Source organism: Apodemus sylvaticus, chromosome 14 (genome assembly GCF_947179515.1).
Source record: "Apodemus sylvaticus chromosome 14, mApoSyl1.1, whole genome shotgun sequence".
NCBI classification, from domain to species: Eukaryota; Metazoa; Chordata; class Mammalia; order Rodentia; family Muridae; genus Apodemus; species Apodemus sylvaticus.
Window position 1 is genome coordinate 44,045,968 of NC_067485.1, and position 72,089 is coordinate 44,118,056.

Here is a 72,089-nt window from a genome sequence, read left to right on the forward strand (position 1 = left end):
GATTCACAGGGATGGGCTTTTGGTTAAATTTTGGCATGCTTAGTGGGAGAAATCAAGAAAATGTCTCCAATTTATCCAAAAGTCTCAAAGAAATCTCAGTTCTGTAATACTGTGGTAAGATAAGCCACTGACAGCAGTTTAAGCATGAGTTTATCCTCAGACACTCTTCGTATTGTTTCACAGCCTTGAGCTAAGAGGGAAAGAATGACCTTATCAAATTATCATGATACAGACAGAGATCTCATTCTCCATTTGCCACTCTTTTGAATAGAAATTTTATATCTTTCTATATTTGTATTAATTTATTGTGTGTGAATAGCTGTGTAGCACATGCATGCTCTGTGCCTGTTGAGGCTTGAAGAGATCATCAGACATTCAATGACTGAATGAAGTTACAGGGATTGTTATGAACCAATGTCTGGTTGCTGGAAATGAACCTGACTTCTCTGGAAGACCAGACAATGATCCAGCACTGAGAAAAATGAGTCTACCAGGGATTTGTAAAACTGGTTTTACTACGACTAAGATTTTGTAAATTTTATCAAAATTCATAGTGCTCTGATCATGTTAGTCCAAGAAATTCCACAGCTTGTAGTAGACAATGTGCTTTCTAAATATTAATGCCTCAAGGGTATTTTGGACTTCAAAGTGTTAAGTATACATTCATAGAAAATATTTTATAAAATAAAGTGAAAGAATGGCATGTACTATGAAGCTAATCAATAGAAGCCAAAAGTACCAGTCACAGAACTTAAATGCCCTGGGTCATTTTATTGCTGTTATATTTGTGAAGGTTCTTGGCAGGTAAACACTAGATATATGAAATAAATTAGATAACAAATACACAGTACAGTTTTATACTTAACTGTGGTTACTGTGTTGATTTGAAAATGTGCATGTGTCTTTTTCAAAATGAATTAATAAGTATGACTGAAGCCAAGCAAGCCTGCTGTGCAGAGGCCCTGTGTTACTGCCCGGGTACTCTCCACAGCTCCATACAGCTCTGTATCACTAAGGAGCTCTGGAAGAATCTGACTCTACATATATTTAAATGAAAAATTCCTGCTCATATACTTAAATTGGATCCATACAGTAATATAGGGACACATTTCTAAGAATTTAATGGATGCATTCTAAAAGATACTTATTGATATAGTTATTGAGCATGAAGTTATTGAATCATTAGAAGTAAGTTTTTATCTAATTTTAAAAAAAATTTTCTGTGATATCTAACTGGAAACACTGGGGGCTGCATGGTTCTACTTTACAATGATGAATACTATTTATATTTTGCTTGGTAGTACTGTATAAACAAAACACTTTAAGTAACTGGTGTGTACTGTATTGTGCTACAGATGATTAAATAGCTTGTTTTTCTAATTATATTCACGTGTATGTGTCTATGTGAGTATATGCCACATTTGTACAGATGTTCCTATAGGCCTGAAGAGAGCATTGCATCACTAGGGACTAGAACTACAAGCTGTCATGCTTCCTATGATGTGGGTGTAGTGTAAGGCACCAGAGTCTTCTGTAAGACAAGCAGGTCTCTTCACTACCCCTCCACTTCCTTGCCGGATGTAAATGTGACTTGTCTGGAGGTAACGTCCACTGTTTCTTAGTCTCACAGCTTTTTTGTTAGAGCTTTTTTTATAATGTCTGTCACAAAGGACTAGACACAGACAAATCAAGCACCTTCTAAGTCAGTCTATGTAATTTGACTCAAAAGGAAATGATGTAAAATCATGGAGAAGGAGTGAAGAAAGATGTGTTTAATATGAGTGATGGAGAGTTTGTTCAACATTAAGAATAGAGAGGGGGCTGGAGAGATGACTCAGTGGGTAAAAGCACCCGCTGACACCCAGACAACTTGATCTGCCTCTGAAGAAGAAAAGTGACCCGCAGATGTTATCTTCTGACCTCCTCAGGCATGCTGAGATGCATACAGGGACACATGCAGGGACATACAAAATAGACTTTAAATTTAATTTTAAAAATTAAAAAACTGGTAGGCAGGAGATATATAATTGTTGATAAAACATAACCAAGGATGACCTAGACTCTGAGTGTCACATAGGTTGATAGTTTTAATTTCTCTGTAAAGGTTAGAATAGATTGGAAAACAATAAAATAAAATCTTGATGAGAAAATAAATTTAAAAATTTAATACATGATAAAAATAGTTACAAATCTTAATATGTAGCAGAGAGCAAAGGCATTCTGGAAATGGAATTAAACTATGTCCTTCTGATACCTTACCAGGGATTTGGCAATTGGATTAGTACAAACATCACCTCAAATTTTATAGCTTCTATATGCTGGACACATTGCCTGTCACTAGCATGGACCTGTGAGACATTATGGTAAATATAATTGTTTGGTTGCAGATCCTGGAACCAGGAACTGAGGTGCATATTTTACCTACCAAAGCAGACCTGGACTCCAGGTTCTCCCAACATATCTCAGTCCCTACCTGATATGCCCTATCCCCAGTCCTGAACTTTTGAGCCCAGGAGCTAGGATGTCCTCAGAGTCTCTTCCCTGTATAATCCAGACAGCTTGGTTTATCTTCTCTCTCTGCATGCTCACCCCTTTTTCTTTCTCTCACACTTCCCTATGCCCCTTTCCCTATAGTGATTTCCCTGTCCTCAATCTTTGGGGCCAGTGAAATCCAAGAGTTTCCCAAATAAACCTGCCTTTAATATAATCTAATCTGGTTTGAATTGGTCCATTCCACCAGTGGTGGAAAAATGACCTATCTGTATTAAGTCAGCTGCATGTAGACAAATACCACATGATTTTACTAATTAGTGGAATCTAAATAAAGAAGAGAATAGAGCCTTCAATGTGTGGTTTGCAGCCTACAGCCCTAAGAAACCGCTTCTACTTGAGAGCTCTGCCTGTAGCTGGTTCTTAATATAACCATTGATGTGTTTTTATAAAGCCAGGGTTATATTTGGTAGAATGAGGTATGATATGGTGAGAGGGGTACCTTAGCAGGCCCATACCGAGGCACTCCCTCCCAGGGACCAGACATATTTCAGGTCTAAAATAGAAGAGAGCTTATTTGGGTGCATGGGAAGGAGAGTTGGGAAGCAGAGTTGAGAAGTGAGTAGAGGCAGGGAAAGAGAAGGGACAGCAGAGGACAAAAAGAGAAAGAGAAAGAGAAAGAGAAAGAGAAAGAGAAGGAGAAAAAGATAAAGAAAAGGGAATGAAAAAGAGAAGATGGTCAGAAGCTCATGGAAAGAGAGAGGAGAAGCCAAAGGAGAGGCAAGGAGAAAGAGGTCAGAGAAAGAAGAGAGACAGAAACGCAGAGAAGGCACAGAGAACAAACAGTCCCTTTTATTGCAAGCCAGACCTGCTTAGTTGTTGCTAAGTAACAGTTGGACAGAGCCTAGAAGGAATGCTACATGCTAAAAATCACATCATACTTAAAGAAAATAGAACCATCACAAAAGTCCAATATTCCACTGGTTCATACATTCACTCCTTGCAAAATGCTCTCTTACTGTCTTTAGATGCTGAATTTCAAGCCCAAGTGGGCCCCTTAGCTGGCTCATAGCTTTGTAATATAGGCAGAGGAGGATGGCTCTGGGGAAATTAGAAACCACTTCAACAAACTAGTTGGGCTTTTATGGTGTTTGTATTTGTTTTTTCATTGTATTGTTTGTTTGGAAAAGTTAAATCATAACGACTGATAGGCTAACTTCTGTCCCAAGCAAAGTTAATAATTATGGAAGAAGGAAGCTGTATTTCAAGGGCCAAGACACTGCATGCTTTTCTGACAGAGTGACAGTGACAAGTGAAGTCTGCCATGTTTCCTTGAAGCTGAGAACCACAGGATTCCTACAGTACAACTACAAACTGGGAAGCTTTACTCTGGCAGGCCTGACCTAGCACTCACCTTCAGCAGGCCTCACAGTGAGGAGAATTGGCAGCCCTTTAGTTCATTCTTTGCTACTACATGAATCTGTTGTAGTAATTTCTTCCCTCTATAAGCCTGTATAAAAGCACACAACTCAGTTATTATATTTATAAGCTATATGCCAAGATTGGATAGATCGACCACTATCCTAATTTATTCTCCTGCTATGGGACCCCTTTCTGCTTGTGGCTTCTCCAGGCCATGTAGTTCTGCTCCATCTTTCTTTAACTTTCTATTCCTCCATTATTCTCTCTCTCCTCCTCCTTATCTGAGACCTTGCATCCCATCTTTTCTTCCACTGTCCAATCATTTCTCTAGCCTTTATTTGACCAGTCAGTAGGGGGAGAAGGTTCAGTGAGATCACCTGAATAGATGATCACCTAAGGACTTTGGAGGCAGCTCCTCTTGAGGAAGCAGAATTAACATAGAAGTACAAATAGAACCAGGGCGCCCCACAACACGATTCCTCTACACAGCAGCACTTCATTCTTTTTACTAGGCAGTGGAGGTTCTGAGAGCCTTTGATCCTTAGATTCTCAACTCTTCTGATAGCAGAAAGATTGGGAACGAGACTACCAGCTGTCATCCCACAAATGCAAGAAGCATCTGTCTCCATGTTTATCAACAGACAGCTCTAGGGTGAGTTTCCCCTGAGGTTTTTATATTGTGTCTCTAAAAAGCTTAGATATATGGAAGTACCTTTCCTGAGTTAAGAAAATCTCTGGAAGCCTGGCCTGATGGTCCATGCTTTAATCCCAGAATTTAGGAGGCTCACACAGGTGGATTTCTGAGGTTGGGGCCAACCTAGTCTTTACAGCAAGGTCCAGGATACACAAGGCTACACAGAAAAACCCTGGGATTACCAGTTTGTATAACTATACATGGCAAGGTGGTCAATTTTGGCAAGCTCTAAGTTTGTTTAGGGTGGATTTACTTGTTGTTCTGTTTTATTTTGTTTTCTCTTCTTGTTTGTTTTTGAAACAGAGTCCTACTATTTCACTGGGGATGGAATAGAACTGTCTATGTGGAACAACATGGAATAGAACTCAGAGTGATATGCCAGCCTCTGCTTCTCAAGTATGAAGATCTGGCTTAGGGGTAATCATTTTTAAGAACTTCCAATGTCTAACACAATCATTAAGCATTCACTAGTTTACTTTTATTAATGAACACCCCTATGCGTATGATGAAGATTATAGCATAATTCAGTAAACATAAGACACTCGGGTCTAGAGAGCCTTATTGAGGTGCCAAGCCACCTGGCAGGAACTTGACATCAACCAATGTGAAGTTCCTCTCCCAGCCTTTGAGTGGAAACTCCTGTGTCAGCAATAATCCCCTCCACCAAGGGTGGAGTGCTCAGACAAAGCTGAAGCCTATTGTTCTTCAAGGACCTGCAGTCTCCTGAGAAACACTAGCCCCCTGTGGAGCAACTGAACTGATTCTGCTGAGAAGCTTCCAGGATTTTCCACCCTGCATATATGTATGTATGTATGTATGTATGTATGTATGTATGTATGTATGTATTGGGAGTTCTTCATTAAACTTTGAGAACTTGAATAGCAGGTGTTATCTTGGTCTCTGTCTCTTTTTTGCCACCTTCCCATACATCCCTAGCTTCCCTTCCAGTCAACCCATTTTATATAACTGCAGGCAGTTACATTCTGGATTTTATATTGCTTCCTTTAGTGCATTGATAGAATCTAGTCTCCTCATATGTAATGAAAGAGAAAAGAAGTTGAGTTGAAAGGCAATAATAGCTAAAGTCAAGCATTACTTGCTACCAATCTTAGGTACGAGCCAGTGTTCCTACAGTTTAGGCTTCCTGAGATGTACAGGGCAGAAAACTCTAAAGCAATCATGTAATGATAACTAGGATGTAGTAGATGAAAGGCCATGTTTATATCTGAGTATTATGTTAAACTGAGTTGCCCCACCCCTTGCGTGCAGTGGCAGAGCTGTCCCCACTTCTTATCAGTTATCACACTCAAGAGAGTGCCCTGTCCCTCACCTAGGCAGCAGTGGAGAGCTGGCTCTGGTGGGGTGGGTGCAAGACAGCTGGCCTCATGCATGGAGTGAATGCAGGAGAGCTGCCCCACCACTTGCCAGCTATGGCACTCCAGATTTCTGGGCCCACCTGAGCAGCACAATAGAGCTGGCTCCATACCTCATCTGCTATGTGGTGGCATGGGTGTGTGAGAAACACCTCCTTTATCAGTCTCCACTATCTGCTGCAGATGGGAGAGCTAGCCCAGGGGGCATGAGCACCCGAGAGCTAGACCCACCCATCACCTGGGCAGTGTAGGAAAGCTGGTCCTGGGGGCAGGTGCTCAGGAGAGCAGGTGGGCTAACTTGACATGCACTAGACCAAGACCGAGGTTCTCAGTTGGCCCACCCCAACATTTACCCCATCTTTGAACTGATGGATCACAAGGGGCTGGTCCTAAAGATCCAAAGTTAGATCAATATCTAACCAGGGCAACAATAATATATCCAAGAGGCATCCTGGTGAGAATCCAGTATTAATACTGTAAGAGGGCTCAAAACAGACCAATGATACATTGCAATGAATATTTGTAAGTAAAGCTGTTTGGGAAAAAGGTATACTGTGTAATACCTGTCTGCAAATTATGCAGGGAATATCAGCATGTTTAATTTCATGCCAATTTGACACACATTAGGATCATCCTGGAAGATGAACCTCAATTGTGAAAATGTTCCTCGTCTGAAGGCTTCAACATGCTTTTTTAATGCCAAAATCATTGTGTGTGTGTGTGTGTGTGTGTGTGTGTGCATCCAGGAGGCTGGCTGGGAGGAATCAGTGTGCTTTGGTGAGACCAGCAGGCCCCTGCAGGAGCCTTCAGGTGTCTGCTTCGGGATCTGAACAGCCTGGGCTACAGCACTCAGTCTCCATGAAGTGCATGAGACCTGGTGTGCACCCGGAAGCAGACTGGGAGCACACAGATTGCTCCAGCACGAAGCTTAGGTTCCAGTCCTGAGGCCTCTGGCAGGAGCCTTCAGATCTCTGCTTCGGGATCCAGAACAGCCTGGGCTGCAATACCACATCTCCGGGTCCTGCAAGAGGCAAGAGGGGCATCCGGGAGGGCGGCTGGGAGGAGTGTGTGTGCTCTGGTGAGACCAGCAGGCCCCTGCAGGAGCCTTCAGGTGTCTGCTTCAGGATCTGAACAGCCTGTTTCCAGGCAGTGCAGGAGGTAAGTGGAGCACCAGAGGCCACCTGGGAAGAGGCAGCTTGCACTGGTGAGTCAAGCATTGACAAGACCAACTAACAGCAGTGAGAACTAGATGGCAAAAGGCAAATGCAGGAATGTCACTAACAGAAAGCAAGGCAATATGGCAGCATCTGAACCCAATTCTCCTTTAACAGCATGTCATGGATACCCCATCACACCAGTAAAACAAGATTTGGATTTAAAATCACTGGTCATGATGCTGGTACAAGAACACATGAAGGACATACTTAAAGAAATTCAGGAGAAAATGGATCAAAAATTAGAAGCCCTTACAAGGGAAACACAAAAATCATTGAAAGAAATTCAGGAGAATACAAAAGCCAATAAGGAGGAAACGCAAAAATCACGTAAGAAATACAGGAGAACTTTGGTCAACAGACTGAGGTCATGAAAGAGGAAACACAAAAATCTCTTAAAGAATTACAGGAAAGCTCAAACAAGCAAGTGAAGGAGCTAAGCAAAACCATCCAGGATCTAAAATCAGAAGTAGAAACAACTAAGAAAACTCAAAGGGAGACAACATTGGAGATAGAAAACCTTGGAAAGAAATCAGGGGACATAGATGCAAATATCAACAACAGAATACAAGAGATAGAAGAAAGAATCTCAGATGCTGAGGATATCATAGAAACCATGGACTCAACATTTAAAGAAAATGCAAAATGCAAAAAGCTTGTAACCCAAAACATCCAGGAAATCCAGGGCAAATGAGAAGACCAAACCTAAGGATTATAGGCATAGATGAGAGTGAAGATTTACAACTTAAAGGGCCAGCAAATATCTTCAATAAAATTATGGAAGAAAACTTCCCTAACCTAAAGAGAGAGATGCCCATGAATATACAAGAAGCCTACAGAACTCCAAACAGACTGGAGCAGAACAGAAATACCTCCCGTCACATAATAATCAAAACACCAAATGTACTAAACAAAGAAAGAATATTAAAGGCAGTAAGAGAAAAAGGCCAAGTAACATATAAAGGAAGACCTATCAGAATCATAGCAGACTTGTCACCTGAGACTATAAAGGCTAGAAGATCCTGGGCAGATCTCATGCAGACTCTAAGAGAACACAAATGCCAGCCAAAACTACTATACTCAGCAAAACTCTCAATCACCACAGATGGAGAAACTAAGATATTTCATGACAAAACCAAGTTTACCCAATATCTATCCACAAACCCAGCCCTACAAAGGATAATAGGAGGAAAACACCAATACAAGGAGGGAAACTTCACCCTGGAAAAAGCAAGATAGTAACCTTTCATCAAACCCAAAAGAAGTTAACCAATCAAATTTAAAAAATAACGTCAAAAATGACAGGAAGTAACAATCACTATTCCTTAATATCTCATAACATCAATGGACTCAATGCCCCAAAAAAAGACATAGACTAACTGACTGGATACGTAAACAGGACCCTACATTTTGCTGCATACAGGAAACACACCTCAGGGTCAAAGACAAACACTACCTTAGAGTAAAAGGCTGGAAGACAATTTTACAAGCAAATGGTCTCAGGAAACAAGCTGGAGTAGCCATTTTAATATCAGATAAAATTGACTTTCAACCCAAAGTCATCAAAAGAGACTCTGAGGGACACTTCTTGCTGGTCAAAGGAAAAATACAACAAGAAGAACTCTCAATCCTGAACATCTATGCTCCAAATGCAAGGGCACCCTCGTTCATAAAAGGAACTTTATTAAAGCTCAAAGCACACATTGCACCTAACATAATAATTGTGGGTGACTTCAACACTGCACTTTCCTCAATGGACCGATCAGGAAAACAGAAACTGAACAGGGACACAATGAAACTAATTGAAGCTTTGGACCAATTATATATATATATATATATATATATATATATATATATATATATATATATATATATATATATATATAACATTCTATCCTAAAGCAAAAGAATATACCTTTTTCTCAGCACCTCATGGTACCTTCTCCAAAATCGACCATATAATTGGTCACAAAACAGACTTCAACAAATATAAGAAGATCAAACTAATCCCATGCCTCCTATCAGATCACTATGGAGTAAAAGTGCTCTTCAATAGCAACAAAAGAACAGAAAACCCACATACACGTGGAAATTGAACAATATTCTACTCAATGATACCTTGGTCAAGGAAGAAATAAAGAAAGAAATTAAAGACTTTTTAGAACACAATGAAAATGAAGACACAACATACCCAAAACTATGGGACACAATGAAAGCAGTGCTAAGAGGAAAACTCATAGCCCTGAGTGCCTCCAAAAAGAAAATGGAGAGAGCATACACTAACAGCTTAATGACACACCTGAAAGCCCTGGAACAAAAAGAAGCTATTTCACCCAGGAGGAGGGCACAGAGACAGTGTCCAGATTAACAAAGTTAGAAATGAAAAGGGAGATATAACAACAGACACTGACGAAATTTAAAAAAAAAAATCATTAGATCCTACTACAAAAGCCTATACTCAACACAACTGGAGAATCTGGAGGAAATGGACAGTTTCCTAGACAGATATCTGTCACCAAAACTAAATCAGGATCAAATAGATCAACTAAACAAACCCATAACACCCGAAGAAATAAAAAAGGTCATAGAAAGTCTCCCAACCAAAAAAAGCACGGGAACAGAGATGGCTTCAGTGCAGAATTCTATTAGACCTTCATAGAAGACCTAACACCAATACTCTTCAAACTATTCCACAAAATAGAAACAGAAGGAACTCTACCCAACTCGTTCTATGAAGCCACAATTACGCTGATACCAAAACCACACAAAGATCCAACAAAGAAAGAGAACTTGAGGCCAATTTCTCTTATGAATATTGATGCAAAAATACTTAATAAATTTCTTGCCAACCGAATCCAAGAACACATCAAAACCATCATCCACCATGATCAAGTAGGCTTCATCCCAGGTATGCAGGGATGGTTCAATATAAGGAAATCTATCAATGCTATCCACTACATAAACAAACTCAAAGAAAAAAACCATATGATCATCTCATTAGATTCAGAAAAAGCATTTGACAAAATTCAGCATCCTTTCATGCTAAAAGTCTTGGAAAGAACAGGGGGAATTCAAGTCTCATACCTAAACATCATTAAAGCACTATACAGCAAACCGGTAGCCAACATCAAACTAAATGGAGAGAAACTTGAAGCAATCCCACTAAAATCAGGGACTAGACAAGGCTGTCCTCTCTCTCCATATCTTTTCAATATAGTACTTGAAGTTGTAGCTAGAGCATTTAGACAACATAAGGAGGTCAAGGGAATACAAATTAGAAAGGAAGAAGTCAAATTATCACTATTTGCAGATGACATGATAGTCTACTTAAGTGACCCAAAAACCTCCATCAGAGATAAACAACTTCAGCAAAGTGACTGGTTATAAAATCAACTCAAGCAAATCAGTTGCCTTCCTATACTCAAAGGATAAGCAGGCTGAGAAAGAAGTTAGGGAAAGGACACCCTTCACAATAGCCACAAACAATATAAAGTATCTTGGTGTGGCTCTAACCAAACAAGTGAAAGATCTATATGACAAGAACTTCAGGTCTCTGAAGAAGGAAATCAAAGGAGACCTCAGAAAATGGAAAAATCTGCCATGCTCATGGATTGGCAGGATTAATATAGTTAAAATGGCCATCTTGCCAAAAGCAATCTACAGATTCAATGGAATCCCCATCAAAATCCCAACTCAGTTCTTCACAGAATTAGAAAAAGCAATTCTCAAATTCATCTGGAATAACAAAAAACCCAGGATAGCTAAAACTATTCTCAACAACAAAAGAAATTCTGGGGGAATCAGTATCCCTGACTTCAAGCAATACTACAGAGCAATAGTGTTAAAAACTGCATTGTATTGGCACAGTGACAGACAAGTTGACCAATGGAATAGAATTGAAGATCCACAGATGAACCCACACACCTATGGTCACTTGATCTTCAACGAAGGAGCCAAAAACATCCAGTGGAAAAAAGATAACCTTTTCAACAAATGGTGCTGGTTCAATTGGAGGTCAGCATGCAGAAGAATGCGAATTGATCCATTCTTATCTCCATGTACTAAACTTCACTCCAAGTGGATCAAGGACCTCCATGTAAAACCAGACACACTGAAATCAATAGAAAAGAAACTGGGGAAGATCCTAGAGGACATGAGCACGGGGGAAAAGTGCCTGAACAGATCACCAATAGCTTATGCTCTAAGATCAAGAATTGACAAATGGGACCTCATAAAATTACAAAGTTTCTGTAAGGCAAAGGACACTGTTAAAAGGACAAAATGGCAACCATCAAATTGGGAAAGGATATTAACCAACCCTACATCTGATAGAGGGCTAATATCCAATATATACAAAGAATCCAAGAAGTTAGACCCCAGGGAACCAAATAACCCTATTAAAAAATGGGGTACAGATCTAAACAAAGAATTTTCACCTGAAGAAATTCGGATGGCTGAGAGGCACCTTACGAAGTGCTCAACATTATTAGTCAGTAGGGAAATGCAAATCAAAACAACCCTGAGATTTCACCTCACACTCAGAATGGCTAAGGTCAAAATCTCAGGAGACAGCAGGTGTTCGCGAGGATGTGGAGAAAGAGGAACACTCCTCTACTGCTGGTGGGGCTGTAAGATGGTACAACCACTTTGGAAATCAGTCTGGCGGTTCCTCAGAAAACTGGACATGACACTTCCGGAGGACCCTGCAATACCTCTCCTGGGCATATACCCAAAGGATTCCCCGGCATGCAATAAAGACACATGCTCCATTATATTAATAGCAGCCTTATTTATAATATCCAGAAGCTGGAAAGAACCCAGATGCCCCTCACAGGAGGAATGGATACAGAAAATGTGGTATATTTACACAATGGAATACTACTCAGCAAGTAGAAACAATGAATTCACAAAATTTTTAGGCAAATGGTTTGATCTGGAAAATATCATCCTAAGTGGGGTAACCCAGTCACAAAAGAATACACATGGAATGCAATCTCTGATAAGTGGATATTAATTAGCCCAGAAGCCCTGAATACCCAAGACACAAATCGCATAACAAATGACTCCCATGAAGAAGTATGGAGAAGGTCCTGATCCTGGAAAGGATTGATCTAGCATTGGAGGGGAGTATAAGGACAGAGAAAAAAAGGAGGGAGGTGATTGGAGAATGGATGGAGAGAAGAAGGTTTATGGGACATATGGGGAGGGGGGATCTGGGAAAGGAGAAATCATTTGGAATGTAAACAAAGAATATAGAAAATAAAAATATTTTTTAAAAAAGGAAAAAAAGGCATGTTGATCAATGGAATCAAGTTGAAGACTCAAATATAAGTTTACATCTAAGGACAACTGATTTTTCACAAAGAAGCTATGATATGTATATGCTTAGCCAAGGGAGTGGCACTTTTAGAAAGTGTAGCCCTGTTAGAATAGGTGTGGCCTTTTTGGAGTAGGGGGTGCCACTGTTGGTGTGAAAGTTAACACCCTCATTCTAGCTGCCTGGAAGTCAGTATTCTACTAGCATCCTTCAGATGAAGGTGTAGAACTCTCAGCTTCTCCTGTACCATGCCTGTCTGGATACTGCTAACTAAGACAACCCTAACTAAGACAGAAGTCAAAAATAAAACTGAAAAAAAGACAACACCTTCAACAAAAGATGGTGGTCAAACTGTATGACTGCATGTAGAATGAAAACATACATATATTTACCACCCTCAAAAATCCCAATGGATCAAGGGTCTCAACATAAGACTTGATTTGCTGAATCTGACAGAAGAAAAGGTAAGAAATAGAGTTGAACTCATTAGCACAAAAAAAGGGCCTTCCTAAACAGAATGCCAGTAGCACAGGTATTAAGACAAAAATTTGTAAATGGATTCCTTTAAAGCTGAAAAGCTCTATAGATTACAGGCTACCATTATTCAGTTAAAGTGGCAGTCTACAGAATGGGAAAAGATCTTTAACAATTATACATCTGACAGTGGGTTAGTATATAGATTATACAAAAAACTAAAAATAATTACTGGACATCAAAAATAACATCTTTTATGATATGTTCAGCTGTTATAACTGGGATGCTCTTTTTTGAAAAGGAAAGAGGAGCAGTAGGTCTACAGAAGAGGGGGGGTGAACTAGAGGGCCTGGAAGGAGTGGAGGAGGGGAGGCTGCATTCAGGATATATTGCATTAAAGAAGATTAAAGATTAAAATAATAAAATGAAAGACAAATAAATCAATTTAAAAGGGGGAAAATTAAACAGAACAGCAGTTCTCAACTTTCCTAATGCCGTGACCCTTTAATACAGTTCATTTTATGATAACCCCCAACTATAAAATTATTTTCGTTAATATTTCACCACTCTAAATTTTATAGCTACTGTTATAAATCATCATGTAAATATTTTTGGAGGTAGAAGTTTGCCAAATGACTGTGATCCACATGTTGAGAACTATTGATATAGGGAGTTCTCAAATGATGAAACACAAATGGCTGAGAAACACTTAAAGACATGTTAAATACCCTTAAATAACATGGAAATGCAAATCAAAATTACCCGAGGTCTCATCTCACTCCAGTAAGAATGTCCAAGATCAATGAAAAGCTTATTAGTGTATGCTGACAGGGATATTAAGAAAGAGCAACAATTGTTCATTATTAGTGGGTACCAACATGTATCCAGCCACTGCAGAAATCAGTGTAGAGGTTCCTCAAGAAGCCAAGAAATAATCCACTTCATAATCCAGCTCTCACAAGCATGTGTATTTGCACAAAGAGTCTTCAACTTGCTACAGAAATACTTGTTCATCTTTGTTCATTGCTGCTCTATTCATAATACCGAGAAACAGGAAATAGCTTAGGTGTCCATCAACTTATAAATGAATAACAAAAATGCGGTGCACTACAGAGTGGACTATTACTCAATTGCTAAGAAAAATGAAATTTGCAAGTATTAAATAGATGGAGTTAGAAACAAACACCTTTATTGTTATGAATCAGATCTAAAAGGTCAAATATCACACTTATATGTTTATAGCAGCTTTTAAGCTTTTACTATTTGTGCCACAAGCTGTATAACTACAGGGGCCTAGTGATGGGTCAAGGGAGAAGATGGGGTTTCCCAAGGAAAGGGAGTTAGAATATAGTGTTACAATGAGATAAAAGGATGAAATAATGAAGGAGGTGGGTGAAAGGTAAAAGAAAACACAGAGGCACAACTAACACTAAAGGTCTTTTGAAAGCCATTGCTGCAGGGTGAGTGCAAATGTTATACCTGCTCAGGAGAAGCTCAAAGAGATTCCAAGGTATGTTTGGTGAGCAGCAAAGAAAACTAAATTATGGAAGACAGACTTAAGGTTCCCACATTAAACTCTTCATGCTTTGTGAGAATGGGGTCAAAATGAATACATTTATGTTTAATCCTTACTTTAATTTTAAATGGAAGAATATAAAAATCAGATGTCATATAAAAAATTACCCAAATCAGAATGAGGTAGCAGGCTGCTTGTCATTTATAGGATATAGCATAAATGACTGATAAAATGACTGATTTGATGAACTTTAGAAATCAAAGTGTTAGGAAGCAGTTCTTGGAGTCCAGAGAAACAATGTATAAACTGTGAGCTGAGAGTGGATGTTTCCTTGGGAGACTGTCCTTAGAGAATGGTCAAGAAAAGTAAGGAGGTAGCTTACTTTTCACATGATCCCATGATTAAGATGATATGGAACAAAGATTAATAACACTCTTCCAAGGGGATGAGCTATGTATCATTATACATAATTAGTCTATTTATTATTTATTGCTGAAGTAAATTCAGAATTGAAGACAAGAAAAAGTCGCAAATATTTACCTGGAAAGCAACAATGGTTGGGAAAGCATGTATTACAGTAATTTAGAGAAACTACTAATTTTTTTGTTAGTTCAGTGCATACTTGAGAGATGAGTGTGTGCAAGATTGCAAAGAGGATCTGAGATGAGAAGCATCTAATGTTCGATATCATGACTTGGAAACTGTAGGATGCTGTACTGTATTTGGATGTTCTCATGGGAAAGTGTTTAGAGCTGAAGCCTATACAGAATTACCTTCCGTGGAGGTGTCAGCATGGTGCTCACAGCATGGTGCTCATGTCCAAACGTCAGCAGCAGCATCTCCATGTCTGTAGAAGAACAGAAGATCCAAGAACAAAATCTAAGCAAAGAACTCTGCATTTACATAATATACTCTTCATTTGACTAAAGAAAACAGGAAACCCACAGGCATAAACTATCTCATGTTTATTTCCTTATGTTTCTGAAAATGTTTTCCTAGTTCTGAGCATGAAATTTTTAAATTTACCAAATTCATCTGGATACCTCCAGTCATTGTAGTAGTAAAACCAATTTTTAAATACACAACTACAAACAGTTTTTTAGTGCTGGAGAAATGCCCCAGTAGTTAAGAGCCCTAGCTGGTCTAATAGAGGATTTACGTTCAATTCACAGCAACCATATTTTGGTTCAGAACAATCTTTCTAACTCTAGCCAGTCAGTGGGCATATAGTCTTCCAGACTATACAGGTATCATTCATGGATGTGTTACATAATGCAGGCGAATTATTCATACACAATAAAAGAATGCAAATATGAAAAAAAGTTTAAATCCCTTCAAAGGGGTAGCAAATTGGATTATGAGGTTTCTATAGAACTGTAATTTGCTAAGATTACAGAGTTAATTCAAAATTAATTCTCAGCTCAAGAGTTAGGTCACCAGGAAAAGGGTCTGAGAATGAGTAGATTCTTAAGATCCTTTGTGGGGTTTTATTGTATCCATAATATTGCAGAACTGAGATTTCTTCCATACTTATCGAACAGATAAATGAGAGACATTTTCTCAGTTTCTCTCTCTGAGCAAGCCAATAATTAGCCAGAAGTACAACCCTGTGAATCAGCACAAGTGGGATAAAAGATACATAAACAGGAGACAGAAATTCTCGAGTATTTATTGTAAAGGAATTTCTACTAAAGAGATACTTACAATTAGAGAAAAGGCATATTCAGTCCAATAGAAGAAAACAAAACAGAGCATCAGAAGGAGGACACTCTGGGCAGTTCTCAGCTCTGGGAGAGTCCTGTAGTGAAGCTTGGAGTTCTGCAGGCAGAGGACATGCTGGTGGTGCTTATGGAGAAGAAATACCATGTAGCCACTAGCCCCTCCCAGGATAACCTGAAACACTGCATCGCTCAGGACCATGAGAGGGAGAAAAATCCATGAACCTGACATTGTGCTTGCTAAACATTAGAACCACAAGGTACACAGGGAAAATCCTGTGACATATCTCCCTTTCTGTTTAATCAAATAAAACAAAACATTTTTCTGAAAATAAACTGAGCACATCTATTACCATCTTATAATTTATATAAGATAGACCTAACACCCAGCCTAACATTTTGGTCAATAAAATTGAACACTGTCCTCTATCCTAACTTAAAAACTATAACTCTGCACCTGGCTTATGTCCTGGCTTCAGATAGAATGACGCCTGAAAATCATCTTCTCAAATCTGTTCTCTCAAAGTAAATAGCCTGGGTTGGCTATGAGACTATAGTTTTCAACCCCATCAGAAACCCAAGAACAAATTATATTATCTGAAAATATATAGGAAGCCTAACACAGCTTAGCAATTTATAGAGACTGCTGATCACCTGGACAGTGCCTTACTTCAAAACATTGGAGCATTAGTCTTCAGTCTTCTGGCCCAAGAAAATCTGACATTCCTTACAGAAACATGATATTAAGGACTAGCCTAGTCTGTCTTGGCAGAACCAAGCTGTCCTAACTTGTAATTGTGTCCTTTCTTTGGGCAGTATTTATGTCTATAGACAAAATGAGACAATTCTTGCCTAGTAGTTGTCTTGCCACAACTGGAGTAACTCATAGATGCTCTATTTCGTCTTTGAATCCAAAACACAGAAAGCTGTCAGGTGCAGACTAGTCTCAACAACAAATGAATAAATAACATTAAATGTCACATTCTGTGGATTTCTGACATTTTTGAAAACCAATTATCTATGTAAAGTAATCTGGACTTTTGTCCATTAACTACTCTCAGCTATTTCTAATTAAAAATTTGAAAACATCCTTACAATAAACTTAGAGCCATGAATTTGCTATTTGGCCCTAAACTCACAGGTTTAATCATTTCAGATCAGATTAAACTAACATTTCTAGAAGGACTGGGTCTCATCCTTATATTTACAAAGTTTTGTATCAACATAAGAAATTTATACCAATGAAACTGTTGATTTTGCATCAAAATAAGTTATATACCACTTAAGAAATTATGACTTCAGCTTAGTAACAATTAAAGAGATTTTTACCAAATGAGATTGTGGCTATATAATCAATTCTAGCTTTTCCTCCTAGTTCCAATATGGTCATTTCTACATTTCCTGGAAAGACAACCTATTAATAACCCTGTCTAGCCCCAAAGCCCAGGGAATTGGGTCAACAACTCTTCATAACTTCTTCAAGCTGGATATAGGCATTGAGATATTTTTAAGGGCCAGGGGAAGGGTAGGGAAAATAGAGTTGGTTGGCCTTAAGTAAGTCATACCAACAATTGATTTAGTCTCTGATGTCTGTGTCTTGACTGGCTGTAGCTGAAAGTCCAAGACATCTAGAACTCAAGCAGAGACTCACCAAGGCTGTATATTCTGTAATATATAAATCTCAAAACAAAATTTTAGTATCATCAAGATATATTTTTTTTGTTTAATTCTCTGGAATCTAGTCCTCTGGAGGTCTCCCTTCATCATATCTGATCCATATAACTCTGGAAGGTATTAATACCTTAATCACCTTTTCCAAAAACACAAATACAAACCTTTTTTCCAAAATTAGCAGAAACTTGAGACAGTAATCAGAAAACCCTTTATTTAGACCCTCTCCCAGAGGAATGATATAATCACAAAAGTCAAAATCACACCCATTTTGAAAATCAAAACAACTAAAACAAATGAAATAAACTAAGATACTGTATGTCCCTATATTTAGGCCTGTCCTTTCTTGCCAAGCAGGAAAAGACACTCAAGATTTGCGTGGAGCCCATGTTAGATAGAATATGAGCATTTGGTAGTTTGTTAAATAATCTATATCATATTCCTGTTTGGTTCTCTGCCCAGAGCCACAGACATATTTTATTAATACCTGTATAATATCTGTTTGTTGATCTCTCTACCTGGAACCGCAGGCATTGATAATACCTGTTCAAAGCAGGCAATGATTATCACTTCGCTCTCTGATCTGGAGTCAGTGACTAATATTACATATCCTAGTTCAAATTAAAATAATCTAAACCAAATGAAGTAAACTACAATACTGTATGTGCCTAAACTTAGGAATTTCCTATGCTGCCAAGAGGATATAAAACCCGATATTTCCATAGAGCCCATGTTATACCGACTATGAGTATCCTGCAAGGCATGTAAAGCAATTTTATAACATCTTATGGTTCAGCTCTCTGCCTACAGAAGCCAATTTCATTCTTTTCCTGACTCAGAACAGCCTGTAATTTTCCACCAGCATCTTAGCACTGCTAGCAGTTTGTTTCAATTCCTATGCTTGAGTCACGTGACTCGTTTTAGCACTACCCGTTTTACTCACGTAACATAAATAAATAAATCAATAAATAAATAAATAAACCTCTAACTCTGAGTCTAAAAATCTTACATTTCTAGTGGATTCTTTCTAGTGGGTTTCCAACTGTTGCAGGAAATATTTAAAAAAAATCTAACCAGAATGTTCCCACACTAGTGCCAGCACCAGTGCATTTTCACCAAACTACTCTCCCCAGCTAGCTCCTATTGCACCTGATCACTGCATTCCCAGCTCTCATTCAATTGTCCCTGGAGTCACTAGTTCTTTCTCACCTTCCCAGATTTTAAGTTGTATCATAGTCCTATAGTAAGAAAATATGAGTGGTATTGACATGAAACCATCAGACATGGTGGTGATTGAAATTGAACTAAAGACTCAGACATAAGTCTACACAGGAATGGCCAACTGTTTTTTGACAAAGAAACCAAAGATATAAACTGGAGAACCAAAGGAGAGCAGGCCCTACTCTTTACCCGGACAGCACAGTAGAGCTGACAACCCTAGTTCCTGTGGTTGAAGGTGCATTTACCCCATGGGCATGAGAGCAGGAAAAAAGGCAGGCTGGCCATCTAAGATGACTCTCAGACCCAGATTAAGGGTTTTGAATTGGCCCACCACAACATCTGCCTAACTAGTGAACTATTGGAGTACCTGAAGAGGCTGGCTCTACAAATCCAAATCTATAGGATCTCCATGACACAGAGCAGCAATAGAATATTCAAGGAGTTCCAGTATTGATCCAGACCTAATACCAGACAAATGAGTCATTGCAATGAATATCTGTAAGCAAAGAAGTGTGGACAAAAGAGAATACTATGGGACATACTTTGACACACCAAAACTTCCACAACAGGTTTTCTTTTAATGTATTGCAGAGGAGATTGCAAGGATAGAGGGTAGATAAAAGTAGAAGGGAGATGAGTAGGATTGGGATGCAAAGTTGGAAGTTCACAAATAACTAATAAAAAGTTTTTTTAAATCCGACAGAGGGCTAATACCTATTATATACAAAAAACTCAAGAAAGTAGAACCCAGAGAAACAAATAACCCCATTAAAAAGTGGGGTACGGAGCTAAACAAAGAATTTTCACACGAAGAACTTCGGAGAGCTGAGAAACACCTTAAGAAATGTTCAGCATCATTAATCATTAGGGAAATGCAAATCAAAACAACCCTGAGATTTCACCTCACACCAGTCAAAATGGCTAAGGTCAAAAACTCAGGAGACAGCAGGTGTTGGTGAGGATGTGGAGAAAGAGGAACACTCCTCCACTGCTGGTGGGATTGCAAGATGGTGCAACCACTTTAGAAATCAGTCTGGCGGTTCCTCAGAAAACTGGGCATGTCACTTCCTGAGGACCCTGTTGTACCACTCCTGGGCATATATCCAGAGGATTCTTCAGCATGCAATAAGGACACATGCTCCACTATGTTCATAGCAGCCCTATTTGTAGTAGCCAGAAGCTGGAAAGAACCCAGGTGTCCTTCAACGGAGGAATGGATACAAAAAATGTTTTATATTTACACAATGGAGTACTATTCAGCCATTAGAAACAATGAATTCATGAAATTCTTAGGCAAATGGATGGAGCTGGAGAACATCATACTAACTGAGGTAACCCAGTCTCAAAAGATCAATCATAGTATGCACTCACTGATAAGTGGATATTAGCCTAGAAACTTTGAATACCCAGGACATAATCCACAAATTAAATGATGTCCAAAAAGAATGGAGGAGTGGCCCCTGGTTCTGGAAAGACTCAGTGCAAGAGTATAGGGGAATTCTAGAACAGGGAAATGGGAAGGGGTGGAGGGAAGAACAGGGGGACAGAAGAGGGCTTATGGGACTTGCGGGGAGTGGGGACCCAGAAAAGGGGAAATCATTTGAAATGTATATAAAAATATATCAATAAAAAAAGAAAGAACTATTTAAAGCACACACACAAAAAAGAAAACATCAACTTCAAATGGATAAAGGGTCTCAACACCAGACCTGATACATTGAATCTAGTATATGAGAGTGAAAGAAATAGGCTTGAGTCACTGACACAGGAAAAGACTTTTTGAACATGTCTCACACACATTAAGATCAACAATTAATAAATGGAACAACATGAAACTAAAAGGCTCTGTACAGTCAAAACGACAAGCTATAGAATAGCAAAAGATCCTTAACAATTATATATCGGACAGTGGGTTAATAGGTAGACTATTCAAAGCACAAAAAAAAAAAAAAAACCAACAACAACAAAAAAACTGGATATCAAGAAAACAACCCAATTTAAAAATGGGATATAGACCTAAACAGAGGCTTCTCAAAAGAAAAAAGAAAAAAAAAAAAAAAACAGACAACAATCTCTTAAAGAAATGTTCAGCACCATTAGCCATCATGGGCATGAGAATAAAAATTACTATGAAATTTCATCTTACTCCAGTCAGAATGAGCAAGACCAATAGAAAAAAATACATGTTAGTGAGGATTCTGGCAAAGGGAAACAATTGTTTACTGTTGATGCAAATCCATGCTTATAGAGTTTCTACAGACATCACTGTGGAGGTTCCTCAGGAAGCTAAGAATCATTTTTCCTCAAGATCCAGGTACCTCAAGCATGAATATATATCCAAAGTTCAAGTCACCAAAGAAAATGTGGTGTTGCCATAGTGGAATGTTATTCAACTGTTGAAAAAAAATGAAATTTACACAAGAAAAGATGGCGCTGGAAACAATTATTTTGACTGAGGTAATCCATACCCTAAAGGAAAAGTATTACATGATTGCTCTTATATATGTATATTAGCTCTTAAGCTTTCACTAGATGTGCTATAATCTATATAACTACAGATGCCAGGTGCCTAGTGTGATAGAATGAGATTTGCCAAGGAATGAGAATTAGAATACCATATTATTAGGATGAAACAAGGAAGGAGTCACGAATAAAGGGTAAAGGAGAGAGCATAGAGAGGGACAACTAACACTAAAGTCCTTTTGGAAAACCATTTTAGAATTCTACTGCTAAATAAGCTTCCTAAGATATGCACATATATGAAAGGAAGTAGTTAGCATGTAATGGGGAGAAATGTCCCAAGTACACATTTTATGCCACTACGTAAACATTCCAGGACCAAGAATGGGTAACATCTTGCTGAGTCATTGATCAAAGGTATCTTATGGACTCTCCTCCAAATGATACAGGATACTGCCAAGGTTACTGTTTGTGTTCTATAACTCAGTGGTAAGTAAGGTCCTTGCTGACCAAGGTCCTTGCTTTGATGTATCTCATCAAAGAAGAGAAGTCAAGCTGGGTCCTAACTAGAAACTTCATGACTCTGAATGAGCATTCACAGTATTTAAAGGTAGTCTGTAAATCACCAGAGGAGAAGGGTCCTGAATGGCGGGTTTTCATCAACTCCCACCCTCAAGTCTCAGGGATCCATCCAGAAGAGTTAAGCACAAAGACTGGAAGACCCAGAAAAGATGGAGTGACCTGAGGAAACAGTGTTCCAAATACAACAGGATTGATGCCCAAATGAACCAACACAAGTGTAACAGCACACAAGACCTACACAACTTCAAGTTAGCCAGGGTCACAGCACTGAGAGAGGGAAGTAGACATGGGGTCCCATCACTAAACACGAACCTATTTGCACTTAGTAATTGCTGGAAAGGAGACACTCACTTTGGGGCAGACCCTATGTCCAGGAATATATATTTAACACTCCATAGTTTGTTTTGTTTTATGGGCTTTTGCTTTGTTTTGAGCTTTATCTCGCACTTTGATTTATTATTTGATTCCTTTGAATTTTTTTTTTCTGGCTTTAAACTTTGGGAGTTTTCTTGGGGGTGGGTGGGTAGAAGATAACACAAGAGAGAAAACAAAGTGAGTTGCACAGGGAGGTATGGAGGATTGCAAAGTGAGGAGAGGAGGAAATAATTTTTCAAAATACATTGGACAAAAAAATTTTAAGAAAAGAAAATAGCATCAGAAAAGAAATACTCAGGACCAATTGTAAAGCATGCAGCAGGCATTCAAAGTAGTGCTGAGAACACAGCCAATTCACAGTCTCCTCATTACTGTGTCCCAAGTATTACATTGAAGACAGCTCTTGGCTGTATACTCAATGATCTATTATTAGTGAAAAATATGCTTGAAAATTATTCAGAAAGTTCTCACTTTGGATTATTAGAAATCTCTTTCAAAGCAGTTCTTGGTTTCTTGGATACATGGAGGGAAATAGGCTAGACTGCAGTTAAGTCTGAAGGGCCAGCTCCCTCCCCTTAGGCACTGTTTATCTCCCTTCTCCTTACTCACTTCACTGCAATTAAGATCAAATAGTTTCTGGGTTCAACAAATGACAGAGCACCAGGGAGAAGTCAGAGTTGGCCTCAGGGATAGAGACAGAAGAGTCTTTTCCCCTGATGAAGCCAAACTCCTGGTGGTGACATCCTGACACCTTGCTTGAACACAAGAACTTGAGGTTGATAAATGGAGCCTAGCTGTGGTGTGAGGAGAGCTACCCTGAGCCCTGCATTCACTGCACAGGTGAGTTCTGCCATGTCATGGGGGATAGAGCTGCATTTAACCTTGATAGAAATCTGTGGAGGGCGGATGTGTGGGAGAGAAAGATGTTGCTTCCTTGTCACTCTGAAAGGGGACAGTGACAAATTTCAGGGAGAAGATGGTCTATCATTTCCTAAGTCCAGTTCAGAATTGTCTCAGTGTCCACACAGACAGGGTGTGTTGTCACTGGGCATGAGCTGTTTCTTACACAGGACAGGCAAGTGTAGGAGACTGAGACACCTGCAGTGCAGCCTTGAACAGGAAACTCTTGCTTCCACAGCTTCTGCACAATCTGTATTATTTTCTTCCAAAGACTGAGTACTTTGATCTGGGCTAACTTCTGGTGACTTCAGCCATTTGCAGATAGAATACTCTTTCTTTCCTTATCATGATTTCATTTATTGTGAATTCTTTTGTTCTAAATCTAATGTAAACCATGGAGTATGAGAATTGTGAATAAAACAGCCATGAGGTTACATACTCTTACAACTTATTTTAGAAAATTGATTTTTAAAACCTGCTGCATACTTCCCTAAGTACTATGTATGCTAGTTCATTAACTCTCTAAAATATACATGTATTGTACAAAACATAATTTACATATAAAATAGTTTTTAAAGAAGCCAAATAAATGATATGCTCAAAGTAATAACTATATTAATTGGGAAATTGAAAAGTTTAATTCACAGTGGTCACAAAGCATTTTCTGGTAAATCCTGAAATATCTATCTAAATATTTGGTATTCCTTAAGCTTCTTGAATATGTATGACCTTACACCACATCAGAACTGTCGTCAGGTAACTGGTTGAACACAGAACGAACATATTTATTCTAACATAGTGGAGGTAAGAAGCTTGTGAAAGCTAATTAAAAATGTACATATGTGGATGAAAGAGCAAGTGCAGGGAGTAAGAGCAATCACTGCTTTTGTAGAATTCCTAGATTCAATTATAGTAGCCACATGGCAGCTAACAACCATGTGCAACTCTTCTTTCAGGGATCAAAGGCCTTTCTCTGGCCTCTGCAGGGACCAGGCACACAAGTGGTCCCCAGACATATATGCAAACAAAGCACACAAACATACAAAAATGACTAGCATTAAAAAGAAATAAAATATAAATTTCTCTCTGACTGTTTCTGAATAGTTAAAAATGTATAATTTTTGTAGTCCAGGAGTAAGGCTATTCAGGAAAGGAAGCCAGCTTTCTCATTTCAATATGTATTACTGATATATCAAAATATCTTTTAAAATGCAAGATAACTGATATACTAAAGCATCTATCAGGTTTTCTCAGAATAAAGTTCATAGAAGCAGACTAACAAACACCACAGTCCTGAGGCTCAGGGAAATTGTAGGAGACACGTGTGACCTGTGGGCAGCACTGAGCTATGAAAGATCATGGTTGGAAATCAGAATACAAAGAAATTGCATGTACCATTGTCATATTACATGTACCCTTGTCACAGGTAAGTTCTAGTATTTCATGGCTTAGGAAGCTGAAAGTAACTCAGAGACTAATGTGATAAATGGCATTGAACTCTAATGTGAGGAAGACAAGTATCATAAGGCCTCCACAAAGAATGATTTATAATTTGTAAAAGTGGAAGCAAAGGTAAGACATTTATGTTTTATTCCTCATTTTAACTTTAATCATACTTAAAAGAAAATTGCTGTCATATATAAAAATACAAAAATCAGTTTGAGGTATTAGATTGGTTGTCCTTTATAGGATGGGGCTTCACTGACTGACAAAATCAGTAGATTTGCTGAACCTTAAAAATCAAAACTATAGGATATTTTGGACAGGGCACCTGTAGTGCAGACTGGAAGTAGGAAGCCCTCAGCTTCTGCACATTCTGTGTGATTTGCCTCTAAAGACTGAATACTTTGATCTGGACTGTGTAATTTCTGGTTTGGAGTTCAAAATAACAAACCCTAAGCTGAGAGCTGGGTGTTGATGATTCCTTGGCAGAATGCTTTCAGGGGATGGTCAGGAAAAGCTCATAAGCGTTCGAGTAGAGTAATTTTTAATATGATTCCACCTTCAAGATGATAGAGAACAAAAATGATTCACACCATCCCACCCAAGAAGAGTGCATGAGCTGCCAGCACTAGTTAATTAATTAATCGATGTGTTACTTATTGCCAAGGTCACTTCAGAGTTGGAGACAAAGAAAAGTCATATGACATTCTTTGGGAAGCAACCCAATTTGAGCAAGTATTTAGTGCAATGTACTGCAGAAATGCAAAAAAGACCTGGGAACAGAGGCAGTTAAGGCAATGCATAAATATCATGGCTTGAAAATTGAATGATGTCATCCTGTGTTTGGATTTCTCATAGAAAAAAAGTTTAGAGATGGAGAATATAAAGAATTCTGTGAAGGCTGAGAAGGCGTCAGCACAGTGCTCATGACCAATTGTCATTGTCGTCGTCATCATCACCTCCATGTCGGTGGAACCGAGAACAGAAGGCCCAAGAACAAAATGAGGCATTTGTAGCAAAGAACTCCGTTACATATCACACTGTTACTTTCACTATGGAAAACCCACAGGCATGAACCATGCCATGTTTACCTCCTTGTAGTTCTGAGCATGAAGACAATTTGGAGTGACCTCATCCAGAGAATAATTTTCATTTCACTTACTGGATTTGGACTTTTAGGAAACATCATCTTATTTGTCAGACATGTGTATACTTTCATCATGGGTCCTGAGAACAAAAATATAGATGTTATTCTCATCCACTTGGCTTTTGTAAACACAATCATTGTTTATTGTATAGGGGTCAGAAACATAGTCACAATTTTTTACATCAGAAACTTCCTAGGTGATGTTGGTTGTAAAACTATAGTTTATCTAGAAAGAGTTGCCCGTGGCCTCTCCATCTGCACCACCTGTCTCCTCAGCGTGGTCCAGGCGGTCATCATCAGTCCCAGGGCCACCATTTGGAGAAAGCTCAAGCCACAGACTGCATGGCATGTTCTTGCCTTTCTCCTCCTCTTTTGGATCTTTAATTCCCTGATAAGTTCCAACTTGCTGCACTATATCACAGCAGGCAGGAGCATGAACAGGTCTGAAGTTGGGATGTTTACTGGGTATTGCTATATGCTGCCATCCAGGCACACAGTTAAGTGGCCATTCCTCTCTCTCATGACTCTTCGTGATGTCATTTTCCAGGGTCTCATGGGCTGGAGCAGTGGGTCCATGGTTCTCCATCTGTATAGGCACCATAAGACCGTCCTCTACCTTTACAGCTCCAGGTCTACAAACAACTGCAGGCCAGAAATCAGAGCTACGCAGAGGGTTCTCACTCTCATGACCTGTTTCCTTATCTTTTATTTGGCAGATTTCATTTTCTCCTTATACACAGGTTCCACAGTGACAAATGATTTCACAATACCAAATATGAAAGCATTGTTAGTACTTAGCTATGCTGGTCTCAGCCCCTTTGTCCTGATTATCTGGGATGTCCATATTGCTAAGACCTGCTGTGTCCCCTGAGAAATAATAAATTTCTTTTCACATCAGGTCTATATGATACAATGGTATATATGCTAAAATGGCTTTGCTTTACCATACTAATGTATAACAATATATTGATTGAGAAACTAGATTTTTCTTTACATGTCGGTAGTGTTAGGCAACTAAATAATGGTACTGGCTCTAGGAAGTAGGCAGGGATGTTCACTATCCCATCATCCTACCACTTGTAACATGCAATTTAGCTGGCTGAATCTTTCAAAGGGAAATACAAGAGTACATGCACCCATCCACAAACAGAATCTTATTTTTCTGCATGCTAGATTTTATTCTTATAAGGACCCACACAATTCTCCTGCCTTTGTGTTTCTTCTACTGCTCTTTCATGATCTCTGACTCCACTATTTATTTGCGAAGCACCTACTACATGCCAGAGGCTGTTCTAAACCAATGAGCAAGTGAAGAAGGATGCCAGGAAGCATCCTTTATCAGAAGGTCTCTTACAAAGTGGACATGACCAGAGAGAGAAGCTAATTCACTGAATATAGTAAGTACTTGGCATTTCAGGGTACAAAGCACCAAAGAATGGATAAGAATATATACTGTCTATGAATTCCACCCACATTAAAGACATGTACATGTGATTGTGATTGCTAAAGAAAAACTACTTTATGCTGTGCATCCATGTTTTTACCAACCAGCCATATGTCTCTGGGTGATAAGTTCTTGGCTGACTTGACTCAGTCACCCCAATACAACATGACCTCCTATGTCTTCTGATATGAGTAAACTGCTATTTTGGCTTCTGTACCTTGTTTGTACAGAGAACCAAATGTGGTTTTGAGTTACCTTACCCACTTACACTAGCAGCACAGACCATCATTTCTTGCTTATGTAGAGACAGAAGATATACTTGTATTTTTTACATTAAAATAAAAAAAACATTCCCCCCTTCCCCAAACCATGCTTGAAATTATGCTTTCAAACTGATATCATGCTAGCAGGTAATCAATAAATCTTTTAATTACAATTGAGACCCCAGACTCAGGCCTGGTGGTCTAGCATAGTTCCCAGAGAGAGCAAGTCTCTGGGACAGAGTTGACACCTGTTGTGCTTCTAGACTTGGTGTATGAATGAAGATGGCCTCCACATGTCTGAGTGCATCTGGTCTTCCCTGATTATGCTCTTCTCTGGTCTCTTTCTCTTGTTCCCTGTTGTCTGTTGAATTTATGTTTCAAGTTTTGTTGCAGAGGTTGGAGTCAGACTGAGAGCATGGTAAATCGCCCCTGAGCTACATGTTGAAACATTTTCAGGGGTTTCTCAAGGCAGACTGCTCCTCCTGCCTGCTTCCACACTAGCTCTCCCTGGAGCTTGCTTTATCTCTGTCCCTCTCAGTGGCTTAGTGGAGCCTGGTACCTCAGGCACCTCTTTAAACCCAACCGTTTGGGATCCTGTTCCTTCATTCTGCTTCTGAAAGAAGTCATTTTCCCTGCTTGATCTCCCAGCTGGTTCCTGTCTCTAACCATGCAGTTCCCTCTGTGGCCACCCAGCATCACTGCACTGGGGCATTAGTTTAAGGCTATTCTACTTAGGTTAAAAAAGTTGGCTCTGGAATTGGGATATGAGTTCTTCCTCCAGACTCAAACATGTTTGTTTAAAATTTTCTTCCAAAATCTGTCTTGGATCAGAAAGCCATCTGACTCTAGGACAAAGAGAAAACAAAACAACCCCTGCTGAAAAGGTACTATGTGCTTTAAAATGGCTAAGACATAAATTTTCTTTACTTTAAGATTTGTAAGTTTATTAAACACAGTTTAAAATTTTATATAGAAAACAGAAACAATCTGATGCTAACATTTTTTAATTTCGGTAGATATCTGTTTGTTTTTAAATTTTTCTGGTTAATGGCTTCTAGGTTACAAATACTTAAATTTTTCTGCAACTGACTGACTTTATAAGAAAAATAAGGCCCAGCTTTCCAGGTGCTTGCCTCTGTCTTCAGACATGTAAAAACTAGAAATGAAATAAAATAAAATCCTCTCTTTCAAATTTCTCAGTAATCATCACTCCAGATTTTCCAGTCTAAAATAATACAAGCTACATTTGTTAAACATTAATATTCCTTCACAAAGAAGATAGTCAAGGTCATTTAACTTCATTTAAGTATTCAGTCACTGCTTGCAGCTGGTTTTGTGCAATTTTGCCTGAACTGCATGGAGCCTAAAGGTTTTCTGAAAAATATTACGACATACAAACGAAAAGGGAAGAACAAAGGCAGGGTTCATTTATCTATCAATGGGAAAAATGTTATATATACACGGTAAAAGTTCCAGTTACTGTCTAACATCCCCTAAGGAAAATTTTCTTACAATCAATGGTAAATTTATTTGCTATTGCTATATCATGATATTTAAATTTTTAATCAAAGAGGATTTATATCAAATTAGGATGATAAATGTATTGACCTATTCACCACTTGTCAATTCTTCTCAGTTCAAAAAATTCCCCATTAAATGCCATGGATATTCAAACTCTTACTGAAATATAAACTTTCTTTCTCTCAGGATCTGTAAGACCATTGTGGGAATGGCAGGGGGACCTGTAAATTTCTAAGTAAAAACCTTAGCTTAAAATTTGTAGCAAAAGGTTGGAGACGTGACTCAGTGGTTAGAGCCACTGGCTATTCTTCCAGGGGTCCTGAGTTCAATTCCCACCAGCCACCTGGTGGGTCACAACCATCTGTAATGGGACCTGATGCCTTCTTCTTGTGTGTATGAAGACAGCGTACCCATGTATATTAAATAAGTAAATAATTTTAAATGTAACAAAAATATTAATAGTTAAAAATCTGTGCATAGGTAATTTTAATTTGCTACTGCATGCTTATATGTACCTTAAAACATCTCCTATATCTCTTCTTAAGACCAATTGTAATTTTAAGAGGAAAAATTTAACACGGATAAAACTATAAAATCCTAATCTTTTTATAATCTATTAAAGATAATTAGTACATGTAAGCTAACAGTTACCTTATAAATGATATAATTATTTAATGTACTCAAAACTATGTTTGAAATGATGTCTTTTCAAAACTGACTGTTTTACGTTAAGTCTGTGTTTTCGTTTTGTGGATTGATTGAATTTTCTGTTTCATGTTGAAAGAAAAAATGTTAAAACTTTATCTGCTGGCTATCCATCTTTTGATTTAGTTAGAAAGCAGTCTCAGTTTGTTCAGCAGAGGCTTATTTAAGCTGCCCTACACCCTTAGCTATGAGTCAAGCACAGCTGGAGAAAAAGCTGCTTTTAAAAGTGGCCAAGTAAAAGTATTTCAAGTTCTCTGGCAAGTAAGCTGATGGTCATTTCTCCTAGAAAAATCACTGCAATTGTGATTATTGTGTTCTAAGTGCTTTTTCGTTTGAAATTACAGCTAGAAAATGTAAAAATTTTGTTTGGTCTAAATTCATAAGATTTGTGTGGTCACTTCATTTTTGTTTTTGATTGGTTTTAAAGGTATAAACATGTTTTGCACATCTTGGCTATACAGTATTATTAAAAAATTGTAACATTGATAACAAGAAAATTAGCTTAAAGCTGGTAACTAAGGGTTGGAGTCATTTTAAACAACAACACATGACATGAACCAACCCAGGAAAGCAGGATACTTCTAAATTGTCATAGTATTTTATGTAATTCTTATCCTAGAAATTAGATTTGTAAGGGATGAGATTCAAAACAATGCCTCTTTAATGAGGTATTAAAAACTGTGCTGTCATGCATTCATATATAAGAACTGGCAGCAAAACTTGGTGACACGAAAGTAATGCTTTTAGTATTGATTTTAAAGAGAATGGACTGTTTAAAATTTGGTTTTGCTTTCCAATGTTGTAGTTATGCTCTAATATTGCAAAACTTAGAAATTATGGTTAAATTGCCAGTGTTCTATTGACTGCAGTTTGCAGTTTTATCATAAGCTCAAGATGTTAATTCACCCATATTTGTAATTAAGAAAAAAAATTAAGCAAGTAGAAGCTGCTGCTTTGCAGGAGACTACCATAAATATTTGCATTTGAGTTAATGTGAAGCTCAGAGCTGCTTCAGTGAGGGTTGTCTGGCATTACTTTGTCTTGCAAACCCTGCGTTGGAAGTTTCAGGCCAGAATAGGATTATTAACAGATCTATCCAGGTGTTGTTCAAAATAAAATTCAAACTTAAAATATATGAAAGGGTAACGAGGCTCTGGAACTTGTAGAGGCATTAAAGTCTGGTCTGCCCACTCCATATAGAAATATGGATAAGGAAAGTTGTTCCCGTGCATCCTGAAAATTGTAAATGGTTTGCTTCTAGTGAGCTAATTTTAAAGTTTGCTTTTAGAGAGCTAATTTTAAAGAACCAGTGAAGCAATACCATTGGAAGGTTTTGCCTCAAGGAATGGCTGATAGCCTTATCTTATGTGAGAAAAAATGGTTTGTTTCTGTTTCAATACAAGAAGATAGGACTTTGAATCTTTCAGTGTATATAATATGACTCAGCGTTATCTGCTGGCAGTCCTGCCAGTTGCAGTTTACACAGAGAAAGCTGATTTAGGGTGCTTCACATTCTTAACTAAGAGTCAAACACAGCTGGAAAAAAGGCGCTTCTTAAAGGGCCAACAGTCCTGGGACAAGAGGACTAATAAATAAAATACTTCTAGAAAAATTTTCTACAATGGTTAATATTGGGTTCAAAGTGCTTTATTCCTTTGAATTTACAGCTAAAAAGAAAAACAAAAATTTTGATTGGTTTACATTTATGAGATTTATGTGATCGCAAGGCTCAAGAATTGCAACCTTTCTACAAAGAAATTGGAATTTAAGGTGTTTGGGGCTCCTTAGAAGGCTGGAGTTAGAGCTTCTTTGGAGCAAGATAGCATTTTAAACTTCTGACTTCTTGGGGGTCATTTGAGAGTTAGGCACTGGGGATTTTAGGCTGTAATTCTCATCCTTTCAATTTCATTTTTATTTCTAATTGGTCATAAAGGTATAAAAGTTTTACATGTCTTGACTATAGAATATTAGCTCATAAGTTATTATACACAATTTAAAAGGTATAATGATGGTAAGAAAGATAAGTTTAAAACTGATAATTCAGGGTTAGAGCTATCTTAAGCAGCACATGACATGACACAAGCCAAGAAAAACAAGCCTCTAAGATATTTCTAAATTGGCATAATGGTTTATGTGGTTGTTATCCTAGAAATTAGACTTAAAAGAAATAAGACTTAAAATAATGTCTCTTCAATAAGTTACACTGTCATACATTCAAACATACAAGCTGATAAACTTTGCAATATGAAAATAATGTGTTTGCCATTAATTTTAAGGAGAAAAAATTGTTTAAAACTGGGTTTTGCTTTCAAAAATTGTAGTTATGCTTTAATATTACAGGTTCCTTTTGTTATTTGACCTTCATACGATGGGATCTGGTTATAGGCTACTCCATGCAGGACTGGTGGGTGTAGGTCTGGCCTTGTCTTACAGGCCTTACCTAGAGAGTTTCTGGCCAAAAGAATGTTTTTAACAGATTCATATAGATGTAGTTCAAAATAAAGTTCAAACCTAGATCTGTGAAAAATTAATAAGGCTACATAAAAATTATGAAGGCATTAAAATCTGGCTTGCCTTCTATATACAAGATTATAATAGATTTAAAGGCTTGTTTTTTGTTTTGTAGATCCTGATAACTATAAAAGCATTTGCTTCTAACTTTAAAAAACAAAACAAACAAACAAAACAAAACAAAACAAAAACATAAGCTAACTTTAAAAATCCAAAAATAATTTCATTAAAAAGTTTTTCCTCAAGAAATGGCTTGCTCTTAACAATAGAGTTTTAACATTTTTAAATAAATGATTTTCAAAAGATGTTAAGATAAATTATTTGGCTAAGACACCACTTTAAGCTTGCCACAAGAGGATTTAAGCAGCTGATATTCTCAAGGTAAATGCGAAATAATATTAGGAGACAAAACTTGGAGAAAGCTACTGTAAGTATTTGTCAACAGTTTATGATATATGTTCGCTTCCATTCCTTGACAAAGAGAATATTAATATAAAATCTCTCCAAATAAAGTTTTAACATCCTCCAATAAAGATTTGGTGTGATAATAAAATGTTACAAGATAAAATCATAAAAATATTTTAAAAAATGTTTTAAGAGCCTGATGAAATGTTTTTCCATGTTTCAAACAGCAGTCAAGTTAATTATTATTGGTAGTTATTCTATTACATGGCAAGCCTCTTTTGACAAAATTAATAATTGTTATCCAAAAGATAAATTGTTAAAATTTGCTTCCATATATGCTTTTAGATTTCTATATATGCATCCTATAAAAATGCATCTACTGTAGAAGTAAAGCTCATATAATTAGATCACATGCTTATTCTTTTGAGTTTCCCCTTGATTCAGCACAGATAGTTGAATTGGGTGCTGTAGCTGCTATTTTTAAAATGTTAAAAATCAAACTTTTAATTTATATATTAAAATATGTATATATAGCTCATGGCTTACAATTGCTTGAAATTGTTGCTTTTCTAAATTCTACTAATTCTTAAATTTTACAATTATTTATACAAATACAATTCAAAAAATTTATTAAAAAATATGCATATGACTAACAGTTTTTCAAGCCTTCTAGTTACAGCTGTTTTAACAAAAAACCAAAAAGTAATAATCAGTCATTACATATGTTATTTTTCTATACTGAATGTTCCAAATCAGATTAAGACAAATATTATAACTATTACAGTCAGTCATTTGAGTTGTTTTAGTAACAATTTATTATTAGTCATATTACTGAGATTTCTTATAACCCTCATGGACAAGATATTGTAGAACAGGCCCATAAAACTTTACAACAACATTTTTATAATAAAAGAGGGGAGAATCACATCTCTATATACCACAAAATTTTAAAATTTTAATGCCAGGGAACTCTCTGAGTGTAGAGAAGTGGGCATGTTTGTGTTTTTTCTACAGGATGCCGAAGGAACATGCTATCTGCCAGAGTATGCTATGCACGACAAAAATTGATGCTGATTATAATCATTAAAAAATGGCCACAATCCTCAACACCTTTGAATGCCTCCTATATCACGGACATCTATGGACTCTACATCCCTCTTTGCATGGCGATTTTATTTAGCTGAAAATTAGACAAGTTATAAACATATTAAAGGGGAGATATTGACTGCTGCTGATTGCCTCACTTCAGGGTGTCAAAAGGCCATACATTTAAATTTTACAGATTTCAAGTGTAATCCAGGTAGTATGTGGCCTGTCATTTATTTTAAGACACAGGATTTATTTTAGTTGTTTTGAACCCTTGGGAGAGCCTCTGGACTTCTCCTCTTGAGATTACATCCAAGTAAAACAGTACATCAGCTAGTTTTCAAAAAAAAAAAAAAATGATGAGTCCTGTGAGGTCTCTAATCCTTCTACAAAGGGATGGTGCACACCTTTACGAATTACGTTCACCACCCATGCAAAATCTCCCAATCTACATTGGCAAATAGGCTATAAATGGGGTCTTTGCCTCTATGTACTTGGCTTTGATGCAGGCATTATTTTCTCTATTAAGCTCCTTAAAGAGCCTATATATCATGCCCAGTCAGTCCCAATGGGACCTAATCCTGTGTTGGTACCTCATCCTGTTCCTCCTAAAGGAACTGACCAGGGCACTACCCATGTTCCTTTTCATAAGGGCACTCCCCTACCTTCTGTATTTGCCTTCCAGCCACCAGCTAAGCCATCAGCCACTATTCTGCCTGTATGGCCAGCTCCCACTAAGAATCTTGTACTTTCTTTAGTTAATCACTTTTCTTACCTTAAGTGAAACTTCCCCTGAACTTGTTAAAGATTGCTGGTTGTGCTATCCTTCCCAACCACTCTTTTATGAAGGAATTGTCATTCTCAGTGAGCCCCTCCATGCTGATGATGGACTGGTCCAGAAATAAATCCAATATTAGAGATTCCAATTATGAAGATGGCTAAAAACCTTTATCAGTCAGCTAACCTGGCTCTTACCACTATTGCCTGAGAAGTAAAAGGTTTTCTCTTAATTCTCAAAGCCACCTCCACAACACTGGGAGGCCAGGCTTTGAATCTGATAGTTGCTAATTTGCAATTACATTGGATACTCAGAAGAGAACCTTAATCCTGTTTGCTCTTAACTTTTGACTTTGTATTTTAAGCAGGTTGGTTGTTCCACACTGGATCACTCTAAGTAAAGCTCAGTGACTCACCATGGCAGTTTTTCATTACTATGAAGAAATGTAATGAGTGCATATTCATGTGTCCTTTGTGGCTTTGTCTGTATGGGGGAAGAGGTGTGCTAGGAGGGCCAGCAGTCAGAGATGGACAATTGATATTCTATGACTCTTTATCGACCTAAGACAGAGGCATGTGCTAAAAGGCCGTGTTTGTGCAAATACACACAAGCAAGCTGCACATGTCCCCAGGATGGGTAAGAGAGAGTCTAGGTTCAGACCTAATACAGATATGGCTGCCAGCCACCATAATTCCCAGGCAGGACCATGGAGCATAAGTAAATCTTATGCCCAGTCTAGCTAATTTTTAATGAATCAAAAGGGAGGACTTGTGCCCTCCCCTCAGCCTTAAGCGGGAAGGTGCAGACCTTATTTGCTAGTTGGTGGAGCTTTTGGAACTAGGTGAAGTCTATTGTTCTTCCAGATCTGCAGCTTCTTGCAATGAGCTAGCTACCCATGGAGCAGCTGAACCAGTTTTCCTAACCAGATCCTGGCATTCTGGGTGATGGGCTTACTTCCTTTAAATTCAGAGTTCCACATTAAACATTGGGCTTTGATCAGAACCTTTGTCTTGGCGTCATTATTCCTCTCATGCATCTGTACTTCCCACCTATCTCCAGCTCTCCTCCAGGTAACCTGTTCCACAAAGCTGTGGGACAGCTTCAAGCTGGAAATTAAGCATGCAAAAATACGAGCCTATTGGGCCATTTTTCCTCAGGCCGCCACACTGCCAGGTTGATAATCATAGAGTTGCACCAATTTCGCCACACTGCCAGGTTGATAATCATAGAGTTGCACCAATTTGCATTGCCACCAGCACAGATAGAATGCTGTACTTCCCTCACGTCAGTGCATTAATTTATTGGCAGGTGTTTTCTTTTTCTTCACCATTCTGACTTGGTTAATATGTAATCTAATTTGCATTGCCCTGATGGCTAAGTATGGTGAACATTTTTTAATGTTTCTGAGGCAGTTGTATTTTATCTTTTGAGAAACCTATTTAGTTCCACATCTCATTAACTTTTTAACTTTCTATTATTATGATGATTATGATTACTACTACTACTACTACTACACACCATTGTGTAGAGAAGGCTGGCTTCAAACTTGCAGATATCAGCCCAACTCTGTCTCTAACTGTTCCAAATACTCCCATCTTTAAGTTGGATTATTTATTTATCTGATATTTAATTCTTTGTGCTCTTTATATATTCTTGATATTTAACCCATTGGCAGAGATGTAATTGCTGAAAGAATATAGGAAAATAAGTGTCAGACGTACCCAGAGATTTAATTAAAATGTGATATTGTTCATAGCAAAGTTTTCTATGAGTTTGGAAGTTTTCTCTTAATCGGGAAATATTTGAATGTTATATCGAGGATCCCAAGCATTATTTCAGTTTAACACAGGATGAAATTTTTCTAATTTTGCTACATTTAATTCTGGGGTTTTGTTCTCTACTTATAAGAAACATAATGCAAACATTAGATTTGGTTGTGTGCTTCTGAAATGAGGCATATCTTGCAGTGTTCGCTTCATGCCTACCATGGCATACTACAAATGATTAACAGATACATACATCGGCCTATACCCTGTAATTATAATCATGCTTCATGCTTCCTGGTTTGTTTTAAATATGCCTGGCTTAAAAAACTGACACACAAATGTACTTTATTAACTGTTATCAAAAATTGTGGAAATATAAAAGTCACTTTCCTGCCGTGTGCTGTGAACAGGTTTCTTCTGTCTTTTCATATGAGTTGCTGCATGTGGGCATGCATGTGTGCCTGTGTATGTGCACGAGAGTATGTGTGTGTGTGCGTGTGCGTGTGCGTGTGCGTGCGTGCGTGCGTGTGTGTGTGTGTGTGTGTGTGTGCGTGTGTGTGTATGTGTGTGTGTGTGTGTATGTGTGTGTCTGACCATATTATCTGATTTGTAGTAAATAATTAATGTTAAAATGACATTTAAAGAAGATTAAATATATATACTTTTATACACTTAAACATACAAGCAGAAACAATTTGAAAATAAGGATGAACTTCATTTTTAAAAGTTTTATTCATGTAGCTCCAAATTTCTGAAGCAGATTTATTTAATCTGCTTATCAAGCCCCAATTTAATTAACAATTAGAAGTTTGTATTTGTCATTGAAGGAGCTTTTAACATGCCTTTCTTTATTTTGAGAATTTCATGTTTATATATAGAAATGTGATCTGTTTCCCCCTTCAACATCACAAACATATTCCCTTAACACCAAATCCCATTTCACTTCTTGTGATAACCTGTTAAGTCCAGTCAATATTTTTCCATGAGTGTGGGGCCATCCATTAAAGCAGGGGAAACTTGCTAGTGCTATCCCCCTGTCCCAGCAACTGATTTTCAATAGCTCCTTGGTGTGTGATGGGGTCTAGAGATCATGTATTCCATCTATGCTGAAGTTTATGCTGACTTCAACTTACCTGTGTAGGTAAAGCACAGCTGCTGTGAGTCCATGATTGAAGAACTTACAGCATGCCCAGGGAACAGTGAGCATTTCACAGCACTCTTTTCTACCTTCATTCATAAAACATACATTCATGAATATCTGTAAGCAGCAAAGTAGAAACTTATGAAATGCACACATTTCTCTGTCTCTGTCTCTGAATATCTCTCTCTCTCTCTCTCTCTCTCTCTCTCTCTCTCTCTCTCTCTCTGTGTGTGTGTGTGTGTGTGTGTGTGTGTATACGTATGTGTGTGTGTGTGTATGTGTGTGTATACATATGTGTGTATTATGTGGTATGTGAGCATTGTGTGCCCATGTGCACATGCAGACTGGAGTGTTCTGCTGTATTGTATGGCTTCTCACTGAACAGAGAGTGTCAGTCACAACTGCCAGGCTTCAGTGATTCTTCTATTGGTTCCACAGTTTCTAGTGCAGTGTTCTAGACACATGTTCAGCCTTGACCTGATTTTTCTGTGTTACTAAACAACTGACTGTCGGTGCTCATTCCTGTAAGGCAAGTACCCTTACCACTGAGCCAGCTCCCTAGCTCAGAGAAAATGCTTTATTGTGACTTGTTTAACAAAGTATATCTGGCCATACGGCAGTGACAGAAGGATCAGTGAAGCTCTCCATTTACATAAGACAGTAGTGGAAGATGACAACCCTAAAACTGGACCAAAAGAAGGTAGGACATAGGATTATATATACAGAATGCTGGTAAAGAACAGTACTTTATTCCCTCAGCAAAAGAGTTACTACTATTTCTGAAGGTGAAAGAAAAGTCAGTGGTGAGAAGCCCTGCATGTTATCACAGTCAAGGAACAGATAACACAGAGATAGTCACTGGGAAGACTGGACTATGACTCATATCAAAAGAAATTTTACACTTGGGAACTTTGAGGAAATGAAGCAGAGAGAAAAGGAAGAGATACTGAAAAAGTCAGTGAATGCCGGTGGTAAGTGAGGAGAAGTGAGGTGTGTGTGTGCACAGTGTAGAAATAAAAAAACCTTCAGAAAAGAAGAATTCCCAACACTTAAATCTATTTGAAAAGAACATTCTGTCAGAAACCTAATCCTAATTTCTTTTAAGCTATAATTTTCAAGCAGCTGATTATGCAGGAATATCTTTTGAAGAAGCTAATAATTAGAGTTATGTTTTGATTACCTCAGATAAACATTTGATCAACCACATATGTATATGATAATATTATTCCTCATGTGTAATTCACAGAGTACTATATATGGTCCAAAATATAAAATAGTACTGGAAAGAAGAATGATATTGACTTAGGTATATGAAGATCAAGAAAGTCATCCAGCCTTTTACTCTAAGGTAGTGTTTGTCTTTGACCCTGAGGTGTGTTTCCTGTAAGCAGCAAAATGTAGGGTCCTGTTTACATATCCAGTCAGTTAGTCTATGTCTTTTTATTGGGGCATTGAGTCCATTGATGTTAAGAGATATTAAGGAATAGTGATTGTTACTTCCTGTCATTTTTGATGTTATTTTTTAAATTTGATTGGTTAACTTCTTTTGGGTTTGATGAAAGGTTACTATCTTGCTTTTTCCAGGGTGAAGTTTCCCTCCTTGTATTGGTGTTTTCCTCCTATTATCCTTTGTAGGGCTGGGTTTGTGGATAGATATTGGGTAAACTTGGTTTTGTCATGGAATATCTTAGTTTCTCCATCTACGGTGATTGAGAGTTTTGCTGGATATAGTAGTTTTGGCTGGCATTTGTGTTCTCTTAGAGTCTGCATGAGATCTGCCCAGGTTCTTCTAGCCTTCATAAGTCTCAGGTGAAAAGTCTGCTGTGATTCTGATAGGTCTTCCTTTATATGTTACTTGGCCTTTTTCTCTTACTGCCTTTAATATTCTTTCTTTGTTTAGAACATTTGGTGTTTTGATTATTATATGACGGGAAGTATTTCTGTTCTGGTCCAGTCTGTTTGGAGTTCTGTAGGCTTCTTGTATATTCATGGGCATCTCTCTCTTTAGGTTAGGGAAGTTTTCTTCCATAATTTTATTGAAGATATTTGTTGGCCCTTTAAGTTGTAAATCTTCACTCTCATCTTTGCCTATAATCCTTAGGTTTGGTCTTCTCATTGTGTCCTGGATTTCCTGGATATTTTGGGTTACAAGCTTTTTGCATTTTGCATTTTCTTTAACTGTTGAGTCCATGGTTTCTATGGAATCTTCAGCATCTGAGATTCTTTCTTCTATCTCTTGTATTCTGTTGTTGATATTTGCATCTCTGTCCCCTGATTTCTTCCCAAGGCTTTCTATCTCCAAAGTTGTCTCCCATTGAGTTTTCTTAGTTGTTTCTACTTCTGATTTTAGATCCTGGATGGATTTGCTGAGCTCCTTCTCTTGCTTGTTTGTGCTTTCCTGTAATTCTTTAAGAGATTTTTGTGTTTCCTCTTTCATGACCTCAGCCTGTTGACCAAAGTTCTCCTGTATTTCTTTAAGTGTTTTTTTTGCATTTCCTCATTATTGGCTTTTGTATTCTCCTGGATTTCTTTCAGTGATTTTTGTGTTTCCCTTGCAAGGGCTTCTAACTTTTGATCCATTTTCTCCTGAATTTCTTTAAGTATGTCCTTCATGTGTTCCTGTACCAGCATCATGACCAGTGATTTTAAATCCAAATCTTGTTTTACTGGTGTGATGGGGTATCCAGGACATGCTGGTAAAGGAGAATTGGGTTCAGATGTTGCCATATTGCCTTGATTTCTGCTAGTGACGTTCCTGCGTTTGCCTTTTGCCATCTAGTTCTCACTGGTGTTAGTTGGTCTTGTCAATGCTGGACTCACCAGTGCAAGCTGCCCCTTCCCAGGTGGCCTCTGGTGCACAGCTTACCTCCTGCACTGCCTAGAGACAGGGTGCTGTTGCCCAGGCTATTCAGATCCCGAAGCAGACACCTGAAGGCTCCCGCTGGGGCCTGCTGGATTCACCGAAGCACACTGACTTCTCCCCACTGGCCGGCCGGAAGCCCCTCTTGCCTCTTGCAGGACCTGGAGATGTGGTGTTGCCACCCAGGAAAATCAGTTGCCTTCCTATACTCAAAGGATAAGCAGGCTGAGAAAGAAATTAGGGCAATAACCCCCTTCACAAAAGCCACAAACAGTATAAAGTATCTTGGGGTGACTCTTACCAAACATGTGAAAGATCTGTATGACAAGAACTTCAAGACTCTGAAGATGGAAATGGAAGAAGACCTCAAAAAATGGGAAAACCTCCCATGCTCATGGATCGGTAGAATCAATATAGTTAAAATCGCCATTTTGCCAAAAGCAATATACAGATTCAATGTAATACCCATCAAAATCCCAACTCAATTCTTCACTGAGTTAGAAAGAGCAATTATCAAATTCATCTGGAATAACAAAAAAACCCAGGATAGCTAAAACTATTCTCAGCAACAAAAGAAAGTCTGGGGGTATCAGTATCCCTGACCTCAAGCAATACTACAGAGCAATAGTGTTAAAAACTGCATGGTATTGGTACAGTGACAGGCAGGAGGATCAATGGAACAGGATTGAAGATCCAGAAATGAACCCATACACCTATGGCCACTTGATCCTCGACAAAGAGGCTGAAAACATCCAATGGAAAAAAGATAGCCTTTTCAACAAATGGTGCTGGTTCAACTGGAGGTCAGCATGCAGAAGAATGCGAATTGATCCATCCTTGTCTCCTTGTACTAAGCTCAAATCCAAATGGATCAAGGACCTCCACATAAAGCCAGACACTCTGAAGCTAATAGAAAAGAAACTGGGGAAGACCCTTGAGGAAATCGGTACAGGGAGAAAGTTTCTGAACAGAACACCAATAGCGTATGCTCTAAGATCAAGAATTGACACATGGGACCTCATAAAATTACAAAGTTTCTGTAAGGCAAAGGCCACCATGTAGAGGACAAATCGGCAACCAACAAATTGGGAAAAGATCTTCACCAATCCTACATCAGATAGAGGGCTAATATCCAATATATATAAAGAACTCAAGAAGTTAGACTCCAGAAAACCAAACAACCCTATTAAAAATGGGGTACAGAGTTAAACAAAGAATTCTTACCTGAAGAACTTCGGATGGAGGAGAAGCATCTTAAAAAATGCTCAACTTCATTAGTCATTAGGGAAATGCAAATCAAAACAACCCTGAGATTTCACCTTACACCAGTCAGAATAGCTAAGATTAAATATTCAGGAGACAGCAGGTGTTGGAGAGGGTGTGGAGAAAGAGGAACACTCCTCCACTGCTGGTGGGGTTGCAAATTGGTACAACCACTCTGGAAATCAGTTGGCAGTTCCTGCGAAAACTGGGCACCTCACTTCCAGAAGATCCTGCTATACCACTCCTGGGCATATACCCAGAGGATTCCCCACCATGTAATAAGGATACATGCTCTACTATGTTCATAGCAGCCCTATTTATAATAGCCAGATGCTGGAAAGAACCCAGGTATCCCTCAACAGAAGAGTGGATGCAAAAAATGTGGTATATATACACAATGGAGTACTATTCAGCCATTAGAAACAATGAATTCATGAAATTCTTAGGCAAATGGATGGAGCTAGAGAACATCATACTAAGTGAGGTAACCCAGACTCAAAAGGTGAATCATGGTATGCACTCACTAATAAGTGGATATTAACCTAGAAAACTGGAATACCAAAACATAATCCACACATCAAATGAGGTACAAGAAGAACGGAGGGGTGGCCCCTTGTTCTGGAAAGACTCAGTGAAGCAGTATTTGGCCAAACCAGAACGGGGAAGTGGGAAGGGGTGCGTGGGAGGATAGGGGAAGAGAAGGGGGCTTACGGGACTTTTGGGGAGTGGGGGGCTAGAAAAGGGGAAATCATTTGAAATGTAAATAAATATATATCGAATAAAAAAATTTAAAAAGAGAAAGTCATCAAAAATTAACAAAAGAAAATGCTTGAGAGAAGAAATGAATTCACAGCTTTTTAAATTAGAAGATAAAATCTATTTTCTTAGGAAGCCCAGAATTCTAGGCCCTGACCAGTGTGATACAGGGTATTCTTAGGATTAAATGCTGCTTCCCACCATTTTACAGCAGTGCACACACCTAGTTCACGTACTAGGGACATGAGCATGTAACTAGTGCAAGGGCTTTTTGATCTGCCAACAGCAGAGCCATCCTAGATGGCCATGATGTAGTATCCAACTCCCTACTCCCACCCCAACCTTTTCAACTACAACCTACACCTTAAATCATAAGAGAACTTCTTTGATGTATCTCACAATATGGGTGGTCTTGAAGCTTCAACCATACTCCTGCCAGGTCCTCAAAGCTTCTGGCCTCCTGCCTTTCAGCAGATTAGTTTTTCTTCCCATTTTCCATAGATGTACAGAACCAATTTACTCTAGCATGTGTGGCATGTCTCTGGTGAGACCTTTGCTCATTGAGCAATTTCTACTGTTTGAATTGAATCTTTATGTTTAACTCACTGGTATGTGATGTCATCTCAAGGAACCTCGAGCCCTTGAATTAGCTTTAAACCTGATAGTAGTATATTAATTTTGACTGTCCTGTGGTTGCTGTTGACAATAATAGTAGGTGAGACTTCAGGAGCTCAGTAGGGAAATGGGGTTCAGCCATGCCTTGGGCTGGGGTTGCTTGTGACTTACCTGTCAGCTTCAAGAGTAAGAACAGAGAGTTATGGTACAGAATGCTGGCCAGTCCTAGTGACATATGAAATAACCTGGATCAGAAAATAGGTTTAAAAAAAGTGGAGAATCAGCAAGATTCATGAATATTACTCAGAAGATATCCTTGTCTGTTACCACTCTATGAAGGCCCAAAGCAGGGGGTATAGTTATGAAGATGTAACTAAAAAGGTCTGAAACCCAGTCCTCTATACAGTTCTCAGGCAATTCGATACGGGGAACTAGATATCCTGGAATAGAGCTTGCTTCTTGTGAAACTGTGGTGCCACTGGGCTTAGAGTTTCTATATCAGGGACAGTTCTCATGTCAGGAACATTGCCCAATCTCAACGATGAACTGGCCTCCATCATTTTATTTTTATGAGATCCTACTGGCTTGAGCTATGCTGTAGATGGATCCCAAAGAAGAGCCCCAAGCTTGTTCTTCTATGAGGAGAAGCCAAAATAGTCTAAAATCCCTGCTAGTGTAGACTCAGGGTCTGGGGTCCTCTAGTGAAAATATGTACATGAAGCTGCACCTGCAAGGACTAGTAGGATCCAGTCAGAGTCAGTACTCTGGGAAGAGATCTGTGGTTGATGGAGTAGTTTGTGTATAAAAGGCATAGACAGAATCAACGGTTGCATTGTAGAGCAGAGAGGCCTGACAACTAGTATAGGATCTTAGAAAAGACAATCATTATGAGACATGTCATGACATCTTACCTGCAGGTTGTTAAAAGTGGAGGGGAAAATGATGGGAAGAATTTGGAGTACAGGAGTGGAGGGAGGAATTCAGGAAATGGAGATAAGTCTCAAAGAGGAATGCAGATGGGGTAGGGAGAGGAAGATGCTGAGAGCTGTTCCAGGTTTCTGGCGCAGGATTTAGGATTGATGGGCCTAGGAAAAGACAGAGGGCCATGGTGATGAAATCCACCTCAGATAAGTATAGCACTAGACACAGCTGGTGTGTGCCAAAAAGGTAGTCACACAGAGCAGCCCAGGGAAGAGACAGGGCTCCTGGACAGAGTAGACTTCATAGTCTATGGAAAGGAGCATTGTTATGAGTGAGGAAAGAAGCCCATCTGGATGGGTGAAGAAAATGTAGATAGTAAGAGCCAAGCAACACAATCCTGGAGGGCTTAGAGCAAGAGGTCAAAGGGCACTGATGCTGAAGTAGTTTTATGCTCTCAGATGAAACCTGATGGAATGAGTCCCTCCTTTGGTGGGTAGTTTGTGAAAATGGAGAGGATAGAACTGCATGCCCCCAAGTTCCTGACCTGGAACCACACGGAGTCTTAGGAACCTTTCTTCCCAGAAGAGAAATGCCAGGGCTAGGCTTGACAAAAGTGTTTCTATCAAATTCCCCTAGAGCAGAACTGCAAGAGAGATGCCTGGGTTGTGCCCTGCCATGTCCAATATCCCAGTCTTGCAGTCTTACCAGGCCTACCTCACACATGCACCACCAACAATACTATAGGAAGACCCATGTGCTGATAGCTACTGTACCAGAGGCAGTGCCATTAAGGGCATAACCAGCCCTTTTCTCTCTAAAGGTGTGGCCTGACACATAACGTGCTCTGAGAAGGCACCTCACTCCAATAGATGCCACATGTGTAATGTGCCCTGTACACATCACCAGGCCCATGATCTTCCCACTTGCTTCCAGATAACCCCAAACTAGTTCCCCTCTTGGAAATGTGTTTTTTAATTATCTCATAATTATTATATAAGAAAATAAATATTATAACTAAATAATTTTCAAGATTTCAAGGACTAGGTTATAATATAAATCAATCTTTTTCATCAAATATTTTTGTCTTTTATTATATATAATTATGGACTATTAGTAGGTATTAAAAAGATACCTTGACATTAATTTTTCACACATTATTCACAATACCAAAATACTTAAAATATGTATTTCCACCAATGTCTACATAAAGAAGCGAAGTATGCCAATTATACAATATTAAGTTCAGATTGTCACAGTATTTATCATTAAATTCTTACCACCAGCGGGTGTGGCAGCCTATGATTCTTGGCCCAGAATTCTGGAAGTAAAGTAATGAAGAACATGAATTTGAGATTGGGCTGGGTTGCACAGTCATAAAAACAAGTCTTAATTTGTTTTTAATATGAAGCTGATAAAACTTTATTGCAGTTTTTAAGTCTGAATTTTCAGCTGTAAATTAATACATATATTTTAAAATGATTGTGCATAACTAGACATGTTTGAAAATACCAAATTGGTTTCTGGAAAAAAATCATGTGAATGATTACAGGAATTGTAAAAGTTTTAAAAGATAGTGATTTAGAAACTGTATCAATCCTTGTGTGCCCCTTTGTTTGTACAAAATTTAAAGATAATTTGAACAAATATGTATTTGTTTTTTATCTTAGTGGGCATCAAACTTACCAGCCTATAAAGGATATGTATACACAGTGAGCTCTAGCTACCAATGTAAACTATGAATTTTAAATAACTGAGACAAGAATTTTCTGATTTCAAAAGTGCATAATTACTATGAATAATGAAATTTTTCTTTCTTCTTTGCTTCCTTGAAAACACTAGAGTTATTCAGAGCAGTGCTTTCTTTATAGACATCTGTGACCCTCATGCCCCAAGCTCAGGATGCAGTCTGTGTGTTCATAAAGTACTTCATGCAATTAAATGAAGCACTAGGTAGCCACTGCCCCATGGTCCTGCTGCCAAAAACAGGACATGGCCCTCAGGTCTTGCCTGTCATGATAGACTAGGGATTCTTGGAAAATCTGAGACAAGATCATTTTTCTCTATCAAGCTGACTTGTCAGTTTTCATCTCAGCAGTGAGGAAAGTGATTAAGGAAAGTTGGTGTCACAACACTGCTATGATAAAACTACCTGTGTGCTTCTTAGACTTTGGAAACTTGATTTTTAGGCATTCAGAAAACTTGGAAGATGTGGTTTATAGTTGGCTCAAAATGACATTGGACTAATGAACTACTCTTACGTGAGATCATAATACCAAAATGCTCATTTAAAAAAAAGAAATGAAGATCAAGAACTTTCAGTTGGAATAAAAACTCTTTTGGAGAGTTTGCCAGAGGCCATACACATTAGATTCTGTCCCAGAATCTGGATCCATAGCTGAAATGCTTAATGATGTGGAGTTGAAAAGTAGTTGTTTAGTTTATTTAGTGGAAGAAATATTCCAAAAATCATAACTCTTCGGGCTATAACGTTGTAATTGCTCATGGTTTTAGCTGTGCTAGACAAGATATTCAAGAGGACAAAAGGGGAACAGGTGGGTTGAAAAGTATGCAGTTGGTAAGAAATGTGATGTGCTCCTGGTAGAAGTAGACAGAGTTTAGACAAGATGGCCGTATAAAGGGCGCAGCAACACTGAAAACAGGCTAGAACACTTTGCATAAGGAGGGCTGCCTTGAAGAGGAAGCCAACCATCAAAGGTCCAGGAATAAAATTAAATCCAAGTGGACATGGTTTCCTTAGGATGGCAATGATTGAACAACACGTGTAAGACAGCCCCTGTGACACTGCTGCAAAAATCTCGTTTGAAAGTGAGTTTGGAGGTTTGACTGCCCTGTCTATTACTTGAGCTGCAAAATCACTAAGTGATGGTGTTACAGCATTTGGCAAAATGTAAGCATAAAAGGACAGTGTTGGTTTGGACAAATGTTACAGAAAATATACACTGAGGCTAGGCAGTGTGTACCATATTGAGTCCCTACAGGGAGTCTTCAAGTGGTTTAGGTATAAAACGGTGATGGTGAATCCTAGTTGTCATATATTAAGTTCTAATAGGATACTGCAGATGTCAGGAATAGGAGGTTTTAAGTGAGGGAGCTGTCCATAAAAGAATGGAACTGTCCCAAGAAACAGAACACATGATTGTTTCAAAATATTCCCTACTATGTATTGCTTGTTACTATGAAGGAAAGAGCCTTTTTACATGGACAAAAAGGGGGAAATGGGTTTTCCTGATGCTGTTTGTATTCTAATGTTAACACTGGTTCCTCAAGAGAGGTTGCCCCCAATAAGTAGACCATCATATACTCAGCTTATGTCACATGAACCTTCTCCACATGTTAACTGGTTAATAAAAGTCTACAGCCAGTGATTGGGCAGTGAATAGGAAAAGTGGGATGGAAGATTCGAGAATTGGGGGCAGGTAGGAGGAGAGGAAGGATGCAAGAGAAGAGATTATGTGGCTTCATACAGGCTTGACAGCATCGGGAATTCCAGCAACAGGGCTTCAGTGACTGTGTACACTGTAGAATCCCACAAAGATCACAAAGATTTATATATATATATATATATATATATATATATATATATATATATATATATATATATATATATATAACAACTTTACCTGTCTAGTCTCTCTGATCTTCTAAAAATTTTGCCAAGTCACAGTTGCTTTATATTAGAGCCAGTATAAGTGGTGTAAAGCTATCCTATAAAAATAAGTTTACAATACTGAGGACTTGGTATTTCTCATTGGAAAATCATGGTGAAAGCACAGTAGAGCTCACATCTTCTGAGGTTCTGTCAGGCACATCCTTGCCCTTCTCACTGCACAGTGCTTTCACACAGATCCATTCTTCATAAGTCATCAGAGTACATTTGATACCTGTGTCATTTAATTCACAACCTATGTCTTAGTGAACCATCTGAAAAGGTGTCTGCCATGGGTTCTTGATATGAGAAGTAGAGGCTAAAGAGTTTCTTTAGTACCCTGGTGAGAATGCAAATGCTTCTGTAATGCTGTCAACTCCAAGATACTAAAGCAGAGAATGTTGACAACAAAAACACCATATAAGAGGGATAACAAATATCACAGTATTTCTTCCATACTGGACCTATTGTGCTCACATTTATACTATTTATCTAACAGATGAACTTGACATTTGTGTGAACCTTGGTATTCTGGAAAAATAAATATTCTTTGAAATATGGAGGATTAAGCTCTGTGTTAGACATGTAATTTAACAAATCTCTCTAGCAAACTGCTGAATTTTTTCTGTGAATTAATGTTTGGGGCATTAGAGGATTTTTCTAGCAATATTTTTTACAATAAAGCCCTAAAAAATCAGCATAAAATCTAGTAACTTGACAATATGCCCTTGGACAACTTCTCCAACTTATGTTTTTATTCCACTTACAATGAATTGCCTTGGTCTGTCACTGAAATTCATATTTAGTTGGAAATGAACATCAAAGTGAAGCAAGAAGTTTCATACGCCAGGCATTACGGGGAATGTTCATAAGCCCAGCACTTCAGAGGTGAAGGAAGATCTAAGTTCAGTGTCATGCACATCTACATAAAACATTCAAGGCCAATCAAGATTGTATGAGATTCTGCCCCATACACTAAAGGACAAGTGATGGTAAGATGGCTATTTTCACTTTATTAACCCTGCTGCTCTATGAGCATGGGAGACCTTTATATCTTCTGAGGTCTTCTTTGATTTCTTTCTTCAGAGACGTGATGTTCTTGTCATACAGATCTTAAACTTGCTTGGTTAGAGTCACATCGAGGTATTTTATATTATTTGTGACTATTGGGAAGGGTGTCATTCCCCTCATTTCACCCTCAGCCATTTATTCTTTGAGTAGAGGAGGGCTACTGATTTGTTTGAGATTATTTTGTACACAGCCACTTTGTTGAAGTTCTTTTTCAACTGAAAGAGCTTAATGGTGTATTTTGGGGGTTCACTTATCTATACAATCATTTCATCTGCAAAAAGTTATATCTTTACTTCCTCCTTTCCAAATCGTTTCCCTTTGGTTTCCTTTTGTTGCCCTGGCTAGAACTTCAAGTATTATATTGGAGAGGGGGGGGGGCAGTCTTGTCTAGTCCCAGATTATAGGGATTGCTTCAAGTTTCTTTCCATTTAGTTTGATGCTGGCTATTGGTTTACTGTATATTGCTTTTATTATATTTAGGAATGAACCTTGAATTCCTGATCTCTTTAATACTTTTAACATGAAGTGGTGTTGTAGTTGTATTTTGTCAAAGACTTTTTAGCATCTAATATGATAATCATTTGGGTTTTTTCCCTTTCAGTTTGTTTATTTAGTGGGTTACCTTGGTGTATTTCCTTATACTGAACCATCCCTGAATTCCTGGGATGAAGCCTACTTGATCGTGGTGAATGATCGTTTTGATGTGTTCTTTGATTCAGTTTGTGAGAATTTTATTGATTATTTTTGCATCAATATTCATAAGGTAAATTGGTCTGAAGATTTTTTTCTTTGATACGTCTTTGTGTGGTTTAGGTATCAGTGTAACTGTGGCTTGTGTGACTTCTGTTTCTATTTTGTGAAATAGTTTCAGAAGTATAGGTATTAGGTCTTCTTTGAAGGTCAAATACAATTTTGCACTAAAACCATCTGTACCTGGACTTTTTTGTTTGGGAGACTTTAATGATCGGTTCTATTTCTTTAGGTATTATGGGATTGTTTAGATGGTTATGTGATCCTGATTTAACTTTATTACCTGGTATCTGTCTAGAACATTATCCATTTCATTTAGATGTTCCAGTTTTGTTGAGTATAGACTTTTGTAGTAGGATCTGATGATTTTTTGAATTTCTTCAGTTTCTGTTATTAGGTCTTCCTTTTCATTTCTGATTTTGTTAATTTGGATACTGTCTCTGTGCCTTCCGGTTAGTTTGGCTAAGCGTTTATCTATCTTCCTAATTTTCCTCAAAGAACTAGCTCCTTGTTTTGTTGATTCTTTACATAGTTCTCTGTTCCAGGATTTTCCCTGTCTAATTACATTAGTACAGAGGCTTCTGATTAGACAGGGAAAAGTGGGGCAGAGAGAGGGAGCATCCCAGAGGGGAGGAGAAGAACCGTGGCCATGGATGTGAATCTGAGTGGCAATTACCAGCCAAGTAGATATGTTTTCACAAGGTTAGAAACATTGGGATAAAGCTTTAATCATTATCAATTGGCTCTAATATTATTGTATTGACATCTTATAAATTGTGATATTATTTACACGTAAATCTGATTGGTCAATTAAGCCTTAGTCTTGATTCTACCAGGTAATAAGGTGATGAGGTGGCAGATTGTGGGGTGTTTGGGGTGCTGCATGGTAGTGAGAGGAACTTGGGGTGACCTACTGGAGATGACAGGCAGAGGGACTGCCAAGTGAGATGCACCAGGCAGGCACCATGCCTGTGGCCCAGCATGAGCTCTGAGGCTTCCTGGTTGCCTTGATGGCACTAATACAGGAACATGCAGGTGCTCTTTTTTAATATTTCCCGCAACAGGTGGTGGAGCAATGTGCTGGCTGGGCATAAATCCACTAGAAATTTTAAGATTATTAGCCTGAGCGTTAGAGTTTTATTTTATTGTAATTATTTATTTTTGATTAACCAATTAGATTTAGATATAAATAATATCATAATTTATAATATGTCAACTCAATAATATTTGAGCCAATTGATCATGGTAAAGGCTTTATCACAACATTTCTAAATTTGTGAAAACTTAGCTACTTGTGGCTGGTAATTGCCATGCGGGTTCCTGTCTGCAGCCGTGGTTCTCCTCCATCTGGGAAGCTCCCTCTCTCTACAACGTGTACCTCTGCCACTCTTTTCCCTGTCCAATCACAGCTTCTTTGTACTACTGTAACTGGGCAGGGAAAATCCTACCACAGTTCACCTTGTTTCAACTTGGTTGATTTTAGCCCTGAGTTGGATTATTTCCTGCTGCCTACTACTCTTTGATGTATTTACTGCTTTTTTTCTAGCCCTTTCAGGTGTGCTGTTTAGCCATCAGTGTATGCTCTCTCCAATTTCCTTATGGAGACACTGAGAGCTATGAGTTTTCCTTTTAACACTGCTTTCATCCTGTCCCATATTGGTATATTGTGTCTTCATTTTCATTAAATTCTAAAAAGTCTTGAATTTCATTCTTTGGTTCTTTCTGACAAATTATCATTGAATAGACACTTTTTCAGCTTTCATATGTGTGTGGGCTTTCTGTTGTTTTGTTATTAAAGACCAGCCTTAGTTCATGGTGACCTGATAGTATGCATGGGATTATTTCAATCATCTTATGTTGGTTGAGGCTTGTTTTGCATCTGATTATGTGGTCAATTTTGGAAAAAGTACTGTGAGGTACCTCTTTTGTTTTAGGGCAAAATGTTCTGTAGATATCTGTTAATCCATTTGGTCCATAACTTCTGTTAGTTTCACTGTGTTTCTGTTTAGTTTCTGTTTCCATGATTTGACCATTGATGAAAGTGGCGAGTTGACTCTTAATATTATTGTGGAGGTTCAATGTATTCTTTGAGTATCAGTAATGTTTCTTTAACAAATGTGGGTGCCCTTGAATTTGGGGCAAAGATGTTCAGAATTAAGAGTTCCTCTTGGTGGGTGTTTCCTTTGATGAATATGGAGTGTCTTTCTCCATCATTTTTGATAATTTTTGGTGGAAGTTATTTTATTGGATACTAGAATTGTTACTCCATCTTGTTTCTTGGGACTATTGACCTGGGATGTTTTATTCAGTCTTTTACTTTGAGGTAGTATCTGTCTTTGTCACTGATTTGTATTTCTTGTTGGCAGCAAAATGCTGGGTCCTCTTTATATATACATCCTGTTAGTCTATGTCTTTTTATTGGGTAATAATTGTTGCTTCTTGTTATTTTTTTTAGAGGTGAAATTATGCTTGTGTGGTTCTCTTCTTTTGGGTTTGTTGTGAGGTTGGTTTGTTGCTTTTTCTAGGGTGTAGTTTCCCTCTTTATGTTTCCATCTATTTGGAACTCTAGATGGAGTTTTCCATCTATTATCCCCTGTAGGACTGTATTGGTGGAAAGATTGTTAAAACTTGGTCTTATCATGAAATGTCTTTGTTTTCTTCCTCTATGGGAACTGAAAGTTTTGCTGGGTATAGAAGCCTGGGTTGGCATCTTTGTTCTCATTAGGATCTATATGTTATCTGCCCCAGATCTTCTGGTTTTTAAAGTCTCTGTTGAGAAATCTAGTGTAGGCAGTTAGAGGAAGGCCTGTAGCCTGGGGTCACCACCATCTTGGCTCCTGTGACCAGGTGACCAGCTCAGCCAGGTACACAGAGAACACCAGAGTGAAGGCTCGCTTGAGACACAGCCTGCCTGGGTTCCTTCTGCATGTAGGAGCTGGGCAGCTCTACAGCTGCCTGGGCATGTGTCCTGTGGGGGAGTGTCTGACCTGCAGGGAGGCCCTCTGTTAGAGGGAGCCTGCTCTCTGAGGTTGCCACCATCTTGACTCCTGTGGCCAGGCCACTGACTCACCACGGTGCATGGAGAATACCAGAGTGAGAGATTGCACGGGATGCAGCTGACCTGGGTTCCTTTTGCACGTGGGAGCAGGGTGGCTCTGTAGCTGCTTGGGCACATGTCCTGTGGGGGAGTATCTGGCCTGCAGGGAGTCCCATGGTTAAAGGGAGCCCTGCAGTCTGAGGTTACCACCATCTTGGCTCCTGTGACCAGGTAGCCAGCTCGGTCAGGTACACAGGAAACACCAGAGTGAGAGATCACTTGGGACACAGCCCACCTGGGTTCCTTCGGCGTGCAGGAGCTGGGCAGCTCTGCAGCTGTCTGGGCACATGTCCTGTGGGGGAGCATCTGACCTGTGGGGAGTCCCGATGATAGAGGAAGCCCTGAGGTCTGAGGTCACCACCATCTTGGCTCCTGTTACCAAGCAGCCAGTTCAGCCTGAGACCTGTGCCACATCTGACATAGAGAAGATCCCACTTCCTGATACTCTCTAGAGAACAGGCAGGATCAGGTTAATTGCCACTGCCCTGTTCCATCAGAGGTGGTAGACCTGTGCCACATCTGACTTGGGGAAGATCCTACTTCCTGATACTCTCTCAAGAATGGACAGGAGTAGGTTATTTGGTACAAGTGGGGAATTTGAGAACCAGCATCATCAGAACATTTAAAATCTGGCAGCAAGCCCTGTCCTGGGCCATTAGCCCTGCAGAGTGATCTGTGCTTGGAGGGGGTCCTTGCGGCATCCACCATCTTCGCTACCAGGAGGACCAGACAGGCAACACCAGGTATACAGAGATAACCCAAGTATAGCATATACCAGGGCTCCAATGGCACCCAAGAGTAGGGCAGCCCATCACCAATATGTGCCAGGGGAAACCCAGTCATGCAGTGGTGTGGAAATAGCCTTACAGGCCCACAGGAGGTTCAAGCACCAGACAGTGACAGCAGGACCAACTAATGCCAGAGATAACCAGATGACAAAAGGCAAACATAAAAACGTTACTAACAGAAACCAAGGCAATATGGCAGCATCTGAACTCAATTCTCCAACAACAAGTCCTGGATAAACCAACACACCAGAAAAACAAGATTTGTATTTAAAATCACTGGTCATGACGCTGTTAGAGGAACACAAAAAGGACATAAATAAATCTCTTAAAGAAATGCAGGAGAGCATGAAAACTTAGAAACCCTTAAAATGGAAACACAAAAATCACTTAAAGAAATTCAGGAAAATATGGGTCAAGAGATAGAAGCCAATAAAGAGGAAACACAAAAATCACTTAAAGAAATGCAGGAGAAATTGGGTCAACAGGCAGAAGTTATGAAAGAGGAAACACAAATATCTATTAAAGAAATAGAGGAAGACACACACAAAAAAGTGAAGGAACTGAGCAAAACCATCCAGGATTTAAAAATGAAAGTAGAAACAACTAAGAAATCACAAACGGAGACAACTTGGGAGATGGAAAACCTTGGGAAGAAATCAGGGGGCATAGATGCAAATATCAACAACAGAGTACAAGAGATAGAAAAAGAATCTCAGATGCCGAAGATACCATAGAAACCATTGACTCAACAGTCAAAGAAAATGCAAAAAGCAAAAAGCTTGTAACCCAAAACATACAGAAAATCCAGGACACAATGAGAAGCCTGAACCTAAGGATTATAGGTATAGATGAAAGTGAAGATTTACCACTTGAACGGCCAGCAAATATCTTCAACAAAATCATGGAAGAAAAGTTCCCTAACCTAAAGAGAGAATTGCCCATGAATATACAAGAAGCCTACAGAACTCCAAATAGACTGGAACAGAACAGAAATACCTCTTGTCACATAATAATCAAAACTTCAAATGTACTAAACAAAGAAAGAATATTAAAAGTAGTAAGAGAAAATGGCCAAGTAACATATAAAGGAAGAACTATCAGAATTACACCAGACTTCTCACCAAAGGCCACGAAAGCTAGAAGATCCTGGGTAGATCTCATACAGACTCTAAGAGAACACAGATGCCAGCCAAAACTACTATACCCAGCAAAACTCTTGATCACCATAGATGGAGAAACCAAGATATTCCATGATAAAACCAAATTTACACAATATCTTTCCTCAAACCCAGCCCTACAAAGGATAATAGGTGGAAAACACTAATACAAGGAGGGAAACTACACCCTGGAAAAAGCAAGATAATAACCTTTTTACATCAAACCCAAAAGAAGATAACCATTCAAATATAAAATACCATCAAAAATAACAGGAAGTAATAATCACTATTTCTTAATATCTCTTAACATCAATGGACTCAATTCTCCAATAAAAAGATATAGAATAACAGACTGGATACGTAGCTAGGCCCCTACATTTTGCTGCATACAGGAAACACACCTCGGTGTCAAAGACAAACACTACCTCAGAGTAAAAGGCTGGAAAACAATTTTACAAGCAAATGGTCTTAGGAAACAAGCCAGAGTAGCCATTCTAATATCAGATAAAATTGACTTTCAACCTAAAGTCATCAAAAGAGACATTGAAGGACACTTCTTGCTGGTCAAGGGAAAAATCCACCACGAAGAACTCTCAATTCTGAAGATCTATGCTTCAAATGCAAGGGCATCCTCATTCGTAAAAGAAACTTTACAAAAGCTCAAAGCACACATTGTACCTAACATAATAATTGTGGGTGACTTCAACACTGCACTTTCCTCAATAGACCGATCAGGAAAACAGAAATTAAACAGGGACACAGTGAAAATAATTGAAGCATTGGACCAATTGGATTTAACAGATATATAGAGAACATTTCATCCTAAAGCAAAAGAATATACCTTTTTCTCAGAACTTCATGGTACCTTCTTCAAAATTGACCATATAATTGGTTACAAGACAGACCTCAACAAATATAAGAAGATGGAACTAATCCCATGTATCCTATCAGATCACTATGGAGTAAGAATGGTCTTCAATAGCAACAAAAACAACAGAAAGCCCACATACACATGGAGGCTGAACAATTCTCTACTCAATGATACCTTGGCCAAGGAAGAAATAAAGAAAGAAATCAACGACTTTTTAGAATTTAATGAAAATGAAGGCACAACATACCCCAATTTATGGGACACAATGAAAGCAGTGCTAACAGGAAAACTCATAGCCTTGAGTGCCTCCAAAAAGAAAATGGACAGAGCATACACTAGCAGCTTAACGGCACAACTGAAAGCCCTGGAACAAAAAGAAGCCAATTCACCCAGGAGTAGTAGAAGACAGGAAATCATCAAACTCAGGGCTGAAATCAATCAAGTAGAAACAGAGAGAACCATAAAAAGAATCAACAAAACCAGGAGCTGGTTCTTTGAGAAAATCAACAAGATAGATAAACCCTTAGCCAGACTAACCAAAGGGCACTGAGACAGTATCCTAATTAACTAAATTAGAAATGAAAAGGGAGATATAACAACAGAAACTGAGGAAATTCAAAAAAATCATCAGATCTACTAGATCCAAAAGCCCATACTCAACACAACTGGAAAATCTGGAGGAAATGGTCAATTTCCTAGACAGATACCAGATGCCAAAATTAAATCAGGATCAAATTTATCATCTAAACAGTCCTATAACCCCTAAAGAAATAGAAGGGAGTCATTGAAAGTCTTCCAACCAAAAAAAGCACGGGACCAGATGGTCTTAGTGCAGAATTCTATCAGACCTTCAAAGAAGACCTAACACCAATACTCTTCAAACTATTCCACAAAATAGAAACAGAAAGAGTACTACCGAACTTGTTCTATGAAGTCACAATTACGCTGATACCAAAGCACACAGATCCAACAAAGAAGGCCAATTTCCCTTATGAATATCGATATATTCATAAGAGAATAAATATACGTTATTTATTTATAAAATAAATTTTATTGAGCAAAAATACTCAATAAAATTCTTGCCAATCGAATCTAAGAACACATCAAAACCATCATTCACCATGATCAAGTAGGCTTCATCCCAGGGATGCAGGGATGGTTCAATATATGGAAATCCATCAATGCAATCCACTACATAAACACAAAGAAAAAACCACATGGTCATTTCATTATATGCTGAAAATGCATTTGACAAAATTCAGCATCCTTTCATGCTAAAAGTCTTGGAAAGAACAGGAATTCAAGCCCCATACCTAAACATAGTAAAAGCAATATACAGCAAACCAGTAGTCAACATCAAACTAAATGGAGAGAAACTTGAAGCAATCCCACTAAAATCAGGGACTAGACAAGGCTGCCCCCTCTTTCCATGTCTTTTCAATATAGTATTTGAAGTTCTAGCTCAAGCAATTAGACAGCATATGAAGGTCAAAGGGATACAAATTGGAAAGTAAGAAGTCAAACTATCACTATTTGCAGATGATATGATAGTATACCTAAGTGACCCAAATAACTCTACCAGGGAACTCCTACAGCTGATAAACAACTTCAGCAAAGTGGCTGGTTATAAAATCAATTAAGCAAATCAGTAGCCTTCTTATACGCAAAGGATAAACAGGCTGAGAAAGAATTTAGGGAAATGACACCATTCACAATAACCAAAAACAATATAAAATATCTTGGGGTGACTCTAAACAAACAAGTGAAAGATCTGTATGACAAGAACTTCAGGTCTCTGAAGAAGGGAATAGAAGATGTCCTCAGAAAATGGAAAAATCTTCCATGCTCATGGATTGGCAGGATTAATATAGTAAAAATGGCCATCTTGCTAAAAGTAATATACAGATTTAATGCAATCCCCATCAAAATCCCAACTCAGTTATTCATAGATTTAGAAAGAGCAATTTGAAAATTCATTTGAAATAACAAAAAATCCAGGATAGCTAACACTATTCTTTACAACTTCCAGGGGAATCAGTATCGCGGACTTCAAGCAGTACTACAGAGCAATATTGGTAAAAACTGCAAGGTATTGGTACAGTGACAGGCAGGTAGAACAATGGAATAGGATTGAAAAACCAGAGATGAACCCACACACCTATGGTCACTTGATCTTCGACAAAGGAGTTGAAACCATCCAGTGGAAAAAAGATAGCCTTTTCAACAAATGGTGCTGGCTCAACTGGAGGTCAGCATGCAGAAGAATGTGAATTGATCCATTCTTATCTCCTTGTACTAAGCTCACCTCCAAGTGGATCAAGGACCTCCACATAAAGTCAGACATACTGAAACTAATAGAAAAGAAACTGGCGAAGACCCTTGAGTGTCACGTCCAACCTCGCCAGCATGGAAAGACGCAACACTGGGGAGTTTCTTCCTTCTAACAGTTTATTTCGGGAACCTTGAACAAAGCTTATTTTCTTCTTTTGGCGGCCCGAGCCCTCTTCCTGCCGCCTTATATAGCCTATTAAGCCCTGTCTGCCATAGAAAGATAGCGCGCCACTTCCTGATAGGTGAACTAAGTGAATTCTTCATTAGCATGTAAGTGTGATAACAAATACAGCACACTGCACATGTACTAAAGTAATTTACCACCAGAGAGCTGCATCCGGCCAGCGCCATCTTGTAATGGAGATGAACAAAAGGTGGCTTACTGCACTTGAGGATATGGGCACAGGGGAAAATTTCCTGAACACCAATAGCTTATGCTCTAAGATCAAGAATTGACAAATGGGACCTCATGAAATTACAAAGTTCTTGTAAGGCAAAGGACACTCTCATTTGGACAAAATAGCAACCAACAAATTGGGAAAAGATCTTCACCAACCCCACATCTGATAGAGGGCTAATATCTAATATATACAAAGAACTCAAGAAGTTAGACCCCAGGGAACCAAATAACCCAAGGCTAGTTAAAGAGTCTAGAAATCAGGTGGACAATTTCTTACCTACCTCCCTCTCCACTGTGTCTATCATGTGACTTTGGTTCTCTAACTTAGGAAAAACTATGGAGATAACCCCATCTTCAGAAAGCTTGAGCTAAAATAAAGAAGGAATAACTAATGACCACCCAATATCCACTCAATGTACTTCCATAGTTATAAGGTCAAGGAGGTTAACAGCACCTCCTATTTGCCAAAGGCTCCCCCAGGAGCCATGAACACTAACAGGAAAAGAGGTGCCAGGATTAAACTGACCTGGTGGGAGAAGAGAGTCATGTGTCCCCCTTTCTCACAGTGTTGATAGAATAAATGCTAAGAATTAACATTTGTCCAGGAGTCAGTCCCACCCCTGAGAAAGAGAAAGGCTGAAGCCCTCACACTGTGAGAAGACAAACTTGCTTCACAAAGCTTCACACAGTTCTGATGACACTGCACCTTTCCTGGAGTTTCTGTCTATTATAAAACTGCAACTGAAGGGCTCTATCAGGCATGAGCATTGCAGACAATGATCCAAGAACGGCAAGCATGGAACCTGTAGATTTTGTCATTTCTACTCCCCTCTCCCTTGCTAAAACCATTATATTAGATTCCTAAAGCTAGCCACCAAGGTTTATTCCCTTATTTGGTCTCTTTAATATACTTGACTCTTTCCTGAGGTCAAACTAAGACACATGAAGGTCCAGCGATCAAAATTCATTATTTTGGCTAACCTGAATAAACAAACAACGAGAACTCATCAACATGGTCCTAGCTCATTCTCACATAGACCACCCCTTTTCTGTCTTAAAATTAAGACTTGAAAAACTGTTTGCTGCTGTGTTACCCTGATTCAGATTAAGCAACCTTGTATCTTTCCCTTGCTTAATAAAGGATCTCTTTGTGTTTGGTTTGTATTTAGAATCTGGAGTTTGTGTGTGGTCTATACCTAATTTGGAATTCAGAGGGTAACACTGCACACGTGTTCCTTCAGTAACATTGCTAGAGAGAAAACAGAAGAAATGATTTTTTTTCTGCTCCTTCATTTTGCCAATCTAAAAATTAATCAATTTGCTTTATCAATATATTTCCTAATTTCCTTAAGAAAGCCATGGTGTTATTAAAGTTTTTGTAATTTCCATTTGTGTGTGTGTGTGTGTGTGTGTGTGTGTATTTCAAAGACAAAAAACCTTAGAAGTTTTCTAAACAAAATAGCAAAGACATCAGAGACATGGGCAATAACAATGCAACCTTTAATCCTAGCATTCATGAGACAGAAGTAGGCAGAACTCTGTGTTTGAGGCCAGCATAATCTAAAGTGAGTTCTAGGACAGTCAAAGCTACCCAGAGAAATCCTGACTCAGAGAAAGAGAGAGAGAGAGAGAGAGAGAGAGAGAGAGAGAGAGAGAGAGAGAGAGAAGGAAAGAGAGAAATAAAATAGAGAGAGGAATAAGGAAGGAAGGAAGGAAGGAAGGAAGGAAGGAAGGAAGGAAGGAAGGAAGGAAGGAAGGAAGGAAGAGATGGAGAGATTCATTAAAGCTGAAGTTCTCTCTGACTAAGATAGAGAGAAGTTGAGAGGCTCTATGAGCTTTGGGCTCTCCACACTCCTTCTAACTCTGTCAAGGCTAGTTCCTGAGTACAGAGAGATCAAAGGAAAAGAGTACTTGGAGATATAGAAATGGAACAGAGATGCTGAGGCATCACTCTCCATCCTCAGTCTGGAGCCATGACAGAGTCCTGGGTGAGTCTTTGCCTTAGGTTAACTACTTATTTTTTAAAGGAATCATTAAGAAAAAGAAGATTATCAGATGTCTTTAGAAGGAAAGAAACTAAGAAACAAAGAAAGAAAAAAGAAAGAAGGAAAGAAAGAAAGAAAGAAAGAAAGAAAGAAAGAAAGAAAGAGAGAAAGAAAAGCAGACATCATAGGACAAGTAGTCCTTGTTGAACCAGGGAAAATCATTTTATTTTTTAATTTCTACCTATATTGACATATACAATGTACAACTTAGTTTCTCTGTATCTGGATTTCCATGTTTAATAGAAAGTGCGGAAATCTTGGTTTCCTTAAAAGATGTCATTTCATTTACAGAAGAAGCATTTTCAGATTCGTTCATGGGTCAGCTGGACATGCATATATGGAGACACCATCATGAAGGACACAGAGGAGAACAGTCATTCATCTCCCAAGGAAACCTAGTGGTGGTTCTCTTCATAAACACATTAATGACCGTGCCACTTCTAATATCATGCACACACATTTATTTACATCATTTTGTATCCAGGATAGAAATGGCCTCCTACACAGAGACTGGACCACCAACCAGGGTGCATGCAGAGGCTGGACCTAAGCCCCCTACACATTTGTAGCTGATATACAGCTTGGTCTACACATGGGTTTCCTAACAAGTAGAGTGGAGGCAGTTTCAGTCTTTGTTCTCTGCCATTGGATCCCCTTGCCTCTACCTGGACTGCTTGGTTGGGTCTCAGTGGAAAAGGATGTGCCTGGTCATGTTGAAACTAGATGCCCTAGGATAGGATGGTACCCAACAGGGCCTGTTACTTCTTTGAGGAGAATGAGAGTGGATAATAGGGAGAGGGGTTTGTAAGGGTGGGAGTGGGAAGGAGGATGTGATCAGGATGTAAAAAAATGAATAAAAAGAAAGAAAGGAAGAAAGAAAGAGGAGAGAGAGAGAGAGAGAGAGAGAGAGAGAGAGAGAGAGAGAGAGAGAGAGAGAGAGAGAGAGAGAGAGATGGCCTCCTAGGCACTAGAATGAAACATATCTGGAATGAACATTTTTGGCACACATAAGCTTCAGAAGTCTCCTTAAAAAGTTTGATAAATTAGGATTGCTTTTAGAATAAGGGCAGGGTTAGGGAGACACACATATTTTAAGTCCTATATGATTTGTAATGTGCAGGAATGAAACAGTTTCAGCAAGACTTCCTCTACCAAGAGATACAGTTAGACAAGGAATACTGAACATACCCTGGTCCATGCTTGGAATTTGCTCAGGAGGAAGAATTCCAGGTTGCAAGAATCATTTATTCTATTCCTATCTAACAAGGGATTTAACAAGCAGAAGCAAGTAACTTGGTTGTATTTATGTCAGAATTCAGTTTCCACTTTGGATAAGTGAAAACAAGTCAGGAGATGTGGGAAGTGCAGTACAGACACTTGGTTAGTTGTTAATTTTCTCACTTCACATACTTCCTCTCAAAATAATTAAACCCTAATTAAGCTGGAAATAATTTCTGAACAAAACAGATGCCATAACTGTGGGAGAAAGGGAAGCTGTACTTCAGGGACTGAGGCTCTGCAGTGACCTTCCTTCCCCCTGACACTGTGACAACATGACACCTGAAGTTTGAAGTACCTGATGGCATGCAAGATCCCCACAGATCCAGACAGTACAAATATGACCTGGAAAGTGTCACCTTCCCACAGCTGCTCCAGATCTGTCTGTGCCAGAGATGCAGGTGTGTACATAGAGGTAAAATCTTAGATACCCTCAGTTGTGCCAGGGAGAGATTCATTAAATCTGAAGTTCTCTCTGACTAAGATAGAGAGAAGTTGAGAGGCTCTTTGAGCTTTGGGCTCTCCACACTCCTTCTAACCCTGTCAAGGCTGGTTCCTGAGTACAGAGAGATCAAAGGAAAAGAGTACTTGGTGATACTGAAATGGAACAGAAATGCTGAGACATCACTCTCCATCCTCAGTCTGGAGCCATGACAGAGTCCTGGGTGAGTCTTTGCCTTAGGTTAACTACTTAATTTTTAAAGAAATCATTAAGATAAAGAAGATTTTCAGATGTCATCAAATACTTATTAGGAAACACTCAGGTAACATCAGCACTAGAAATATTAAGGCAAGATAATTGTTAAAGGCTACCCCACATTTCAGAGAGAGACTGTCTCCAAAATAACAAGCAAAATAAAACTAACAAAAGCTCTTGGTTTTAGTCTCCATATTTACCAGCATAGTAACTCCAACAGTGACACTAGTGTTTGTAAAGTTCGTGCTTTTTGGGTTTGGTGCATTTCTGCTTTTCAAATGTATCATGTTTTCTTTTATAATAGCATTATAACTCTTAACTTGAAGGTTTTCCTTTATGTCCATCCTTAATGCCTCTTGATTATATCACATAATGCTATACATACATAACTATAGTCATTGTATGCCTGGTAGCCAAACAGAACTATCTATATCTATCTGTCTATCTAAACACAAGTCCATCCTGTCTTCTAAAATAATTTATAGCAGTTGCAAATTAATGTTGGAGATGAGTTGCCTCTCCCTTCTCTGACAGTCTAATTAGGGGAAAAAGGAATCATGTATTAGAAGATCAGCATCTGCTCCCAAATCTGATTTAAAGTTTGGAAAAGGGAAGAGATGACTAGAAAATGGGTAATTCTCAGGAAAGCAAACATTAAACCAGCAAAAAAGTTAATATTTTCCATGTGTTAGAGTAAATTATTAAAGGGATTTTGATAGGATCTACTCTCTGATTAAACAATAAATTTGTTAATGAAGTGTGATGTGCTCGCTATTGCTGTCTGCAGTGTATTTCATTATATGCAGATATATAGATTGGGTCTGTGATTTCTATGATGCATTGACACACATAACAAATATCTCTTTGTCAGAAAAGCTGTGGAAAGGCAATAACTGATATTTCTGAAGTCATACCACCTGGATCCAAATAGAGCATCAAGGCTAGGTTCATCAAATCACACATTAGATCTTCAGGACATAGACATTAAAAGCAATTCCATAAATGTGACAGGAAGGAGCAATTGGAGTGGAAGCATTTCAAATACTCAGAACACACACAAACCCATGGGGTCACTGAAATATCCAGATTCCTCTTAATTTAGGAAAAGTGTCTAACACTTACCATAAATCCCAAGTAGTGGAAATGGAGCTTCTGAACATGAAGAATAACAAACACCCTCTAGAGGACTAAGTTCTGGAATTAGTTCAGACTAATATAGAACAAAGTAGCCTACCTGACAAATGAATTAGAAAAGAAACAGGAGGAGAAGCAGGCTGTAAAGCAAACTGACATAACTGCTTCTTACAAGGCCCCACAGAGGCAAAGGCCACCATGACCTCTTAGATGAGAAAGTTCTTGTTCACGTTGGTATGTCCCAACCCACTGTACTGCATGCAGTCATTTGAGAACTTGTAACTCATAAACTACACTCATCAAATGACAGCAGCTAACACCTCATAAGTCTCCTTCCCTCATATCCCTCTCATGAGTAGTATCTTGTTCAGAGCTGCTTCATGCTTCCTTAGGTGCCCTGAGATCATTCCTTGGGGTCACAGATGCCCTGAGTCCTCCACTGAACTCACAGCTCTCTACTATCCACCATCCTCAAAAGTACCACAGAGTTCCTATAGACATCCACTCTGCCTGTAACATGGTGGTGACATAAATTTTTCAACATATCTTTTGATGATTCTGTTTTAACTATGAGGCCTTGTTTGGAAATGTTAAACTATTTGACTTGGCATAGAAGACAATCTTTTAATAAATACTAGTGAATATCTATATGGAGTAAAATCACAGAACTGTCAACATAAAAATTCTTAAAATATTAAGATATAGACACTGGGGATGGAGAGATGGGTGGTCAAGAGCACTGATTGCTATTCCTAAGGTTATGAGTTCAATTCCTATTTCCCATATGGTGGGTCAGAACCATCTATAATGGGAATCAGATGTCCTCTGTTATTCAGACATATGCAGGAAGACAGAACATTCATATACATAAATAATTAAATCTTAAAAAGAAATAGAAATTGAAGTTATAAAGTTTGAAGCCAAAGGCAAGTCAAGAATTTATTATACTAATCAAGATGCAAGTAGGAAAGAAATATCCAACAAAAGAGGAGGTGGTGTAAAAGTTGCTAACTCTGACAGATGTTACAGGTGTTGAGCAGCAGGAATTCCAGTGTCTTTATGTGATATGGGGAAGGCAGACAGGTTTAGCATGAGCCTCAGCCTTTGGGAATTGGGTGAGGAAATATGATGAAATAGAATGAGAAACAAAGGAAGAAATTTTAGTTGGGGAAAGTTGGAGTTCAATTCAACAAAGCTGACAGTTAACAAGGACAATGCATGAATACACACACACACACACACACACACACACTCACACACACCACAGATACATTTGAACAAGACAGTTTTGAGAGTGTAGAACTTAAAAAATAAAACCCTTCTTTAAAACTTTAGATTTAATTAGAAGTTACCAAATTTACCTGCAAGACAACAGACAATATCCCAGTGTCCAGGGGGAAAGGAGGAATTCCAGGGACCTCACTTGTAACCTTACATGTGTCCACCACTGCCTCTTGCATGCTAGAAAATGCTATTATGAAAAATGTGTTTTTCAGATCCACTCTGGCATTACTAATACTTTCATGTAAGAGTATTTACATCCTGGAAACAAGGTTCTCTACCTAGGAATTAAAAATGGCTTTAACATTTATTAAGGAAACAATTTTACTCTTCATGACTATGATTGGCATTCTGGGGAACATGTTAGTTTCTGTGAATTATATGTTCAGTTGGTGGGGAAGCCCTGAGAAGAAAGCTGTACACCTTATTCTCACTCACTTGGCTTTTACAAACATCATACTTCTGCTTACAAAAGGATTGCGAAAGACAATAGGAGTTTATAGTTGGAAAAACTTCCTAGATGACAAAGGCTGTAAGATCATTGTTTACCTGGAAAGGATGGCTAGGGGCCTCTCCATCTGCACCAGCAGTCTCCTCACTGTGGTCCAGGCCATCATCATCAGTCCCAGAGCATCTGGGTGGAGGAGGCTCAGGCCAAAGTCTGCATGGCACATCCTTCCATTCTTCTCATTCTTTTGGATACTCAATGCTTTGATAAGTGTGAACATAATCCATTCCATCACAAGTATAGGTCTGAATATGTCACAGCTTAAGAATGGCTACAACTATTGTTATTTTATGCTAGACAGCCAGAAAGGAAAATTGATTGTTCTTCCTTTCATGGTCCTGAGAGATGCAGTGTTTCAGGGTGCCATGGGAAGGGCCAGTGGCTACATGGTATTTCTTCTCCACAAGCACCACCAGCATGTCCTCTACCTTCAGAGCTCCAAGATTCTCTACAGAACTCCCCCTGAGCTGAGAGCTGCCCAGAGTGTTCTCCTTCTGATGCTCTGTTTTGTTTTCTTCTACTGGACTGATTGTGCTCTTTCTCTGTTATTAAGTCTGTTGTTAAGAGACAGTTTTTTGATGATAAATATTCAAGAGTTTCTGACCCTTGGTTATGCAACATTTAGCCCCCTTGTGCTGATTCACAGGGATGGATTTATACCTGAATGTTGGCATGCTTAGTGAGAGAAACTAAGAAAATGCCTCATTTATCTGTTTAATAAATGTGAAAGAACTCTCAGTTCAGCAATATTGTGGGTAAGACAAAATATCAAACAACAGTGTAAGCATGTGGTTATTCTCAAACAATCTTCCTGGTGACTCAAGCTTTGCATTGAATGTAATATTGGCAAATTGTAATAATATAGAGATTTCATTCTCCATATTTTAAACCCTTTATATTTAAATTTCCTTTGTTTGTGTTCATTTGTTTGTATGAACAATTTGCAAACATGTATGTCTGTGTAGTACATTCATAGCTGGAGCCTGCATCTACTGGAAGAGATTATCAAATGCCCTGTGACTGACTGGCATTAAACACATGGCTCTGAGAAACAATATGATAGTTAGAAATTGAGCCTGTGTCCTCTGGAAGAACAGCTATCATGTTTAATTGCTGAGTTATCTCTCTAGCACTGAGAAATAGCTTTAATTCATATTTCTAAAGCTGGTTTTACTACAACCATGATTGGAAGCATGCAGGTGAATTTGGTAAATCTTATCAAAATTGACAATGATTAAATCATACTTATTCAATCCTTATCTTGAACCTGACCCTATGCTTGCTAAATATTAGTACCATGTGGCTATTTTAGGTTACTTCAGTATGTCTGTAATTATCAATTCCCAGAAAAGATTTTACAGAACTATGAAAAAATTACATGAAGTGTGCATTTTTTGTGTCAGGAAGAGTTCGTGAACCCCAAAAGACCACCAAGGAGTCATTTTCAATGTTCTGATGTAATCACATTAGGGTTTCTTTATTAAAAACTCGAGTTTGGTCTTACTCACCCTTGATCTACAGGAAGGTTTGGTGAAGCAGTCCCAAACTCTCATCAAGACAAGGTTTTATAGAAAATGGAAGCATCTAATTGAATGATTATTGTAAGTGGACAGGTGGGTGCTCTGAAGCAAAAGCATATACAGTCACATGTGATCTGAAAGTACATCTGAAACAATCAGACTAATTTTTGATTAACAGTTGTTAGGTGCCAGGAGTCATTCTCACATAACTCTCAAAACCCCCTCCTTTCAGCTGTTCCTAACCTGCTTTCTCTAGGCTGCTTTTAGAAGGAAATGTACTAGTTTAAAAATTAGCCAAGTAAGCTAGATGGTCAGTACATGCAGAGCTGACCTGAGTGGGCTAGAACAAACAAAGCTCACCTGTGGTTAGGTTTACCATAGCAACTCCTTTCCACTCACCTCCTCATGATAAAATTATGATGCCAAGTTCCTAATGCATTTGCCAGCTTTTCCCTGAGATTCTGAGAGACAATTCTGAGAAACTGTTCCTGAGAAATGATGCTAGCCCCCTGAGATTGTTCCCCAAATACAATGACTTTCCCCCTTTGCCCCTCCTTACATCTTGCTTGCTACCCTTTAAATTGCCTTGTGTAAAAACTAAAATTTGACAGCTTGATCAGAATACTGTGTTGCTGTCTGTCTCTCGTGTCTCTTGTTTCTTGCCTTTCCCTAGGTGGTCCAGGGACCCTGTTGACTGTCCTGCAGGTTAGGACACTCTATTGCACAACAGTGGGTGTCCCCCACCCCGTGGAGCCATCAAAGGGGAAGGATGCCATAGGAATCAAGAAGGAAGGGCCCTTCGTGTGCAGCTCCAGGAGGGCGGATTAGGTCAAGGCACGGTTGACCCGCTGGTGCTCGGCCAGGGGAAAATCTCTCCACAGCAACAATGTCTCAGAAGGTGAGACCCCATGGGACAAGAATTTATTCAGCCTGTTTTAAGGCTCAAGGAATCTCTCAAGATGCGAGGGGCTGGGTAAAGAAAAAAGAGATCTTAGGTACTTCTTTGAGAAATACTTAGGGTCTTAAGTATTATGTCAGACAAATTTGTCCCTGGTTCCCAGAGGAAGGAACTATAGATAAGAAAACTTGGGCTAGAGTAGGTGATTGTTTTAGAGATTACTATGCAACTTTTGGTCCGGAGAAAATTCCAGTTACTGCCTTTAACGACTGGTCTCTGATTAATGACATTATTCAGAATTGCTCCAGCTTCTAGGATGTAGTTTCTGAGGGAGAGCATTCTCTGAAAAAGCACTCATCCAGACACTGTCTCTGTGCTCTTATCCCTCACACCTCTGTGGTGATTGAAATGGAGGAGGGACATTTAAAATGGTTTCTGTCTGACTGCTCTTTTCCCTAATTTCTCAAAAAGACCAAAGGCTATCCTTCTCTACAAACTCTGAAATCTAGTCATAATCCAGGTGCTGACACTCTATTACCCAGGGAGGAAGACAACTTGGAGGGAGAAAGCTGCCAGCAGGAAAGCCACTGAAGAGATTTCTTCTCTGGGCCAAATGATAGCTACAAGGAGCAAGTAGCCCTCTTAAAGGCGCTAAAAGACTTAAATCGACAAATGAGTCTAACTTCAGGATTTATTTCAAAGACAAATACCCAGAAAAAGCCACAGACAAAACAAGCCCCTTGACTTTAAAATTTTAGAAAAATTAAAGTCTGCAGTTACAGCCTGTGGGCAGATTGCTCCCTTCACTTTGCCACTTAGAGTCTTCCACCAAGGGTTGGCTCACACCTGAGCAATTTATCCAGCTTGCCTGAACCACGCTCTCTGAGGAAGAACTTGTTCTTTGGAAGTCAGAAGCAGCTGAAGCGGCCAGAGAAATTGAAAGTAAAAACCACTCACTGGCAGAGTGTAAGGCCTAGACTGTAAAGAAACTCTTGGGCTCTCCTCCCCTCCCACCCCTCTCCATATGGTCATGGCCAGTCTCTACTTCTCTACACACTCTCTCTCTCTACCTTTATCTACCTCCACTACCTCATTAAACCTCTTTCTTTCTTTCTTTCTTTCTTTCTTTTTTTATGAACCCAACAGAGGTTAAAAAAATGCAGAGTGCTGGGGAGCAACTATTAGTGGCTGCCCCTGTGCCTCCCCTCCTTTCTCTGGCAGAATTCCCAGGGAAAAAAAGACAAAGAGTTAAACCTTAAACAAGAGAGAGAAAAAGCAGGTTTCAGAAAAGCAGTTTTTCTACCTGCAAGACGTGGTATATTAAAAAAAATGGTTAAAAGCTATTTCAAAACTCTCCTGGAGAGGAGAGGAAAGCAACAGACATCCTGCTTCCTCTCTGGATCCTACTGGAGATATCCTTAGTTCTGGTTAGTACATTTGGATCTCTTTGGGACATCAAGTTCCCTCTCTGTCCATTGTCTATCTTTGGTGCACCAAAACCTGTCCATATGTGTGTCAATTTATGTTTGTATATTATTTCAGTTGTCTGAATGATTGTTGTTCTTATGTTTTATGTTGAAAAGAAAAAAAAATGGTAAAAAAAAAAAAAAAAATATCTGCTGGCAGTCCTGCCAGTCACAGTTTACACAGCAGAGACTGACTTAAGGTGCCTCACATTCTTAACTAGGAATCAAACACAGCTGGAGAAAAAGCTGTTTCTTAAAGGGCCAGCAGTTCTGGGACAATTGGACTAATGAATATTTCTCCTAGAAAAATTTTCTACAATGGTGAAGATTGGGTTCAAAGTGCTTTATTCCCTTGAAATTACAGCTGAAAAGAAAAACATAAAAAATTGTTTGGTTTAAATTTATGAGAATCGTATAATCGCTTCATTTTTATTTCTAATTCGTCTTAAAGGTATAAAAGTTTTACATGTCTTGACTATAGAATATTATGAGCATAAGTTATACACAATTTAAAAGGTATAATGATGGTAACAAACGTAAGTTTAAAACTGATAATTCAGGGTTAGAGCTATCTTATGCAACACATGGCATAACACAACCCAAGAAAAACAGGCCTCTAAGATATTTCTAAATTGACATAATATTTTATATATTCTTATTCTAGAAATTAGACTTATAAAAATTAAGATATTAATATTAATATTAATGTGTTTGCCATTAATTTTAAGGAGAAAAGAAGGTTGAAGACTGGGTTTTGCTTTCAAAAATTATAGTGACACTTTAATATTACAGGTTCCTTTTGTTATTTGACCTTCATACAATGGGATCTGGTTATAGGCTACTCCATGCAGGACCTGTGGGTGTAGGTCTGGCCTTATCTTGCAGGCCTCACCTAGAGAATTTCTGGCCAAAAGAACATTTTTAGCAGATTCACACAGATATGGTTCAAAATAAAGTTCAAACTTAGGTCTATAAAGGATTACTAAGACTATATAGAAATTATGAAGGCATTAAAATTTGGCCTGCCTACCATATACAAAATTATTATAGATGTAAAGGGCTGTTTTTTGCTTTTTGGATCCTAATAATTATAAAAGCATTTACTTCTAACTTTAAAAGAACATAAGCTAACTTTAAAAAATCAATAAAACAATTTCATTAAAAAGTTCTTCCTCAAGAATTGGCTAATTCCCTTACCTAATATTAAAAAAATGTGTTTTGTCTCTGCTTCAATACAAGAAGCGAAGATCTTAAATTTTTCAATATATATATTGTTTATAGAATTTTATTATAGGCCTTTGCTCTTAACAATGAACTTTTAAATTTTTTAAATTAATGATTTTCCAAAGGTGTTAAGATAAATCATTTGGCTAAGACACTACTTTAAGCTTGCTACAAGAGGATTTAAGCCTCTGATGTTCTCAAGGTAAATGCAAAATAAATATAAAGAGATATAACTTGGAGAAAGCTACCACAAGTATTTGTCAACAGTTTATGATACGTGTTCAGATCTATTCCTTGACAAAGAGAACATTAATGTAAAATCTCTCCAAATAAAGTTCTAATAAACATATTTTAAAAGGAATGTTTTAAGAGCTTGATGAAATGTTTTTCCTTATTTCAAACAGCAATTAAATTAATTATTATTAGTTGTTAATCTATTACATGGCAAGCATTTTTGAAAAAATTAATAATTGTTATCCAAAAGATAAATTATTAAAATTTGCTTCCATAAATGCTTTTCGATTCCTATACATGGAACCTATAAAAAATGCATCTACTGTGGGAGTAAAGCTCATATAATTAGATCACATGCTTATTCTTTTGAGTTTCCCCTTGCCTCAGCACAGATAATTAAATTGGGTGCTGTAGCTACCATTTTTAAAATGTTAAAAATCAAACTTTTAATTCATATATTGAATATATATATATATATATATTTTACAATTACTTATACAAATACAATTCAAGTTAAAAAATATACATATGACTATTGACAGCTTTTCAAGCTTTCTAGTTATAACTGTTTTAACATAAAAAACAAAAAAATATGTTATTTTTCTATACTAAATGTTTCATCAGATTAAGACAAATATTATAACTGACTATTACAGTCAGTCATTTGAGATGTTTTATTAACAATTATATTAGTCATATTACTGAGATTCCTCATAATTCTTAATAACAAGATATTGTGGAACAGGCCCATAGAATTTTACAATATTTTTATAAATAAAAGAGTGGAGAATCATATCTATATATACCACAAAAAATTTAAAAAAATTTAATGCCAGGGAACTCTCTGATTGTAGATAAGAGGGCATGTTTGTGTTTTTTCTGCAGGACGCCAAAGGAACATGCTAGCTGCCAGAGTATGCTAATGCTAAGACAAAGAATGATGCTGATTATAATAATTGAAAATGGTTACAGTCCTCACCACCTTTGAATGCTTTCTACTAAAGCTGACACCATAGACATCACATCACTCTTTGCATGGCAATTTTATTTAGCTAAAAATTAGACAAATTATAAACAGATTAAAGCAGAGATATTGGCTACTGCTGATTGCCCCATTCAGGCTGTCAAAAGGTCTTATATTTAAATTTTACAGATTTCAAATGTAGACCAGGTAGATCATAGCCTGCCATTTGTTTTCTTTAAGACATCTACAGGATTTACTTTGGTTGTTTGGGACCTTTGGGAGAGCCTCTGAACTTCTCCTCATGGGATTACATTCAAAGTAAAACATAATGTTATACCCTCAGCTAGTTTTCAAACAGATGATGAATTCTGCAAAGCCTCTAATCCCTATACAAAGGGATGGTTCACACCTTTATAAATTAAGTTTACCACCTATGCAAAATCTCCGAATCTACATTGGCAAAAAGGTCATGAATGGAGTCTTCCCCTCTATGTACTTGGTTTTGATGCAGGTATTATTTTTTCTATTAAGCTCCTTAAAGAGCCTTTACATAATGCCCAGCCAGTCCCAATGGGACCTAATCCTGTGTTGGTACCTCATCCTGTTTCTCCTAAAGGAATTGACCAGGGCACACACATGCTCCTTCTCTTAAAGGC

General features: G+C 38.4%; 3 protein-coding genes across 4 annotated transcripts in view; all 3 read left to right on the forward strand.

Moving 5' to 3' along the window:
• Positions 1-43, forward strand: part of LOC127664436 (vomeronasal type-1 receptor 4-like) — an 894-nt gene extending 851 nt beyond the window's left edge. Inside the window, exon 1 of the mRNA XM_052156414.1 lies at positions 1-43. This exon is cut by the window's left edge and continues 851 nt beyond it. Within this exon, the coding sequence (XP_052012374.1) occupies positions 1-43 (43 nt within the window).
• A 15,354-nt stretch (positions 44-15,397) lies between these two features.
• LOC127664454 (putative vomeronasal receptor-like protein 4) lies at positions 15,398-26,888 on the forward strand. Of its 2 annotated transcripts, none has more exons than XM_052156432.1 (2): positions 15,398-15,487; positions 25,962-26,888. In XM_052156432.1, exons 1-2 carry the CDS (start codon positions 15,476-15,478, stop codon positions 26,886-26,888), a joined length of 939 nt encoding a protein of 312 aa, XP_052012392.1. In that variant the 5' UTR covers positions 15,398-15,475. The 2 variants fall into 2 exon arrangements, with proteins under 2 accessions (XP_052012392.1, XP_052012393.1); XM_052156433.1 differs by lacking the exon at positions 15,398-15,487 and adding an exon at positions 16,048-16,063 and having other exon boundaries at positions 25,972-26,888.
• Positions 26,889-64,913: 38,025 nt separating this feature from the next.
• LOC127664435 (vomeronasal type-1 receptor 3-like) lies at positions 64,914-65,807 on the forward strand. The gene has a single exon (XM_052156413.1). The coding sequence runs from the start codon at positions 64,914-64,916 to the stop codon at positions 65,805-65,807; it is 894 nt and encodes a 297-aa protein (XP_052012373.1).
• The last annotated feature ends 6,282 nt before the right edge of the window (positions 65,808-72,089 follow it).

Coding starts and splice junctions, on each gene's coding strand:
- LOC127664435 (XM_052156413.1), top strand. CDS start 64,914: ATGGCTTTAACATTTATTAAGGAAACAATTTTACTCTTCATGACTATG.